Genomic DNA, 72,089 nt, shown 5'->3' on the forward strand with positions numbered 1-72,089 from the left:
GTTTCACCCTGATGCGCTTTGTCAAGAGTAACAGCGTACAGCCCGGATGACCCCCATGGCTTGAAGAATTTTTGTGGGAGAAATAGTAAGAAAGCAAGTAAGCCAGTGTGGTTTACCTTGCAAGCCAGCATATCTGTACAGGTGGTTTGTTATTTTTTAAGGGGTCTGCATGGGGGGGAGCACTGGTGGCGACTGGGAAATTGCAATTAAATGTAATTGCTCTGTTTGTCTGTTTTCAACGCCTACAGCATCCTCAGGACGGATTGTGTGGGCCCGAAGCGCACCATCTGTACAGGAGTACAGCAATACCATCATTGCGCTCGGAGCCCTCAAATCCTTTTGAAACAGCGTTATCATAGTTGCCTGGCAACCACCGGCAACACAAGAAGCCATGCCCCCTGCCTCGGTCTCATCCCGCTCGCTGCGGCTTTAAAGTCCCGCCTTCTGGCGAAGCCGTGGTGAAGTCGGGCAAAGTAGAACTCTGCTGTCTGCAGCTGTCCACGGCGGTATCGCGGCCCACGGCCCTGTAGTTAGGCCACTCTACAGCCCTTCCTCACCCCCAGTGCCTCCAGGCAAAACATCTCCCGGTTCCAGGAATTCCATCAAGTTACTGGTTCTCATCTGCATGACTACAACAATACCTAATTTTCTTTCACCTGATAGCCTACAATCTGACTCCAAGTTTACATAATCTTGCTCTAATCCCAATCTCATTTACCAGCGAACACTAATATATCTACTGCCATAGACATGGGCCTTTGGAATGCCAGGTCTATTTGCAATAAAACACCTGCATTACTGCACTTCTTTCTAAGGCTATGTTTCCACTTTCTCTGTATAACTGAAACCTGGATTCAACCCCACAATACAACTGTTGCTGCCTCTCTTACCTCTTCCCTATCTTCCTTTGCTCATGTCCCTGGAGCTGGCAATCGCGGCGGGGCACTGGCATTCTTTATCGTTCTTCCTATTCCTCTATTCCACCACCTGTTACTTTGCCAGTCTACTTTTCTTTTGAATTTACTTATAAGATCTTTATCACTCCCCATTCTATTTCTTTTCTTATCATCCATCGTCCCTCTGTCCAACTAGGTTCGTTCTGTGGTGATATTGATCTTCTTCTTTCTGACATCTTGCCTAGTTCAACTCCACTTGTATTACTTGGAGATTTTAATCTCCATCTTTCCTCCACTCACTTGACTTCTCCTTTTCTTTCTATTCTTGACTCTCACCTGCTCCTACCTCTCCGCACTCCTCCTACTCACATATCTGGTTATTCACTTGTTTTAATCTTTCTTTCCACTTTCAATGCTTCTTCTGTGTTAGCCCTACCTGTTTACTTGTCTGACCACTTCTTACTTTCGGTTTCGCTCTTGTCTTCTGCTCCCCAGATTTCCTCTACTACTTCTTCACCTAAAACATTCTTCTGACGTGATTTACGCAGCTTCAAGCCCTCACTTTTCCTTGGCACTTTCACCACTATTCTTCCCTCGTTAATAAATGTTTCTTCTCTTACTGCTGATGAGGCAGCATCTACTCTCTCATCATCTCTCCCTCTTGGTCTCGACCAACTCTATCCTCGCTCTGCTTTCCAGCCTACTCGTAAACCTTCTCAACCCTGGCTTTCCCCTCATCTTCCTGCAATGCGATGTCTTCTCCGTAGGCTGTAGCGACGTTGGCTCAAAACTAGATCTTTATCAAATCACTCTGCTTATTTCTCTTATCATGCTCTCTATGAGGGCGGTCTTACTTCTGGTAAACCTGACTACCTTTCTGACCTTCCCACGCAATCCACCCATCCCAGACATCTTTTTCAAATTTTAGCACGGCTCCTTTCTCCTCCTTCTCCTGATCACTCCATTAACTCTACTTTTTCTGCTCCTGAATTTGCTTATTTCTTTTCTTCTAAAGTCCAGTCCCTTTGTCAAGACATTTTAAATTCACTGTATCTGCATCTCATTCTCCTCCATCTGCTTTCATCTCTAATTTCTCTCCAGTCTCTGACGTACTACGTTTATTAGCAAAAGCCCATCCTACTGCTACTCCCACTGACCCAATCCCATCTGCTCTCATTCCTAAAATATATCTTCTTCTTGTAGCATATCTTATTTCTTTCTTCAATACCTGCCTTAGTACTTCTGTTTTTCCCACAGCTTTCAAACAAGCCACAATCATTCCTATCCTGAAAAAGCCTGCGGCTAACCCTCTTATTGTCTGTAATTTGCGGCCTATTTCTCTCATATTATCTTCCTAATCTCCTCGAACGCCTTGTTTATTCTCAGATCTCATCCTTTGTCACTGATCTATCACTTCTTCCTTATTTTCAGTCTGGTTTCCATCCTCGTCACTCCACTGAAACTGCTTTGATCTGCACACATAACTCAGTTTTTTCAGCTCGTTATTCTAAACACTCTTCTTTCCTTATTCTGCTTGGCTTATCTGCTGCTTTTGACACCGTGGATCATTCTCTTTCCTCTTTTGGTCTTAAGGGTACTGTCCTTTCCTGGTTTTCTTTCTATCTTTCAAATCGAACTTTTACCGTGTCCTGGGCTGGTCAGACTTCTTTAGCCCTTCCACTCGAGCATGGAGTTCCCCAAGGGTCAGTCCCGGGTCCCTTCCTTTTTTCTCTTTACACTTCTAAACTCTCACCTATAATTTCTTCCTTTGGTCTTTCTCATCACTTTTATGCCAATGATACACAACTCTTCCTGTCCTCCTCATCTTTTACTCACGAAATTCACCACACCCTCACTGCTTGTCTTTCTGCCATCAAATCTTGGATGGCTTCTCATTTTCTCACTTTAATTGCAGGGAAGACTGAGGTGTTATTCTTCCCTGCTAATACTATTCCGCCTCACCCTCCACCTCCTTTCATATCTTTTCACCTTCTAGTCTTACTATTTCTCCCACAGCTCGGAATCTTGGTCTTTACCTTGACTCTAATCTCTCCTTTCTCAGCATATTTCTCATACCTCTCGCTCTTGTCATTTCCATCTATACAACATTCACAGAGTCGACCTTTTCTCACCTTTCAGGCCACCAAACTCCTTATCTCCTCCTTAATTTTCTCACGACTCTTCCACTGTTGTAACACTCTTTTTGGTCTCCCAAGTTCTCGTCTTGCTCCCCTGAAATTAATCTATAATTCTTCTGTTTGTCTGCTTTGTCTTCTTTCCTACCGTCACTCCATTTCTTCCTCACTTGTATCACTTGGCTGGCTACCTTTCCATTCTCAACTCAAATTCCATTTCTTATGCCTAGTCTTTAAACCACTTTATCAGTTTGCACCTGTTTATCTTGTTTCACTTCTTTGCTTCTACAGGCCACCTTGCACCTTGTGTTCTTCCTGTCTTTTCAGACTGAATGTCCCACGCCCACCATGTGCCCAGTCCTGTTTCTGCTCTTTTGAGCTTCTTGCTCCCCAACATTAGAATGACCTCCCTGTGGCTATTATCTCTTTCACTGACTATTCTATCTTTCGCTCTTATTTGAAATCTCATCTCTTACACTGTTCTTGATTGTCTGCTACCAGCATTGATGTTGTCATGTTTATTTACCATTATTATTGTACCATAATTTGTTTTTAAATTGTACAGAGCTTTGGATAAAAGCGCTATTTAAAGCACAATAAAATACAAATACAAAATACAAATAAACCGTCATTAATAGCCTTATGTCTGTTACATTGCAATGCCAGATGTAATCACTAGGCAGAGGGCGGTGGTGCTGCCACAGTTAAACCACTGTTGTGGGTAGTAGTCTATGTGCAAACGCTGGTGGCACAGTGCTCCTCAGGGCACATAATGCAGCTGCACCATTGTGCACTGCCTAAAATACAGGCCTTACAACTATATAGCTGTATAGCTGGACAGAAGTCACATTGTAAACAAGCATTGGAAAGCCAAGGGTTGTTGTGTAGCCGTGAGATACACATTAGCCAGGCACTTCCATAATGGTATTTCCTTGACAATAGCATCCTTGGCGGTGGGGGAGCCAATCAGGTTGCTCCAAACCCAGGCTGAATCTACTGCTGCAAGCTCGGGTTCGAGCGACCTGAGTGCTCTGCACACCCGCCCTCCCCCATTGCTGCTGTTTTCCCTTACCTCAGGGTCTTCTACCCACAGCTCCCTGCTTCAGTGCCATGGAAATGGAAGAGAGGCTCCGAGCAGAGCCTTGCCTTCCATTTCCATGGCAACCCTCCCTGACTCTCCCCAGCTGCTGCTGCGAACGAAGTAGTGCAGCAGGGTTCTTTCTTTTTTAATCCCACATTCTACCAGCATACCAGCCCGGTAATGACACTGGGGTCCAGCATTACGACCCTCGCTTCGCTAAGGCCTGTTACTTGGGCTCTGGGCTGTTACTGGCCGGCATAGCCTGCAGAATACGGGATTATTGATAAATTAGTTGGAGACAGCTGGCAAATTATGTTATTACCTTGGCATATTATGGAAGTTCCTGGAAAAGGCCTATCCAATGCCTTTACAATAGGCAAAGGTTTTGGCTTTCTTAATGCTTGTTTTAAACAGGAATTCAGTGCAAAGGACTTATGCAAGGACACACATGTTGTTTATCAATCAAGTGGCTAAAGGATCAGGGTTAGAATCTCATGAAGCAAATGTTCGAGGGAGAAAAAACCGAAGATTATTTTTCCGAAAAAATCCCCCAACCCCACCCACACCCCCACCGAATGGAGGATTTGGTCAACGGTTCAAAAGAGCCCGGGTAAATGTCCGCTCCTCCCCGGTCTTGGTGGCACGGGCCTGGAATGAGTTGCCAGAATATTTCCAAATGGGGGAAAATCATCTTGCCTTCAGGAAATCACTGAAGACAAGGCTGTTTATGTAAAACAATCTGAGATGTTGCATACCTATACCACATAGCTCTGTTCCTCTGTTTAGCGCTGGGACGCCCCAACTCTTGGCACTTTATAAGAAAAAATAACATAACATAACCCCCCTATTTACCTTGCAGCAGCACACTTTGCTGTGTGCCGCCGACTCGCTGTGTCCCTGCAACACCTGTTCCCTTTTACTTCCATGATTGGGAACCAGGCGCAGCAATGTCCTTTCCTTTTTCATTTATTTTTTTTTTAACTTTTTGGGATCGGCTGCGGGTGACACCTTTCCAACCCCCTCTCACAATATAGTGAGCATGGGTGCAGGGGACACCGCCGCAGCCCTTAGCACAGAATGGGGGATTTGGTCAAACTTTTCAGCCAAAACTCGCTATTTGGGCTTTTTTTGTGGGCGTTTGCAGGCTTTGCAGATTTTTTCTGCTAAAGGGTACTGTTGGGTAACACCAGGAGTTGATTTACTAATGCAACTAAGCCATTGCCTTTCAGAAGATTGCCAAGAAATAACACTGGCATTCACTTAAAAGCACTGAGGTAGTTCAAACAGATCCCAGTGTTTTCATTTGCACAGAGGGGAAGTTGTATGGGGGAATGACCGTAGGGAATAGCATAGATATGGGCTCTCAACGGGTGGCTAAAATGCCAACCCCCATGCACAGGCTGTGTGTTCGTCCCATCGCTCCCCTATCGTCTTTTCCTGTGACAATAGTTTCAGCTGATAGTACATCAGCACAACCTAATAGAAAAATCTTTTTTTTAAAGTGGTGCTGTGCTCCAATGTAGGAAAGGCAGGGCAAAAGGGGGGTCTATAAAAGGGTTATTGGCCCTTCAGTTGGAAGTATTGATGGGCTGTTGGCACGAGGGACATGCATGTGTCGTAGTTGCTTAACAATCACAGACGTGTTTCCTCTGACCAAGGCTTGTCACAAGTGAGATGAACTCTTCCACTAATTAAAGTAATGTTAGAAACAGACATTCCTCACCTCCCACAGACTTCAATTGTATTCCTCTGAGACGTGAGGGTGGGCATATTTTTACACTTGACATGATTTGAGGAAAGAGGTCAGATTAAGAGTTCAAGGACAGATTGTTTCTCTATTAGTTTTATAATTGTCACTTCATCAATCAGGTGCTTCCACCCAGACTATGAACATGTTATCACCGAGCACAGAGCACAGTTAAACATAGTTTGTAGCGTGTAACACAACATACTGTACAGTTTAACGAGTACACACGAATTATTACATCGATCATTTCTTCAGACCAATGAAGGACAAAAAAAAATGAGAGCATTGTCCCTGGTGTCCCCTTCAGCCAGAGGCAAAAGTGACATTTATAACTACATTCTGACATGCTGGGAAAACACAAGGAGAGATCATGTTGCTCCGAAAAAGTAGTTTGATGGCAGGGACGTGCTACGTTTGCGCTCGGGCATAGCCAGGCCCCCATTGCCAAATTTCTGTCATTTGCAAGCCAAAGTGTAAATGTGCAGGGCAAAAGGGGGTGTACATGCATGTACGCCACATTTGCCCTGCACTTTTGCACCCGGCCGTGCAAAGTAAGTAAATACTGCTTACCATGCCTGCATGGCAGCCAGCCTTCACAATTACAATTAAATGCTGCCTGACATGCTCGATTCTCGGACAGCAATACATTTTTCTTGTGAACGATGCTTGCCATGCGCACAGGGCAGGCAGCATGTGCAATGAATCCCTATGGGGTCTGCCTGCTTTATGCTGGTACATAAAGCGGTAGTCTCCATATGGATCTCCAGCATTTGCTCCGCATGAAAATCCATGCGGGTGCAAATGCTGGAGCATGTGTATGGCGGAGCCGAAGGGTGGCGGCAGACACATATGTTGTGTTCCGCCCTTCCTCTCCAACATACACATGATAGAAAATGAGCCGTGGCGTGAATGGAAGGCATTAAAGCCTTACTCACTGCTCTTTACAGCTTTTATTCATGTTACGCCACGATGGAAAATGGGCTCCAGGGTGGGCAAACTCGGCAACTGCAATTGAGCGTGATCTGAGGAGCCTGGAGTTTAATAAATGAATAGTGTGGTTACACGGCTCAGTGCCTTAATAGCACTTAATAGGGTATCAGGTAATATTATTCCCACCAATAGTATCGCCATATATATGGTCGTGGGGTAAGGCCATAGGTGATATTATTAGTGGTGATCATTTTTGGGGTAAAGGGAAGCGAGGGTTGCGGGGGTGTTGCCCGCTCCCTTAAAAATAATATGGGGTTTGCGGGGGTGTCCCCTGCAAGTTTAATGGGTTAATATTGCCGCAAAATATGGCGCCATTCTTGTATGGTGATATGTTTGCGGGGATATTAACACATGGGACCGTATAAAGGACTCTTAACATAACATACACTGCATTTTGCTGATTTCGAAGTGTTGAAGAATTCTGTGTCACTTTTATCACCCCACCGGGTATCGAACCCGTATCAGAGGGAATCATCCTGTTACCAGGGGGAGCACATAACACTTGAGCTAACCTCCCAAGCACAAAAGAAAAAAAACGTCTCGGATGCTTTTTTGGAAAACAAGGCAATAACGGTAGGAATCAGGGGGACATGGTGGAATATTGTGCAGGCCCTCTTAGCAAACATTGGCAACGCCAGTAGTTCAGGCTGTGCAAATATGAAGGTTAAGACTTGTTTTGTCTTCTGAGGTCTTACCCTCTACAATGGACAGCCAGTCCTTTCGGCTTTCCCAGTGCTTGCAATAATGGTCGCCATGAGGGTCCCAATACATCATGGCTACATTCTTTAACCACATGAACAGTGGCCGCCGTCATAGACATTAGTAATAATGACCACAACAATCATTTCAAACGCAGTGTAATGTAAGCAGCATGGAAGGAAAACAAACAAGCTTTCAAAATCAACATTAAACAACTCTCACTCAGATCGAAACTTTAAGGCATCTGCTTCTGACCTGCCCCGGAACTAAAACTATAAGAGTAAAGTATCCAAAGCCGCTTCTGGCCCCTGCCTACATCTGAGAAGAATCCTTGTGGTGGGAAAGACTAATTGGCGGGAAAAAAAAGCCCGGGTAATAGCAACTGTGCAGACACTGAGACAAATCCTAAATGGAAGCAACCCATAGGCACAACTTGGACTTATGTCTTATTCGAGAAACCGTTTTATTTGCAACATTTACATTTATGTCTGATTTTTTTCTCGTAAAAATCACTTATCCGATTAAATCAAGTAAATAAAAAATAAAAAATTAAACAACTCCCTCCTCTAATCAGTTATTCTAGCTTCCACAAAATGGCTGCCACTGTAACAGAGCTTTCACCATGATGATGCTCTCCTCTAAACAGTTAGTCTGGCTTCTACAAAATGGCTGCCACTATAACAGAGCTATCACCCCGATGATGCACTCCATCACGGAGCAGCTGAGCTGAGTGATATCTAGTTTTTATATAGCGCTAAAAGCCCACAGCTATCTAAGCAGTGAATATTACGTGGTGCTCAATTTATCGACCTCGGAAGGATGAAAGGCTCAGTTGGCCCTGCTGGGATTCGAACCTGCATCAGCAAGCTGCGCACAGATGTCAGAATGAGCGCTCAACTCTAACCAGCATCATAAGAGGGGCTCTCTGATATGTATCTTCAAAATCACGGGCAGAGAACAAAAGCTCACTCTAGTGAGACCTAAAACAGAAGCTGCATATACATTATGCATCGTTCTATAGTGTTAAGAGTTTTTATATTGCACAAGGCACTGCTGTGGTGGTCTAACAGTGCTGAGGCTTGTCGGGAGAGGGGTGCATTATGCTCGAGACAGGGGTATCCAGACATTGGTCTTCAGGAGAGTAGAAAGGGCAGCAGCGGAGGGAAGATGTCAAAGGGGGAACACGTTCAAATGCGCATGAAAGATGTCCACAGGTAAGAAAGGTGATCTGGCTAGAGATGGAGATTGCGATACTTTGCACACATGCAGAGTGAGTGTAGATGATCAAAGCATAGCGCTGGTCAGAAAAGGGCAAATGCGTAATGCTCAAGTGAAAGAGTGCATAACCCACGAGGGCAGTTTCCAGTGCTCAGAGGGAACTGCTGAAGTTCTTCAGTGGGTGGTTGCTGGGTGGCCGTGTGATGTGCTCCAGTGAACCTGTGCAGCATGGCGGCTTGCTTGACCATCAAGCATTTCCATAACCTGAAAAACTCCAGAGAGAGAAATATGGGTTTGCACAAACCCCCAGAAATGGCAGAGGCCAGAGTGGACTGGCAAATGGGCGGGACACGCAGGAGAAGAGGAATCAGGTGTGCGTGCACCCCCCCGACCCCCAGAGACCCGGACTTGTGGTTGTATTAGAACATGTTAGCACTTCAAGCTTTTGGCCATGTCCTTATTCATAGGGTGGTTCCAACTCCCAGCATAACTCATTTGGAAACCACTGGGCTCGGAGCATTGCTTGCGTCGTGAGTGCTGTGCAAGACGAAGCCGAAGGGAGGGGGAATGCATTTAAACAAGTCTTTGTTTACATTGAATGCATTCAACCTCCAGTGCATATCAGAATTTCAATATAGCAAGTAATCACTCCATTGGAAGTCACATTAATGTACAGAACTCAGAAAGGGTTACATGTGATTTTAACGAATCACAAAACAACAAATTCATTTTTAACGAACCCAAAATATCTAAAACAAACAAACATGTTTTCTTTGTTTTTTTAGGGGGGGTTCCTGCCACGTCCCCCCAACCCCACGTGTTGTTATTCATACTTTTCCCCCACCCCCAAAACTACTATTCCCATTCCCAACTACATTTATATAGTTTTAACAAATTCGTTATTTTTGGGGTGTTTTTGGTTCGTTACAAATTCAATTCGTTATTTTTCAAATCACTGCATAGGCTCAGAAAGCCCAGATGCTGCAGTCAAGCTTTAATCCCTGCATTGTATATGTTGGTAAGAATACATTGGTTCATGCGACTGGGATTGGCTTTGCATTAAAAAGTTGGCCCATCTAGCTGTAGATTAAAGGCACATCTGTTTCAGGTGTTTTTGTTATATCACTGGATCCTGTTATAGTGCTGCTTTTGCATTTGCACGGACTCTTGGCGCTTTGTGTTCTGCAATTCAAAAGGTGGGGTAATCAGGTGGGGCAATCAGTGCGCTGAGGGGGCAGAGCAGGGGTCGATGCTAGACTGCAGGTTAGGCTTCTCTTGCATGGCCACAAGCTGCCAACCTTGGCGTGTGGGTGGAGCAGCCATTCTGCAAATTAACACAATTTTAATTCACCTGTGCACGAAGTTAGAAAGTAGTAAAAAGCGTAGGCATGAGGCCCAATTCAATGTCAGTTTTTTTTCGCACTGAGTCCCCATACAGACACACATCATTGCTTCTTAATTCAAGACAGAGGTTACACTCGGAGCGCTTTCACTGTAGTTCATCTAAGAAGTTACTTTATGAAAAAACTGCAGTTGCCAGCACAAGGCCCGTGGTTGATTGAAAAGCAAAACAACGATTATGGGACAGGTTTCTGGCAAAACGCATGACATCAGCCTGTCATTCCACTGAAGAAAGACAATCTCTTCCCTTCGCCCGCAGCCCCCTAAAAGTGTTTGCAATGTTAGATAATCGTAAAAGTATATATAGTTCAATATTTTCATGCCATAGTTCAGTTTGCCTGTTTTAGTATCCTTCAGCCCTGCTAAGCCAGTGTTTTCCCGCGGCTCTTGCTCTCCTGTGAGCTCTACGGTGCCATGCGAAGGCCTGTCTGCCACATGCTTTCACATTCTCCCTCAATCTTCATGCCAAGGAGAATCCCAGAGGAATGGCGTCGACCCTTCAGCAGGGATTCTGCAATCCCATGCCCACACATCACAGTCTTTCCAAATGCTTGCGGAAACCACAGTTAGGAGGCCTCGTTTACCCCCCGCCGGTGTTTCAACCGCCTGCAATGGCGAATGCCTTTATGTGCCCTCCCACTGGGCACAGCTGATCGGGCGACACAAGCATCCCTGGGAAAGTCACACACTCACGTCGTTTCCATTGTCAGCAGAATTAGCCGCATTGGCCAGTACGTGCTTCCGGCTACTGTGGGTCTGACAGAATTCCATTTGGCGATGGCAGGATATTTTTGGTTTTTGTTATACACAATTATGCAGGAAAATCTGTTTTTGAAAGGGAAGTCTGTTAATCGTGCGCCCTTTCATAAGTTTCCTATGCCAAAATTATAGTGCACACATATGCCTTTGCTGACACAAGCTCCTGGTGCCCTTAGCAGTGGCACTGGGCAAGTTCAAGGATCACATATGCATTCCTGACAACTGCCGGAATGCAAAGTTCCTGCCCCCGGTTTACAAACTTAATAATTGTCTGCCTTAGTCTGTTTGGTGGCAGGTAAAATATATGCAATGCATGTTTGTGGCATGATGAATACTAACAGCAGACAATTATACAGCTGCAGCAATTTGATTTCACACTTGTGTCATCTCTGGGATCAGGGCCTAGCTATGGCAGGACTGACGGTTATTGCTGTCTGGTCTGTCAGCCTCCACAACTAAAATGTGGAACAATGGCCAGGATGCTGTCTTTTTGGCCCCCCAGTGGAAGGCAAACACCTTCCTCCCAGGAGTTAGGAACCACCCCAAGAAGGCCTCCTGAGAACCAGTGCATCAAAGACAGCACTGACATAACAAAGCCAGTCTCACACCAGGGTGCCGACCACTTTTGTCCCTTTAAAGTCATTGGGCATGGGAAGGGGGCAGAGTTAGAGTAACTAGGATGGAGAGGAGGGCTGAGAGGAGGGTTCCACCGTCTTGGTTTCTGTTAGGGCTCTATTCCTCATGCTTCCTCCCCCCATTTCCTGCAGGCAAGGAACTCTGGGTGTGATGTCAGAAGGCTAAGGACACTTGTTACAACAGCCTGGCGTGCTTTGGGCCTTTGTCATGTAACATATTGCCATCATAATGAGAGGAAATCTCCTTTTTTATTTGACCTTTGAACTCCGAAGAAGAAGGATTCACTGGACCTCTGTTGGGGGTACAAGCTAGCCTTCTTCCAGTGAGGTGAAGACAGAATGAATGCATTTCAGAAACAAGCTCTGCACTATAACCATGCCGAGGGAATAGTGAGGGGGTACTGCTGCGGACTACGGCCTCTCTTCTGGCTATGCACTGGAATCTGGATCCAGCTCACTCAAGGTGAAGGACCCCTGTAGATTCCATACAATATCCTGGAGTCGAAGTGCAGAACGAAGAACTCCCTTGTCCCGGAGGCCCTGGATTGGACATCCCAGCAGCACAGCAGTGAAATAACAGCACTAGGCTCTCATTCCCACATTAAACCACATGTGAGTTACACCCACCCAGACATCGCCTGCCTGTCCTCCCTCATGCCACATGGCATGGCTACTTGGACTGCACTGAGTGATGGGCTCAGTCACCCAGCTCCCCAACCTGTTGCACAATCACCACCCCAGCAAACTCCTAGATGCCTGGCTGGACGTTGTTGAGCTCCCAAAGACAAGAAACCAAAGGTACTGTGAAAAGGCCCAGGCCCCCATCTCCACTCTTTGGGAGCATAGTGATTTTTAAACCACCTGAGCCTCCACCTTTTTTCTACAAAGACATATCCTTAAACTATTGGCACCCCTGCTGATCAACCCAGTTCTGCATTCTCTGTGGGGGGCTTTCAGGGGTGGGGTTGAAGGCTTTTTTAGTTATTTTGTTGCATTAACTGTTTTGTTAAAGTTCCTATATTTCTTAGAGAACCTTGAATGGACATCCTTTTATGTTGGAACCATTGTACTGTAGATGTTCAGGTTGCTACTGTTATCACTTTGCACCCCTTCTGAGAGTATAGCCTGTCCTTGGCCCATGTTACAACAAAAAGAGAAGGAGGTATCCCTTTCGGGTTGTGCCTGTTTCAACCTTATGATTGGGATCCCTGCTGGGGCTGAGTAGGAGGTTTAGCCACTGCTTACCCCATACTCCTTCAGATCAGTAGTCATTTCATCACAGTGCCCACATGCCTGCAGTAAAAACACAGGAATGGGGTCACATGGTGCCCCTCCGCCAGGAGAACTTTAGCTGTAAGTAAAACAAGCATTGGCAATGCCAACAGCTTGGGCTTTTGTGTAGGCATGGAAAAGTCACTTGTCAGGCACTGCCACAGAGGTTTTAACTGCCCATTGATGGTAGCAGGTGGACACTGGTGTAAGTACCTGGACATCTGATAGCAGTGCTTGGCAAATGCATCATACTTATACACAAGCCCAAACTGTTTGCTTTGCCAGTGCTTGTTTTCAACAGGACTTCAGTGAAGGACACACTTAGTGCTTATAAATCGAATGGCTAAAGGCAGACCTGGTTAAAAAAAGAATATTGCACCAGAAGCAGGTTTACAGCTCAAAATAAGTAATGAACTCTCAGAAGACTGCTTTGAGAAAACACTGGCAGGCACTTTGAGTGCAAAGTTTGATGATAAGGCTTGATTAAAGTGAGCTCAAAGAGCTCCCATGAGGCAGTATTTTGGGAACAGAGGGTCAGGAAGTGGCTGAGAATGGCCGTAGAGATTAGCATGGCCGTAGGCAGTCAATGGGTGGGAAAATAACTAAACAACACCTACAAGCTTTGTATCACTCCTCATATGCCATTTCTCCCTGTATGTACTCTAATAGTTTTGGCTTATAGGTGGTGCTAATATGCCACGTAATAGGCTAAACTAAAAATGAGGAAAGCCTTTTTTCAGCACTTTTAACCAAATGGGGGTGTCAGTGCCACATATCTATGGTCATGATCAAGGAACAAAACGTCCTTCATTTCAAATGATCTGAGAATAGAATCCACCAAAGAAACATTTAAGGATGCAGATCTTAATTCCATAACACTCAAACATGATAGAATCATCAATGATGTTTGAGCACTTGAACAACCCCCAGGAAGTTGTGTCCTAAGCCGTGCCGGCTCACGGGGTGCTCAGGGGGTGTGGCAGCAGAAGGCCACCCACCCCGGTGCAGCAAATAAAGGGCGCCTTGCCTCCTTCTCAGTGTCATGAAAACAATGTTTATTAAAGAATCACGCTGCGTCGGGCTTGGTCCTTAAACACACTTTACAAGAACAGCCGGGGGCTGTGTTCTGTTGTTCGGCTGATGCTAGTTCTTGATATGTGTTTACTGTCTCAGACTTGGTGAATGGTCCTGTCCAATCAATGTATATGTTTTTGTATTTCTGCCCTGAGGAAGGTTCGGCCGGTTTAAGCCGAAACTCGAGCTGGCATTTTGTTGGTTGAAATATATATTTTTTCAAGGTTATGAGTGAAAATGGATGGTGTATTTTAGACACTTGATTAGGTGCTGGGTTAACACACAGGTGTGGCCTAAGGTGTACTTTCTGTTAGGGTTCGCGGATTGGGTCTCTCTCCTTTACGCACACAATTTCTTTCAGCCTGTTTACCTGGTGTACAGGCCTCTGTTGGTACTTCGGTGGTGATCTTTTCTTTTTGGCTCTGCTGGCTCTGGTCTCTTTGGGCTGGGTGTTGCCTGGGCTTATTTTGTACCATGTGTGGTGTGGTGCAATTATTATTGCAAACATATATGTATTTTGTGTTTATGTCTTACTTTCAATAATTTCCCTAAAGAATTTCTTTGAGAATTATACCTTTGTGTGTACTACAGTACCTGTACTGACTTTTTTGTGTTCTGTTTTTGATGTCAAAGTAATTTGGGCATAGCCTCGCCTTTTTGCTGTGTGTACTTCGTACAGCCCTTGGCTGCTGAGGCTCTTGAATTGGCTTTGTACCACATCAGATACGCCCCTAGAGTGTTGGCACCGGTGGTTTGCCCATTTTCTCTTCACGGCTGAATCAGACACTCTATCCTTTTCAGAAGCTCAACTCCAGGCTGCTGCTATCAGTGGGCCTTTGGTTTTTGATAACCTTCCATCTGCAAACAGCAGTGATTCCGTCATCACGCCCGATAGACTTTTGCGGCTCAAAAAGGAAGCTTTCCGTACGGAACTCCACAACTACTTATTCAAAGAATATTTAAAAGTCAATGTAATTCCTTTGAGACTTAGGACTCAAACAGTTCCAGTCCTTTTCCTGGAGGACGAGGAAAATAAAGTAGGTTTTTCACAGATAGCGATGAAATGTAGCCCAATCTTCTGCTTCATGCGATCAATACCTAGATCAGACTTGCCGATCAGATTAAAGTAGAGCTTGCAGCACATGATCAATCCTTCTTGGCAAACACAGCCATCGCGGATGCTACTACGGAACTGGCATCTATAAATAAAGAGGTCGAGGACTTTAGGACATTTAATCTCTGCAAGAAATTTAACAAACTTAAGAATGACATTCCCTACTTTTCAAAAAGAACGTACGTATCCCTACTTAAGATCAGACTACAGGCTTCCACCTTGCAACCCTGGACAGGGAGCAAGAACACAGGATAAGTCTAGAGAAAAATGGGAGTCGTTTTCGAACACCTCAAGTTCTTTCAATGAAGATGTTACGAATCCAATTGGCTCAGAACAACAAGGCACGTCTACCAGGCATTATTTGAGAAACGGTTCCGCCTCAGGAAGACGAACGTCCATACGAAACAGGACAGAAGTGCAGAATCAGACCGAACAGGGCAGATCAAATCAAAAGAACCCGGTGGATTCCTCCACCCAAGACACGGGACAACAGATCTACCCCTGTTAGGCAGTCTGTCCATTTTCAATCTCTCCTCACATCAGCTCACCCCTGCACAGACTAGTCTGTTAGCACAGTGTTTGAGTTTTCTCTCTACACAATATACCAACACAGACCGTGTAGAATTATAATTAAGTGGCTTTTTTAGGAAGATTAGATTTGCTGCATTTTTTTGTGACAGCATGGAGCCAAAACATACTTCTTTTACTCTGTTTCATCCACTTTCAGAATTTACACCTACTAATAGAGAAACCCCTCCAGAAATTCTTGTTTTTGAAAGAATGGTACTTAGTGCCTTGTCCAGAACCATTCGATCGGGTTTGCTCCACCATCACAACAATGTAGGTCCTGGAGAAATACGGGCTCTCAAACAACTTCAAGAATGTCGAGAACTGATGATCAAACCTGCCGACAAAGGCAGAGGTATTGTGTTATTGGACACCTCCAATTATGTCAACATGGTTAATGCCTTATTGATGAATTCCTCTCATTGCACTTCCATTCAAATGGACCTTACGGAGTCCATTATGCTTAGACTGCAGGAATTGTGCACAGCTGGCATGGAAGGTGGTTTCTTATCATGCCAGGAAGCGATGTTCTTGACCCCTAGGGACGTGCATTCCCCGGTATTGTACTCCCCCTGCAAAAGTCACAAAGATCATGTGAACCCCTGAGACACCCCATTGCATCTTTATGTGGGTATGTCCTTGAACCCTGTGGCAAATATCTGGACTATTTCCTACAACCCCTGGTAACAGGTATGCAGACTCATTTGACAGACACCACAGCCACCATCAGGTGGTTGGAGGGACATTAATTTGATAGCTTGACAGATCTTTTGGTTACTTGTGATATACCCGCATTGTATACCAACATCCCAGAGGAAGATGCACTGAATGTGGTTGAACACTCTTTTAACCAACGTCCACAACCACATGAGGTGCCTACTACCTTTGTGATGGTTCTGCTCCACGTAGCTCTATGTGACAACTTTGTTGCCTTTGGCAAGGACTTGTTTCTGCATATCAAAGGCATGGCTATGGGAGCAGCCTTCGCTCCTAGCCTAGCAAATATTTACATGGCGGATTTTGAAAATATTCATATTTTCAATATAAATCCCTTTGAGCCATATATCCTTGAAGTGCTACATTGACGATATTCTGTTTATTTTGTAGGGTGATTCAGCTACCTTATTGGAATTCATCGAATGGCTGAATACTTGTAACACCAACCTCCAATTCACCCATCATTTGAGTTGTGACCAGGTTCCTTTTTTGGACCGACTTGTCAAGCATGACCATGGCAGCCTGTATTTAGTTTTATATCACAAAGAATCCAATAGAAATACCTGCCTCCTCTTTGGCAGTCAACACCCACAAGCTCTTCATGAAAACCTACAATACAGTCATCTTCTTAGGGTAAGACGCAATTGCACCTTTTAAAGATGACTTTACTACATATGCCAACAATCTAATATCTCGCCTTGAGAACAGGGGTCAGTGTTTGGCAACTCTGCCAAACAGGCCTTCTTCACTGACCGTGAGACTTGCTTTCAAAACAGGATAAATCCCCTATCACTGATCGATTGGCATGCATTACAACTTTTTCACCCGACAATGCAAGGCTCAAGAGCCAACATACACCAGAATTTGGTATGCAGCCCTGGCTGCACCTCCAAACCACTGTTTGCTTTAAAGCAGGGGCATAACACCAGGGACCATTTGGGTCACTCCCGTCTAACACCAGATCCACCATGGACCAACACTCTGGAAGATTGTTGGAATTTGCCATGCTACTTTCCACATGGGTCTTGTGCCGCACGTGATACATGCTTGATGAGTCGAGTGCTTTGCTTGAAACATGTGACTTGGACATTTCAACCACACACAAACTGTAACACCACAAACAGGGTACACATCATCAAATGTCCTTGCCCCAAAGTATATGTAGGCATGCCGACGAGGCAAGAGTGTCTACTAGAATTTGGGAACACAAATCCGTAATTAGAACAGGTGCAATAGCTTCATTAGTCCAACATTGCCAGTCTTTGAACCACACGGAGCAGGATCTACAATGGATGGTCATCGACAGGGTTCTCCCCGATGATCGGGTGTTGATCGGGTGTTCAGTACGTACAATAGGCTGTTGAGATTGGAGCAAAAATTGATTTTCCGACTCAAATCACATGAAAATGGGCTCAATGATGAGATTATGTGGAGTGCACTCATGTAAGCCGCAGTCCTGTTAGTGGGTAGTTAGATGGTGACACACCATGTGATGGTGTCTCTTCTGGTAAGTTGCAGACTGGCCTCTTGTGTCTTTGCCCGGTTTGTTGGCTTATCGGATGCCCTTGTTGGGCATCACTTGTAGATAGTGTTTTTACATAACAGGCTTCACTTGTCTCCACTCCGAGACCCTTTGTGAGTGTCCTATTCAATATGGGGTTGCTCTATCTGACAATAAAACCTCCCACCTCAGGTCACTACTGTTTGCTCTACAGCATCATTCAGGAATGTTTGGCCCATTAATTTCTACTTGCACAGAAATTGCTGCCGTTTGGCCCTTCTAATTACGTGTCTTAATGGTTCATTGCCAGCACTGCACGTTATTGGAGGCAACATTTTGTCTAGTCCAAGATGGCTGTGCTACTCTATGCCGATGTTTCCAGGGTCATGTGACTCTGCCAATCACATGACTTGTATATTCCAACTCAGGCAGCATTTTGGAGTCGCCAGTCAGGTGGGGCAGGTGTGCTTTCCACTCTGTTACCGCTGCGGCAAACAGGATTCCAAATCTTTGCAACACAGGTAAGGAGAGGTTGGGCAGCCACGCGAGTTGTGGATGCGCACTGCCCTAGTCGCACTTTAGGCGTGTTTAAATCCCACATTTATATACACAAGCGATCACCCTGACACGATTGTGGACTCGCCAAGGCTGGTTTTCATTTATGTTTTTACCTTCTTTTACCTTTTTCATTCCATAGAGAATGACCGAGTACGCACATACCAGCGTTTGAAAACTGGCGTCATTATAAACACCACACGTGTTTGACAATTTCTGCCACGGAATCTGTCTGAAAGAACTTTTGGACTGAATTTGATGCAACGTGTCCACTTTAGGTATAACAATTATGCTATCATTGACTGATGGTGGAGTTCATATGGGCTATTTTCCTTGTCCTCATTGCAATTGTGTTTTGCCTACCTGTATTCCTGGCTTTAGCTTATTTGTAACCTTTCAATGTTTTCTTTTAATTGACTACAGACAATCCATGAATAGAATTGGAGACTCAAGACTTGTTCATGAAGCGCGGCTGCCATAAACATCTTGAATACAGATGAACCCTGATGGGACTTTTAATTGAGGTAACACATCGTACGATGGACACGATGCAGAATAACTCTTACATCAATAAGAAGACTGACTCAGGAAGTTGGCAAATTGTCTGTTTTATTTTCAATTATCTAAAATAGGGAGTTACAACAGACATCAATGGACGTCGCACAGCATGGTCTCCAAGTATTTAATAAAAACAGTACTTTTATAGCAAAAACTCATCATATGTGACGTCATACTACGTGGCAAGCTAAGAAAACCTACGCAGGTTTGTGATAGGACTAAGGGGAGTATCTAAGTATACTTTCTATAAGGGATTGAACTGTGATTGGTTCTCTATTGTCAGGTGGGCAACTTATGCCCTCCATTAGTGCAAGTCATCTTCAACCGTTATAAGAAACACAATACATCATTGGCTCTCAAACTTCAAGGCCCTTCGTTATATGGCCCTCCACAATTGGTTGGCACGCTTGCAACCTTCTGGAACATTTGATTCTCAAGAAGCACATAAGCTGGTACTGCAGGTGCTGGTGGCTGGACTTGACCGTACCTCCCGACCCAATTAGCCCAACATCCCTCATCGCCCATGCCTTCAGCCATTCAGATTGTCTTTGAAATTGGCCTTGTAGTTGCTTTTCTTCTCTGTGAACATAAGAGAGTGTGAGCATGTTATTATCAATGTTCAGGTCTTCATGCCCACTTCTATTTCCATCCTGGACTCACATGACAGGAGATCGTGAATCGGCCAATATAATAGCATTTAATTGTCTTGAATAAAGAAACTTGGCACTCATGGTGTTCTCTCTTTGCAACTTAACAAGGGATGCCTCAGCGTCTCACATTCACTGTTCTTCAAGGACTGATAACCAGTTCTGGCTAGCTTAGCCTTTGACACCAGGCCAAACAGTCTTCCTTTGGTCCATCTTCGAGCCTCAGCTTATTTCTTTGCTGCAACACACACTCAGCTATCAATCCTCCTTTCTCCATGGGTTGAGCTTACAGAAATTGTGACATTGAATGTCCAGTTTCTACATACATATATATATTGGCTGTACTGCCTGCAGTCTATTCACTACATATAGCCAGCATTCATGATTTCTTAGTCTGCTTGCGTTACGGCATCTGTATAGTTATAAAACGGCTTGCATGTTCTGCAGTGCTTCTCACACGTGCCATCTTCATTACGCACATGAGCGTTTTCTCAATTCTTTACTTCACCATCAGATTCTATAAGGTCTATGCATTCTTTTCTTCGGTCATCCTTCTCAGTGTGTCGCGCTTATGTCTTGTGACGCCACCAGCCTCTCCTTTTATCATCTTCACACTTCTTCGGGGGGCTCCCTCAGGAGACCATCATCTCTTCGGGGATACATCACATAGGGTTTTCTCATTGGATACCTTGTCGCAAAGTCTTTTCATGAAATTGGCACCATTACTGGCCTTGCACATGTTGCAATTTCCGTTTTCCAACATATAAGCAGAATAGGGGCAGGACATCTTGCAAAAGCATTCAGCTGCTCCTCTGTACATCACTCAATTGAGTAAGGCCATACATTTTTTCAGATGTGTTAGTGTCTCCGACTTGGTGAATGGTCCTTCCCAATCAACATATATGTTTTTGTCAGTGGTCGAAGTGTACGAAAAGAAGTACTGGAACTATATTCCCAACTGCCCTGCACCGCTCCCCACAAAACCCATCCCCGCACCCTCTCCCATGCACAATACAAACCCCAAAACACATGCACCTGCTGTTTAAGGGCACGTCCAGTGCAGTGCACTAAAAGTGCAAGTTTCAACTTCTTCCTACACTTTTATTTTAAAACGAAACCTTTCTGGAACGGTTTCTTTTTTAAATAAAAGAATAGGAACAGTCAAACTTAATCAAAAGAAGTAGAGGAGCACCGCTTCCGGCCACTTCGACCACTGGTTTTTGTATTTCCGATATGAGTTAAACACCTGCCCAAGTGTGCCTTATTCTTTCTTTCTGCCCTGAGGGAGGCTCGCCCCTTGAAACACATCTGGCCGGTTTAAGTCGAAACTCGAGTTAGCATTTTGTTTGTTGAAATCTTTTTTCAAGGTTATGGGTGAAACTGGATGGTGTATTTTAGACACCTGATTAGATGCTAGAATCATCAATGACGTTTGAGCACTTGAACAACCCCCAGGAATTTGGGTCCTAATCTGCGCCGGCTCAAGGCCACCCACCCCGGTGCAGCAAATAGAGGGCGCCTTGCCTCCAGCCGGTGTCATGAAAACAGAATCACACTGCGTCAGGCGTGGTCCTTAAACACACTTTACAAGAACAGCCGGGGGCTGTGTTCTGTTGTTCGGCTGATACTAGTTCTTGATATGTGTTAGTGTCTCAGACTTGGTGAAAGGTCCTTTCCAATCAATGTATATGTTTTTGTATTTCCGATAGGAGTTCAACACCCACCCAAGTGTGCCTTATTCTTTCTTTCTGCCCGGAGGAAGGTTCGGGCGGTTTAAGCCAAAACTTGAGCTGGCATTTTGTTGGTTGAAAAGTATCTTTTTTCAAGGTTATGGGTGAAAATGGATGGTGTATTTTAGACACTTGATTAGGTGCTGGGTTAACACACAGGTGTGGCCTAAGGTGTACTTTCTGTTAGGGCTTGCGGATTGGGTCTCTTTCCTTTACGCACACAATTTCTTTCAGTCTGTTTACCTGGTGTACAGGCCTCTGTTGGCACTTCGGTGCTGGAGACATTTTCTTTTTGGCTCTGCTGACGCCGGCCTCTTTGGGTGGGGTATTGTGTGTACTTCTATGAACTTTTTTTGTGTTATTGATTTGATCAAGAACAAGTATTAGCCGAACAATAGAACTGAGCCCTCTGCTGCTCTGCATTTGTGGTGGGTTGCCGCGATTAGTGACGAGGCCAGGATTCCTCGCACTAAGGGGTTCCTTATGTGTCACTAATCACACCAAAAAAGCATTGAAAAGAGCCCCTCGACTCAGGCTGCCCCTGACCAGTGCTGTCAGAATGTTGGGGAGTAGTAGGGGGCACAAATCTCACCCAGGGCACTGGCAGACCTGTGGCTGGCACTGTCTTATTACTCAGAATGGAAAGGTTTGCTTTGCAGTACTATGTGCCAATTGCACTTCCCCGTCCTTAAACGTCTCTCCTTTGCTTATGTCTTAGTATCTCACAAGCCTGGAAGTGAACTGTTTATTTGTGCATAAATCAGAACGAGATAAATATATGCTGTTTAACCATATTACATATTTTACATTGGAGCTGCAGGTGAGCTAGAATGTTGAAAAAAGACCCTCGTCTGTTGCTGTTTCCCCCTTTGAAATCCCCGGCTCGCACACTGCGCTTGTCTCTGCACCTCTGTTTCCCTTTCCAACACTCCCCCCAGCTTCCCATCCCACCCCGACCCTGATTAGTCATCTCGCCCAGCCCTACACAGTATATTAACTGCATAGAACCCTGCTTGCCTCTTTTACATCAGAGCTGCAGGTGAGATAGAATGCTGAAAAAAGGCCCTCCTGGGTTTTGTCTGTTGCTGTTGTCCCCTTTTGGAGCCCCGGGCACGGACCGCACACCATGCTTGTCCCGGCACCTCTGTTTCCCTTCCAACCCCTCCTCCCACCTCCCAGCCCACCCCCAACCCTGAATGGCCCTATAGGTCTGTTTACCAGCCTCCCCAGGACAGCCCTCTGTCTTGAAGCCCCTGCGGCTAAAGGCCCCGAGGTAAAGGGCGGCTCCTACATTGGTGTCTCCAAGGTGTGTCTGCAGGTGTCAGCAGGGGAAGCCAGTGGCCAGCCGTCAACCAGCAGCGACTACGCAGGTAGGTGTGGCACGGTGGGGAGTACAGCAATCACTGTACTCTGGAAGCTCTGCCACTCTATTTATTCTCAAAATCCTTCAGACCAGGATGTCAAAACTAACCAGATTAACAACCAGACAGGATTGTGAATGTTAGACATTGCCACAGGTAGTTCAAACAGTGAATATTGGCTCGCGTCACATCTAGACTGGACTACTGCGTTCTCTAGCTGTGTTCTCTCCCGTATGTAAACTGCTTTGTGAAACCGAGGCCTCTCTCCCACTGTGCAGGATTCTCCAATCTAGGTGTGCTGTCCCTTGTAATCTTGTACTCAAACTGCATTGTGAAATTTAAACTGCATTGTGAAACTTAGGGCTCTCTCCCACTATACAGGATTCTCAAATCTAGGTGTTGTCCCTTGTAATCTTGTACTCAAACTGCATTGTGAATCTTCGCCCTCTCCCCCACTATACTCCCGTACTCAAACTGCATTGTGAAACTTAAGCCTCTCTCCCACTAGACTCCTTTACTCAAACTGCACTGTGAAACTTAGGCCTCTCTCCCACTATACAGGCATAGGCCCCATCTCGGCCTATTATATTGTGAAACCTATTGTAGCGTCTCCAACTATACAGGAATCCCAAATGTAGGTTTAGTCCCTTTCTCGGCTTACTATATCGTGAAACCTCCAGCCAAATAACTTCCAAGCCTACGGTACGTATATACACCACTAGTCTGGACACAGGCCGCAGGCACGGCCATGAAACCATGCACCGTAAAATACTGCTATGGCTAAGCACATCCTGTCTAGCAACACACATAGCCGTCCAGACTGAAACACCTAACTTACCTCAACACCTCTGCCACTAGCATACATCAACTACCATCCAAAGGGAACTTGGTACAGCTGGCCACACATCGACTCTCTATACAATAACAATCTATCGCAATCCACCAACAGCACCCACCACGTGCCTGGCCTCTCTTTGGGCTGCTTAGTCGAGCCTAGCCAGCCGCATATTCCTAGACTGGCAAAATGCACATATGCATCTCCTAAACTAAACCCCTTAGAATTGTTCACCACATTGACTACGGTCACTGAGGGCGTTCCTACCGGAAAGCGCATTGAGGCCACACAAGTGGGGAAAGAGCGCTATATAAATAACGAAATACAATACAATACAATATCACAAGTGGGTGCAAAAACACAGTATTATTCGTGCAATGTCACCGTGCACATAATAATTTTCCTGGTGAATGCAGCCAAACCTATTCGAATGAACACGTCGCTCCAACATTCTCAAATCAAAGGAGTCTCTGGCACATTTTCCATACTCTTCCCATGTGTTATATAAACTTTACCCACTCCTCCTCTGGCAAAGGATCTGTCCCCCGCAACGACTTCTGGGAGATTAATCTGTTGTGGCACATCCATCGGTTCTTTAAATAGTTTTAATGTGCTCATATGTCTTTCTAAATTAATTAATTGCGTACAGATAGTCCCTAATTAGTTCCTGCGGATGCGCTCTATCAGCTCTGCGATTGGTCGGCTGGATGAGACGCTTTGCGCGCCTCTGATGTGGTTACGCCTCGGCTCCTCTCATGTACAGGGAAGCGGGGGAAGAAATGCAGACGCTGGTGTTAATGAGGAGAGTGAGGAGCAGACAGGCGGGCCTGGGGGGCCAACAGGAGGGGGGTGCGCGAGGGGGATCTGCAGTGTCTGGAATGTCTGGGCAGATCAGAGTGGATTCATCGGATCTCCGATGCACACCTCAGTCACACAGTGGCTATGTGTCCAGAATCGAGAAGTGGCACCGAGTTTTATCAGACCCAATCTATGGAAATAAAAGAAGGGCTTGGCGGGACAGGAGGTGATAGGAACGGGCGAATTATCCAGTGGACAAACAACCTATGGGGGTCGGGGGGTATGAAGTGATGAGGAGGGATGAAGGCTGTGTTAGCTGGGAGGCTTTTCTCTTAAATGTGATTAGTGATTGGTAAGCATGAAAGTATAAGGTAAATTCAGGTACCAAGTATGTGTTTTAAAAGTCTTTTTTTTATGTCTGCAATTTTACATGTTTGTGGGGCTAGGGGAGAAGGGGATGGGGACCGGAGGTTCGGGGGGGCGGTGGTGGGTAGGGGTCGAGTGGGTAGTACCAGGACCCACCAATTAAACAAAACCTGGCCGAATTCAGGCCAACCAAAAGTGCACGACCAAAGCACAGACTGTAAAAAGATTACTGTGAAAACACGCACAACTGTGCAGCCAGTTTTCCAATGAGGATTTAACTGTGATGGCAGTAACTTGACAGCAGAGGCGTTGCTAGGTGGGGCTGAGGGGGCTATAGCCCCGGGCCTTCTGGTTGTAGCCCCTGATAGGAGCTCAGGGTCTACAACAAAAAGCTAGCTAGCCCCGAGTCCTGACATTACCATAGCCCAGATCTTTCCCAGATCTAGCAACGCCCCTGCTTCACCGGGCGATACCTGGTGCTAAATATGGTTGGTGTCTGGTCGCGTGATGGACTTGGGAGGTGCTGAAGCACTGGTGATGTCGCCATTTCAGGGATGTCCCGTATGGATCAGCAGCACCACCCCTCTACGTCTGGACCCTCTAAAAGTCTAACCGAGGCAGAGGCACAATTCAGTGCCGACAGCCATTCGGTACTGCGTTGCGGCACTTAGCTGGGCGTCCAGTTGATTGTAGTTTAAAACATAGCACATTTTGCTTCCATGGCACACTATTTACAAGATGAATAAACAGTCTTAATTAAGGTGCACATGTAATTAAAGCTGAACCATACAGACAGAAGTTAAGTGTGATATGCTGATGCACTGGTCGAAGTGTACGAACAGAAGTAGTGCAACTATGCTCCATGCTGACCTGCCCAATCTCCCCACAAACCCCATCACCACACCCCTCCCGCGCGCAATTCAAACTCGCAAACAAACGCACCTGCTGTCTAATGGAACGTTGGATGCAGTGCACTGAAGTGCAAGTTTCAACTTCTTCCTACACTTTTATTTTAAAACGAAGCCATTCCGGAACGGTTTTTTGTAACATAAATGTACAGGAGTAATAAAACTTAATTCATAAAAAGTAGGGGCGCTCTGATCCCAACCACCTGGCCCACTTCTGCCACTGACTTTTCCAGTCTATATCTGTGGTTAGTTTTGGTCGTGTGAGGAATCGAACATTGTGTGGGCAGTTAGGTGGTGCTCTGCATGAAGAGCAAGAAGTATTAAGATCCTCATAGTAGGGACCAGCGAAACTCTCAACAAACTCCCCCCACAATATAAATCCTTTTACATCGATAACTCCATCATCACAGTCTCCAAGACAGTCAAAACCCTAGGGGTTCACCTAAATGCCTCATTATCCATGTCCCGCCAGGTCAACGCCATAGTCTCCTCTTCCGCGCTCACCGCCAAGGTCATCAACGCAGTCAAACCTTTTCTCTCCACCAAAAACTGCCTATCCATCGCCAGAGCCAAGATAGGTACCAAACTGGACTACTGTAATGCCCTTTTCCTAGGCACCTCTGTCAACAACATCAAAAAACTACAAAACACGCAAAATAACACGCTCCGGGCAGCGCTGACTATTCCCAAAACGGAAAAGCCAGGAAATATGCCCACTGGCTACCGGTAAAGGAACGCATACTCTTTAAAGCCATGGCCATCACTCATAGGTGCCCCACACTAGATGCCCCACCTTATCTCTCTGATAGAATTACCCTCAACACCTCCATCAGACCTACCAGAGCACACTGCACAACCAGATCTATGTTCCCACATTCAAAAGAACTAGAGCTGGAGGGTCCAGCTTCCAACACCTCGCACCCAAAAACTGGAACGCCCTGCCAACCTCACTTAGGAATGAAAAATCCTACACCACCTTTCGCAAAAACCTAAAAACCTTGCTATTCCGCTGATGTTTCTAAGCCAACATGCACAGTATGCTTGCTCAGTAACCACAGCAATGCATAACCTCCTTGTCTCCTACTCTGTCAGTGTACTATTGCTACCGAATGCTACATCCTACCTATGTTAAGCTCAAGCCTTCTGTTACAGCGCCATGATGTCTCAGTGAAGCTCTGTGCGCTTTATAAATGCAAATAAATAAATAAATAAAATAAGTTGGTAGATTGCTTGGTACCAGGACTTTGCCTTTTATCACTTATAACAGTGAATTAATTACATATAATAGCAAAGACATTGTATGAGACCTGCCTCTCTCTGGTCGGTTGTGAGGATTCGCTTTGAGGAGCAGTTGGGCGGGGGAGAGGCACCTCTTGAGCGGGTTGGAAGATTAAGCAGAGGAAGGTTTGGCCATTGTCAGGAAAATAATTGCCACGGTTGTAACCGCAGTGCCAGGACCCCTCAATTTATACATTGAAGTTAGATGCAAATTCTCCTCCAAAAACCATCCGTTCAGATGCTGCATGAAACATTGAAGAGGTATGGTTATACTCGGTGAGAGAAGATTGCAGATCCATAAGAATGTTTGCAGGGTAACCATGGCAAAATGCCAGAAATGCTGGACTAGACGATGCAGCTGTACCAGTAGTCTACCAGAACATAAGGTGTCCATCTTGTTCAACCCTGCATGGATGTGGAAAACGCATCGAGGCTTTCACAGATGCTCGTCAATCAATAACTACTCTGTGGAAACTCTGGGGAACTGCATCTAGAACCTAAGACATGTTTGGATGAAGAGGTCTGGTCATACGTTAGGTGCATTTGCAGTTTTGAAGTGAGTGTTTTGCCAAAGATTGTTTTGCCAAAGATTAGAAGTAAGTGACATTAAGGCAAAGACCAACTTTGTACACTGAGTGTACATTTTAGGTACAATAACAAAGGGGTTCCTGCACATATATGCATATTAGCACTCGGGCGAGGTGTGCAGTCAATTAGGTTCCGCGGATAGCGTGCTGAAATCTGCAATCTTAGCCTGCGTTCCATAGAGCCACGGGCTGCCATCTTTCCCACCAGATCTCCTGTTTTTTTCTTTTTTAAATTAAAAATCCCAAACCCCCTCACCACAAAACTGTTGCAGCAGTGCTGCCCGCCGTAGCAGCAGCTTCCCTTTTCCTATCGCTGTGGTCATGGAAGTGAGGCTACCACCTTCTATAATCATGGTGGCCATCTTGGTAACCCATTTTCCTTCATTCCATGGAATGTGCACGGTGCCCCATTGAATGATGGAAAATACTTTTTTTCTTTAGGAACCGCTTTGGCGACCCATAGTGCTCATAGCGTTAATCCCCCGTTCCAAGGGCTGGAATGGTGGTAACTGCCCGGTGCCCTAGTTATAGGATACCTTGGGCCCCCGGGCCGTTACCCCCAGCGGCAGCCATTGGAAACAGAAGATTTACGCCATATTATAGTGCGGTAATCACCGCACTATAGTTAAGTTGATTATCAAGTTTGAAAGCAAACCCGAAAAACGTAATTGCAAATGACCTATGACTAGCAGGAGGGATTTGTCTGATATTTTGCAAGCAAACTGTTTGTCCTGGTCCCGCCCCAGATTGGAAATGTTGGGAAAGCTTTCTTAAAAAATAAATGAAAACATGATTAAGACAGCAAAGAAAACATTGTTTTCGGCCTCCTCCCATTCATTTTCCCATAGAGAAAAAGTCAACATTTCTGCACAGGGAAAGAAACGCTGGGCGAAATTGGACCACGTATGAAACAACTTGGGCACGAAGCGTTGACTCGATTTGCAGGAGGCTTCTGGGTTATTCCATCAGGTAGTTGTTAAAATATTTGACAGAGAAGAGGGTGCCGGCCCCTTCTCCCAAAATTATAGTTAAATATGTGCCCCACACTGCATCATCAAGGCTTTTCAGAAATTAAAGTGTTGCCATTTCTTTTGTTGTAGTAGTAGTTGTCATTCATATAGATCCGTTCCCCATTTGTATGGCTTCAACACGCTTTGTGGTAGGAACGCTCTCAGGGGCCAAAGTCCAGGTGTGGGAACATTCTCAGAAAATGCTTAGAGTGCGTGTGTGTGTGCATTTGGCCAAGATTAGGAATTAGGTAGCCTGGCTAGGCTACAGCAAGCAACCCAAGAGGTCAGGCATGTGGATGGGTGTTGAGGGAGAAAACGACAGAGCGTTATTGCAAGAGACTCAATATGTGACCAGCTAGACCAAGAATTGTCGTAGGTTGTCGCTGCCTTCTAATGGCAGAGGTGTAGAGGCAAGTCTGGTGTAAGGGTTGAAGCCGTTACATGTCCAGCTAGAACAAATTTGTTGTAGTCGTAGCTGCATTCTAAAGTGTATGGAAAGATAGCCATTGCTGCAGCAGATGTCCACTGAAGTGGTGCGTTTATACATGCCTTAAGGTCGGATGGAACTTATCTTTGATCTCGCTGTGTGATCCGATGGTCTTTGTGAAAAAGGCAAGCTACTCTCATGTGATATTCTAGGCACGATAGACAGGTTACCCTCAAAGTCCTCTAAGCTCAAATAGAGAGCCAATTTATCTTGCTATTGGGGTAACATGGAAAGGGGCCATGGCCAAGCCCATGGCCAGTGAGTAAGAAAGAACGGTAGTATTTAAAAACAACTAGTGGTCACGGCCGAAGGCCGTGTTCACTGGCCAGGGCCAGAGAGCCTGGCTTGTGGGCCTTAAAGCCAAAGACTGTGGCCACCCAGTGATCCAAAAGAAACATACTGCAGGAACATGTGCAGTGTACATGGTCGAAGGCCATGGCTAGTGGCCCGGTATTGTTTTAAAAATTGGCCATGGTCAGAGGCCAGGGTTTAAGGGTCTGGCTAGTGGGCCAGAAAGACATGTATAGTTGGCCATGGCCACCTAGTGGGTCCAAAAGAAACATATTGGGTGACCATGTACAGTGGACACGGGCGGAAGCCGTGGCCACTGGCCATGGCTGGAGACAGCCAATGGGCCAAAAAACATGTACAGTAGGGAGTCCAAAAGAAATATATTGGGAGAAATATGACATATGTGAAAATATATATAATGCACATCAACCAATTATAGTCTGGATCTCTAATAGACCACTGGTATGAGTCAGATACCCAGCACACAATCCATATTACTAGTTGCACATGCTGTAATAATGTTAAGTATACATACAGTGAATCCACATTCTGGAATTTAGTGCACAGTGCAATGTGCAATCACACGATGGGAACTAAATGCATAATACAGTACATCAATAATACCTAATTCAGTGAGCAATAAAGTGCCTAGTGCAGTATGTTCTTTAATCAGATGGGTATGAGTGTGGATATCATGACACCACATTAAAAATTTTAAATCTAAAATGTAAAGTGCCTAGTACATAGCACAGTCATATAATATAGGCTAAACCTATTGTACAACACACAACAAATCAAGTTTCTACTACATGAGTATTGGTATATGCATTGTGGTTCTACATTACAAAGTACCCAATATAAGGTGCAAAATTCAATGTGCAATCATGGCATGTAACCTGGACCCGTAGTACAGTACATAGGAGATGAGCTATCCAATGCAATGTACAAAAAGTGCCTTGTGCCTAATACAATCTTCGCATTAGGCCCTACACATGGTAACATGAGTATAAATACATATGTAATACCTGGACATTCTAAATGGTAAAATGCAAAGTGCATAGTGCATTATACCATCCTACCTTGAAGGCTGATCTCATTATACAGGCCAGAAACAACACAGTGCCTAATGCATAAATATACAGCCCTATACCTATTCTTATGGGGCCAAAACATTATTCCACATTGTATCCTTATGATGATAAATACATATATTATGCCTTCATATTATAACATTTCATATGTATGTATATATATTCAGTGAAAAAACCTTTGTTAAGGGAGAGTTTCGATGATCAGATTTAACGCAATAAAACCTTTGGCCGTCGCCAATGTACATGCTACACCAATAGGTTTCTTTGGGGACCACTAGCCCTGGCATTTGGCTGTGCCGACTGTACATGTGGCACCAATAGGATTCTTTGGGGTTCACTAACCATGGCCTTCATCCACGGCCTACTGCCATAGCCACTGTGCATGTTGCACCAATAGGTTTCTTTGGGGCCTACTAGCCATGGCATTCATCAGAGATGTCATCTGTGATGACATTACTCTGTTCAAATGCTGCACAACAGGGGGCGCAAAGCTAAGGTGCACTTACTTCAAATGTGAGTGCTGAATTTCAAGGATTTTGTTGTGTTACATCTGATCACCTTAATTCTCTCTTAACAAAGGGGTTTTCACTGAATTTTAAAGGATGATTTGCTATGTTTTTTTCACGTTAAATCTGATCACCTTAACTCTCTCTTAACAAAAGTCTTTTCACAGAATTTCAAGGGTTTTGTTATACTATAGTTTCTTTGGGGCCCACTATCAATGGTCTTCGGCGTTGGCCACTGTACTTGTTGCACCAATATGTTTCTTTGGGGCCCACTAGCCATAACCTTTGGCAGTAGTCACTGTACATGTTGAACCAACACATTTCTTTGGGGACCACTGGCCTTGGCCTTCAACCGTGGCCACTGTACTTGTTGAACCAATATGTTTCTTCGGCGCCCACTAGCCATGACCTTCGTCAGTAACCACTGTTCATGTTGCACCAATAGGTTTCTTTGGGGCCCACTAGTCATGGCCTTCGGCCAGGCCACTGTACATGTTGCAGCAATAGGTTTCTTTGAGGACCACTAGCCCTGGCCTTTGTCCATGGGCAGTGGCTATGGCCTTTGCCCGTGCCCACTGCACATGTTGCACCAATACATTTCTTTGCGGCTCACTAGTCATGGCCTTCAGCCATGGTCAGTAGCCAGGGCCTACGGCCGCTGCCAAAGAGCATGTTGGACTGATAGGTTTCTTTGGGGTTCAATACCCATGGCCTTCAGCCGTGTCCACTATATATGTTGCACAAATAAGTTTCATTGGGGCCTACTGGCCATGTCCAATGGCACAAAGACCCATTACGCCCTGCCTATTAGATGTGATCACTGTTGGTATAATATTTCTTTTTACTCTTCCCTGTCCTCTCAGGCACTCACCAAGTGCCCCTCTCCTCTTTCCATGGACCCCCACTCCTCTCAGCTGATTTTTCCCTCTCTGGTCCTCTCCTATTACCACTTTCACTCTTTTGTTCATGTGACACATTTTGTTTTCCGAGCGTGTCTTCCGTTGACGCAGTGGGAATCTTGCGAGATTCCCCCATTATTCCTCGATAATTGTAACTGGCTCCCAAGACCACCCCCAACATTCCAGTTTCACATGGTATTCTCTTCCCCATCTCCACCTCTACTCTAATGCAATAGCATCCTTTTTTCTCTGACAAATAGCTTTTTGAGCACTTTTTTAGCTTTCGCGCTACTCCGGTATTACTCCGGTAGGTGCTCGCATCAAGTAAACAAAAAGGCGGCTTTTCATTTCTGAAAACCCTCTCTGCTGCAAAGCACCATGAGAGATATAGCTATATTTATGGGAGCAGGGGACACCCCATTCCCATCAAATATTTTAAAAACTACTGGATGGATTAACCCTAAACCTGTCCCGTAAATTAAGTCAATGCTTCGTACCCAAGTTATTTCTTATGTTATACTATAGTTTCTTTGGGGCCCACTATCAATGGCCTTCGGCGGCGTTGGCCACTGTACTTGTTGCACCAATACGTTTCTTTGGGGCCCACTAGCCATGACCTTTGGCAGTGGTCACTGTACATGTTGAACCAATACATTTCTTTGGGGACCACTGGCCATGGCCTTCGGCCTTGTCCACTGTACTTGTTGCACCAATACATTTCTTTGGGGCCCACTAGACATGGCCTTCGGCCTTGGACCCTGTACTTGTTGCACCAATACGTTTCTTTGGGGCCCCCTAAGCATGACCTTCGGCAGTGGCCACTGTACATGTTGAACCAATACATTTCTTTGAGGACAAATGTCCATGGCCTTCGGCCTTGGCCAATATACTTGTTGCACCAATACATTTCTTTGGGGCCCACTAGCCATGACCTTCAGCAATAACCACTGTACATGTTCCACCAATAGGTTTCTTTGGGGCCCACTAGTTATGGCCTTTGGCCAGGCCACTGTACATGTTGCACCAATAGGTTTCTTTGGGGACCACTAGCCCTGACCTTTGACCATGGGCAGTGGCTACGGCCTTTGTCGTGCCCACTGTACATGTTGCACCAATACGTTTCTTTACGGCTCACTAGTTATGGCCTTCAGCCGTGGCCAGTAGCCAGGGCTACGGCTACTGCCACTGCCATTGAGCATGTTGGACCAATAGGTTTCTGGGGCTCACTAGCCATGGCCTTCAGCTGTGGCCACGGTACATGTTGCACAAATAAGTTTCACTGGGACCCACTGGCCATGTCCAATGGCACAACCACCCATTACCCCCTGCCTAGTAGATGTGATCACTGTAGGTCTAACATTTCCTTTCCCTGTCCTCTCAGGCACTACCAAGCGCCCCTCTCCTCTTTCCATGGACCCCCACTTCACTCAGCTGCTTTTTCCCTCTCTGGCCCTCTCCCATTACCCCTTTAACTCTTTTGTTCATGTGACACATTTTGTTTTCCGAGCGCGTCTTCCGTTGTAGCAGTGGGAATCTCGCGAGATTCCCCCAGTATTCCCCCGATAATTGTAACTGGCTCCCAAGACCACCCCCAACACTCCAGTTTCACATGGTATCCTCTTCCCCATCTCCACCTCTAGTCTAATGCAATAGCATCCTTTTTTCTCCGGCAAATAGCTTTTTGAGCACTTTTTAGATTTCACGCTACTCCGGTATTACTCCGGTAGGTGCTCGCATCAAGTAAACAAAAAGGCGGCTTTTTATTTCTGAAAACCCTCTCTGCTGCAAAGCACCATGGGAGATAAAGCTATATTTTTGGGAGCAGGGGACACCCCATTCCCATCAAATATTTTAAAAACTACTGGATGGATTAACCCTAAACCTGTCCCGGAAATTAAGTCAACGCTTTGTGCCCAAATTTTTTTCTTATTTGGTCCAAATCTGCCCAGTAGTTTTTGTATTTCAGCTCGACCAAATTTGGACTTTTTCTCTATGGGTTAATGAATGGCAGTAGGTCGAAAACAGTGTTTTTTTGCTTTCTCAATAACTTTTAAAATCTTTTAACAAATATTTCCCAAAATGTCCAGTCAAATGTTACCAGAAATAGAATTTTCGGATTTCCTATGACTCAAGGCATTCACCTTAAATATGGGGCAGAGCCATATAATGTATATATGTATACCAAGAAAATTATGGTGGGTTTAAAAAGGCTTGAATAAAACCCTTTCACCTGAAATGTGAAAGTAGAATAGTACATGTGAGCCATGTCACACACTCCACAATGCCACTTAGCAGCTATCTCTGAAAGCGCACCTCCAGTTCCAAGCCAATCTGATGTTTCTTTCAAGCATGCTAGTCAGTTCCTTTGGCTGTGGCCACTGTGCATGTTGCAGCAATAGGTTTCTTTAGGCCCCACTAGCCATGGCCTTCGGCTGTGGTACTGTGCATGTTGCAGCAATAGGTTTCTTTAGGCCCCACTAGCCATGGCCTTCGGCTGTGGCCCCTGTGCATGTTGCAGCAATAGGTTTCTTTAGGCCCCACTAGCCATGGCCTTCGGCTGTGGCCCCTGTGCATGTTGCAGCAATAGGTTTCCTTGGGGCCCACTAGCTGTGGCCTTCAGCCGTGGCCACTGTACATGTTGCACCAACAGGTTTCTTTGGTAGTCACTAGCCATGGCCTTCGGCTGTGGCCACTGTACATGTTGCAGCAATAGGTTTCTTTGGGCCCCACTAGCCATAGCCTTCGGCTGTGGTACTGTGCATGTTGCACCAATAGGTTTCTTTAGGGCCCACCAGCTATGGCCTTCGGTTGTGGCCACTGCACATGCTGCACCAATAGATTTCTTTGGGACCCACTTCCAGGGCCACTGTTGCAAAAACCCATTTCCTCTTACCTAGTAGATATGATCACAATAGAAGCCCCCGAAATTCGGTCAATTGTAACTGGCTCCCCAGACGACACCCAACTCCCCATCTTCACGTGATGTTCCCTTTACCCCTCCCCACTTCTAGCCTGATTCCTCCCTCAAAAATCATTTTCTTTCACTTTCCATTTGCTAAAGGCGATGGCTACAGACTCTCAAACTGGGAAAAAAACATAGAACAGTTTATCATTCCATGTTCTTTCTAGAGAGTGGTGCGTGCTACCTTTTTTGTATTGTGCAAGGAATTTGGGGTTGGTCACCCTAAGTTACCTAGAGGAAACCAGCCGTGGACCTCTTGCTCACTGTGCTCAGAGAGGCACAGCTCCACCTCACTGATGACACCCAACAGGGCTGAAACACGTGTCTGGGGATGCTGTTGGTACTCTTGTTCAAAGGAGTTTTGCCTGTCATTTTGGTGCTGGACTGTCCTTGTGGGCAGAACAAAGACTGATGTGCCAATGAATATTCCTCCTTTGTGACAGGTACAGTGAGCTAAAAGCGAAGGCTGCAGACTCTCAAAGTGGGAGAAAACACAGAACAGGTTATCATGCCATGTTCTTTCTAGAGAGTGGCACCTGCTACTTTTTTTGTATTTTGCAAGGAACTTGTGGTTGGTCACCCTAAATTACCTGGGGCAACCCATACGTCGACCCCTTGCTCACTGTGCTTAGAGATGAACAGTTCGACCTCACTCATGAGGGCCAACAATGCTAAAACGCGTGTCTGGGTTTGCTGTTGCTAATCGGGAACAAAGGAGGTTTGCCTGGCATTTCGGTGCTGGGCTGTCCTTGTGGGCAGGACAAAGACTGATATGCAAATGGATATGCAGCAGACTCTCAAAGTGGGAAAAAAACACAGAATAGGTTATCATGCCATGTTCTTTCTAGAGAGAGGTGCCTGCTACCTTTTTTTATTTTGCAAGGAACTTGGGGTTGGTCACCCTAAGCTACCTGGGGAAACCCAGCAGTGGACCCCGTACTCACTCTGCTCATAGATGCACAGCTCCACTTCACTGATGAGGCCCAACAAGGCTGAAACACATGTCTGGGGATGCTGTTGGAACTCTTGTTCAAAGGAGGTTTGCCTGTCATTTTGGTGCTGGACTGTCCTTGTGGGTGGGACAAAGACTGATGTGCAAATGGTTATTCCTCCTTTGTGAAAGGTACAGTGAACTAAAAGCGATGGCAGCGGACTCTCAGAGTGGGAAAAAAACATAGAACAGGTTATCATGCCATGTTCTTTCCAGAGAGTGGCACCTGCTACCTTTTTTGTATTTTGCAAGGAACTTGGGGTTGGTCACCCTAAGTTACCTGGAGGAACCCAGACATGGACACCTTGCTCACTGTGCTCAGAGAGGCACAGCTACATCTCACTGATGAGGCCCAAAATTGTTAAAACGTGTGTCTCGGGTTGGTGATGGTGCTTTTGTTCAAAGGAGGTTTGCCTGGCATTTCGGTGCTGGCTGTCCTTGTGGGAGGGACAAAGACTGAAATGCAAATGGATATTCCTCCTTTGTGATAGGTACAGTGAGCTAAAATCGAAGGCTGCAGACTCTCAAAGTGGGAATAAAACACAGAACAGGTTATCATGCCATGTTCTTTCTAGAGAGTGGCGCCTGCTACCTTTTTTGTATTTTGCAAGGAACTTAGGGTTGGGCACCCTAAGTTACATGGGGGAACCCAGACATGGACACCTTGCTCACTGTGCTCAGACAGGCACAGCTCCATCTGACTGATGACACCCAACAAGGGTGAAACACAGGGGCACAGTGTGGGAGTGGGAGAGCAGAGAGGGGTGGGGGTTGCCTGATGTTGAGTACTTTGAAGTTGAGGTAGGCCACAAGGAAGATGCATACTGCAGTCGAGGGGGTGCGGTGGTGAAAGGTGTGGATTGAGGTTTGGGAGAAGTGGTTTTGACAATGTTGAATAGTTTCTGTGTACAATTGCAATGGATTGGAGTTGTTGGATGTAATGGTTAGCTTTGGAGTTGTGTATGGCTGTTTTATATTTGTTGCAGCAGTATTTGAGTGGTGTTCTGCTGGTGGGACATGGGTTAATTTGCAAGGCTCTTTTTAGGCACCTGGCTTCCTGCTTGTTAGAGAGGAGGGAGCTGTTGAACCATGGTTTATGGTTGTGGCTGCATGTTTATTGTGATTTGAGGGGGCCAATTTAGTTGAGTGCCTGTGTGATGATGGTATTGTAATTGCTGAGGAGAGTGGAGCGATGTGGGTGTGGGGACAAGGGGGTTGTACGAATGATGATAAGGCAATCTCTGTTTTGTGTTTGGTTTGTCTGGTTGTTGGGCAAGGTGGATATGTGGCAGGTAGGGGAATCCTGTAAGGTAGAGTGTGCGTGAAACGTATGCAAAGTGGTCAGACTACGCGACCGTGATTCCATTTTTCACAGATAATTTTGGTTGTTAATATGAAAGATAAAAATGTTACATATATTGTCATGCTTCAAACAGGCACAATGTCACAAATGTGTAATCCAAAAGGTGCTGCAGTATATGCATAATGTTTTGTGATTTGATATGATATGGCATTTATAACGTGCCTATACACAAGTGTTTCAAGGCGCGACGAGGCAAGGGAAGGAGAACAAAGGGAGGACAGACAACAATCCTACTAGGCCAGGTATCATTCAGATCGCGCAAGTGCATGGGATAGGGGAAGAGGGAAAATGCAGGGGGAAGGGGGAAGGGGAAAGGGACAGTACATTACATGGGAATAGAATAATAACAATAAGTAAAAGTAACAGCCAGCAGGTGGCAAGTGCAAAGGTAAGTGCAGACATCAGGTGTCAAGTGCTGGTAGTGGGACTGTAGGGATACAGAAACAGTCTCCAAGTGCGGGGGTTCCAGGCAGGCAGTGCAGGTGTGTGTGTCTGAGGGGGAGGGACCTGGGCCCGAGATCAGAGGGTGGTCAGGTAACCAGTGCAGTTCCAGATACAGCCAGGAGGTCAGCAGGGGTGAGGAGGATAAAAAGCTGAAGCAAAGAGAAAGGTTTTAAGTTGCTTCCGGAACTCTATGCGCTCCCTCAGGTGTTGAACGGGTGTTCAAACAGACAATGCTGCGATGTTTGCTGACTATTTGCAAGTTGAAGTGTAGCATGTCTTCTTGTATCCAGCGCCTTGATGACCTCAGGTTTGATGTGCTCAATGAATGTAGAAATAAATAAATAAATATACTCATTGCCAGCAATGCTTTTTTGTAATTCTTCCAATACCTTAGCTAATTTTAGCTGTCGTGATTGTTGTTCACTTGAACCTAATCAATTCCAGAAAGATTCATCACTCAGCACAGGGTCTTGTTGCATAATAATATTTAAAACACAAGTCTCTCGTCCCTTCACACTCGAGTAATAAGTGCTTAGGAGATCCAATGCACAGTGCCTGACAAATTCGACAGTCTCTTTTCTTTACTCGTGCTCAACCACGACCCCACCACATCCAAAGCAGGTATCAGATTTAGGTGAAATCGAACACAAATCGTGCAAACTTTTGTTGAGAGGAATTTTACAATAAATGAAAGCAGGTCTTCCATTTTCCTGTATATAGTCCTAAAATCCTTATAAGATACATACATATCGACATCTTATCTTATCTTAACAAATTTTATAAAGTGCAACATAAGCTAAAGGCATCTCGGCGCTAGCGAGAGGCAAGGATCAAGTTTGCAGAATGTAAACAAGAACGTCTTAAGAGCACGGCGAAAGACCATGAGGGACTTGGTGCTGCGGAGCAGAAAAGGAAGTTGGTTCCGCACTCTAGCGGCCGCCACCGAGAATGCACAGCCACCAGTATGGGAGAGCCTGAACCTTGAAGGTTGCACGATCCTAAGATCCTGGGACAAAAGAGGTCAAGCAGGAGTGTACAGAACACATTTGTTCTGAAGAAACACTGCCCACAATCCATGAATAGCCCTATGCACAATACAAAGTGCCTTGAACCTAACACGCTGCTCGACAGGAAGCCCGTGAAGTTGTCGCAGCAGCGGAGTCATGTGGGCTCCCCAAGGGGGATGAAGAATAGCCCAAGCCGCCACATTCTGCAAGAACTGAAGGCAGCGCAGAAGATATTTAGGGAGAGCCAAGAAGCGGGCATTGCAGTAGTCAGTGTTACTGATAACTAAAGCAGATACAACTGGTGCATGGAGCTTAGCCGGGATAAGCGGGAGAACCTTGCGCAATGTACATAGCTTGAAATAAGCCTTTTGGCATACAGAAGAAACCTGATCAGCCATGGACAGAGAAGCTGAAAGCTTGACACCCAGATCTTTGACCGATGAAACTGGTTGGGGGAAAGTGCCAAGATTCACTGGCCAAAACTCAGGGGTCCAATACACAGATGGCATAGCGGAGCCCACCATCAATACCTCTGTTTTTCCTCTGTTGAGCTTGAGCCAGTTTCTTGCCATCCACTCACCAACAGCTAGCAAACACTTCTTCATTTGGGCAGCCGATTCTGAATCGGAGATATCCAGCAGTACAACGATCGGGGTATCATCAGCATAAGAGTAGTAGAGCAGACCAAAAGCATGAATTATAGCCAGAAGAGGACGATATAAAGATCAAACAGAATAAGAGAGAGAGAAGAACCCTGATGAACACCACAGAAGAACGATGTAGCTTGAGAGCCAAAAGGGGGTATAGAGACAGACTTAGTGCGACCAGATATAAAGGAGGAGAACCAAGCCAGTGCATTTGTATTTGTATTTATTGTTTTATATAGCGCCTTAATCCAAGGCGCTTTACAATGAACAACAAAATAAACAATAAACATGGAACCGTAGAAGCAATAACGGTAAACATGAGTCAAACCAGAAAATCAGCATGTAGAACAATTTACATATGAGAAAGAAGAGGAGAAAAAAGGAGGGGGAGAGAGAGTAGTGAGTAAAGTAAGTAGTAGGAAGAAGGGAGATTTAGAAGAGAAGGGGAAGATAAAGAGAACACAGAGAAGGGTACAAGAAAGAGGGAAAGAAGGGTGAGAGGGGGAAGGGGATCAAGGAGGGGAATGAAGAAGAAGATATTTCAGTGAGGAGCGGAAGGAAGAATAGGAAGGGGAGGAACAGATAGAGAAAGGTAGGGAGTTCCAGTGTAAGGGGGCAAGGAGCTGAAAGGACTGGAAATGAGAAGAGGCACAAGGGGGTGGGGGAACTGAAAGTAAGAAGAGATCGGCAGAACGAAGGGAGCGAGAGGGGTGTAAAATGAGAGAAGAGACAAGAGGTAAGGAGGAGCAAGGTCGTGAAGAGATTTAAAGACCAGACAAAGGAAGTGAAATTTAAGTTGGGAATGGAAAGGAAGCCATCCTAGCTGAGAAAGTGAGTTGGAAATGGAGTTATGAGGAGAGAGAAGGCATAGGGTGCATATGGCAGAGTGATAAAGGCATTTGAGAGGGGCAAGGTGGGAAGCGGGGAGACCAAAGAAGAGAGAACAACAATAGAAAAGACGAGGAAAGATGAGCGAGGAGGTTAAAAGTTTGGTAGCATGGAAGGTGAGAGAGGAATGAACTTTACAGATGTTAAAGAGATGATAGCGACATGCCCGAGAGGTGAGGGAGATATGATGAGAAAAGAAGAGGGAAGAGTCAAAATAAATGCCAAGATTACGAGCATGGTTGGAAATAGGGACACTAGAAGGGGGAAATTGAATAGAAGGAGGGGGAGCGGGAGGAGGAAGTTTGTTAGATGGAAAGAACAAAACTTCAGTCTTGTCAATGTTAAGAGAGAGTGAGATGGCATCCAATTTTTAATGGCAGTAAGAAAGGAAGAGACATTGAGATGCAAGCCAGAGGTGAAGGAAGAAAAGGAGAGGAACAGTTGGGTGTCATCGGCGTATAAATGATGAGAAATCCTGAATGAGGAGATGATAGGAGCGAGGAGTGAAGTGTAAAGAGAAAATAAGAAGGGACTGGAGATACCCGCGGTGGAGAGCCGGGAGATCAGAGTGGGGTGGTCGATGGAATCAAACGCTATTACAAATCAAGCAGAATCTGATCCCCAACCCCACCCTGATCAACCAGGCGAGTCAAATCATCCAGCACTGAAACCAGGACTGACTCAGTTCCTCTATATGGCCTCTGATCCAAGCCCAAACAGGAGGGAACAATTTCTTTTTAGCTATATTTGACCTCTCAGTCAGTTCGCTTGCAGATGATCCAATTAATTTAAAATAATCCATCTTGTCCTCCACAAAGTTGACAGTCTCAGTCACTCTATGCGTCACATATGCCTGTGGTGGTATAAGGGTTTGCTCTCATTAAATTCAGCCTTCACCACCACACCGGTGCTGATGATGTAGAGAGACCCAGTATGTTTATCAACAATGGAACCAGTAGAGACTGAGGAAGACCCACTACCGGTTTCCATACTGAAGTGCTTCCATCATTCATCATTTGAATGGTGTCAGTTTCAGCCCATAAATCAATTTTGGTATGACTTTCATATTATATAAGTTAATTAAATTAGAGAGAATTTGCAATACTATTTATTTATTAGCTTCATCTGCAATCTCAATGATTTTGCTTTTATCAGCAAATCTTCCCAAAATAGCTGAACGTTTTTACTAGTTTTTACTATCAATCCCAAGTATAATAAAGTCTGGGCCAACTCTAATGGACTTTTCCTCTCGTCTTTTGGTTTTTAAATATAATAATTTTAGAAGTATTCACATTTATTTATATATTTTATTTATTTTTTAGTAGAGCACTTGAGACGCAGCCCGTAGGCATTGGAGCACTAACAGTACAGACAACATCAAATAACATAGACATGTCCTTAAATACAGAAAGCATGCCTGTAAGCAATGCGGATTACCCAGAAAAGCAAGTTAGGAAATTTAGTCAAATAGGAGAGTCTTCAATCTTTTCTTGAAGCAGTCAAAGAAAACACAGCCCCTAAAGTCTGGGGGTAAGGCATTCCATCATTTTGGGGCAGCATGATGAAATGCCCCCTGGCTAACCAAGGTCAGTTTTGATATAGGCACCTGAAATAGGTGAGTATTATTAGACCACAATGCTTCTCGATCAGGCAACCATGCCAGTCTGCCGGAGAGATAGGGCCTCATTACGAGTCCAGCAGTAACCGAGGCGGTAAAACCACCTGGTTACCGCCGGACTCGTATTACCATTCCGCCTCTGTGACTCCCGGAAATACCAGGGCATTACGACCCTGGTGTCCCTGGAATTCCAGAGGCAGAATTCGGTAAATCCCCATTCCCATTGAGTCCCATAGGACTCAATGGGAATGGGGAAGTGGAAACACCGGCACCATCTCGTGATGGTGCTGGTGTTTCCACGTCCGCCTGCAGGCGGGCGGTTTTAAACCCGCCAGGTCAGACCTGGCGGGAACATCACCTCCCACCTACAGGAGTCGGGATCGGGCGGTCTGGAATTAACAGTGGCGGCTGGTTTACCGCCACGGTTAAATCCTGGACCGCCTGACCTGTAATGAGGCCCATAGAGCGGGTTAAGCCCACAAAGACATGTATGTGTCCAGCAGAGCACACAAAATGTAATCCTAGCATATCATCGGCCAGTGTAAGGCTCTTCTAGCTGTGGAGATGTGTTCTCTCTTGCTTAAACCTTCAACAGCACGCACAGCAGAGTTTTGAAATCACACTTTTTCCAGCTCAGGCTAGGAGGTGGGACACACAAAGCCAGATCGTCGATGGCCTAAGATGTTATTAAGGTTCTGAAAAACCTGAACCCTAATGTATGCAGCCCGGTCTAAGATTTTGAATAAAAATGGCACGTTCATGATGGGTCTGTAGTTTGTCGGCATACTAGTTTAGGTTTCTTTAATAACAGGGTAATCCAAGCCTGCTTGATGCAGGATGGTACCACACAACCCAGGAAAGATGTATTAATTAATTTATTAATAATGGGGGTCAGCAATGGTGCACATTTTTTCACAACTGCAGTGGGTCAAAAGTCCCCTCTTTAAGGTGGGTTTGAGATGAGCAATAATGTTAGTTACTTCTAGCTCAGTAACTGTTCTAAACTCAAAGTGTGTTTCAGGGCTCAAAGTCTTAGATGGGATTTTCTCTGGGATAACTCTATCAATATTGGCTTGTTTGCTGATTATCTTCTTTGTGTGGTCTTAACCCTATTGACAAGTGTGTCTTGAATGTCCTATATAATTTTGGATGTTGGCGGGCACAGGTTCTCAAGCTCTTTCAGAACTTTGAAAAGTCCCTTTGCATCTGAGTTAGCAGTTAGTTAAGTTGTTATCTTCCCCATATTTGCTACACACAGTCAATCATCTGCATAGGACAACCAAGACCAACCAAAATTACCCTGTTGCACTGGAAATTATTGGGTATTCTCCAAATCATCCCCATGCCGAAAAGATAAATAGTAAAAAGTATTGGGGCCAATACACAGCCTTGTCTCAGTCCTACAGTGGTGTTAATTTCTCTAGACAGCTGCCCTCTTTTATGCAATCTTATTCTTATTTTTGTGCAATCGTATAACATCATTATCATTTTTAAGAGTCCCAACGGCATGCCCCAACCTTTTAATATTTGCCATAGTATTGATTTTATGACCCGGTCAGCTGCTGCACTAAGTTCAAGGCATGCTAAATATACCACAGATGCATCCTTCATCATGACTCTAGAGTGTAATAGAGTCAATATCAAGCCATTTAAGATCATTTCCTTTCCATGCCTAAGTCCAGTGTTTTGTCTTTTAATTCTTCCTGCCACTTCCCCCATTCATTCAGATATTGCAAGATAATTCTTGCTACGTTTTTGCTAGATAAGTCCATCAATGCTATGGGGGGGTAGTTTAATGGGTCTTGCCTGTTTCCCTTCTTGGCACAGTATATCAAGTATGTCAGGACTTCAGAGTCCTAGCCTCTATTATTATACTCGAAAATATCCCACACCAGGTAGAAGCTCTAATTTCCAGATTTTCTTTTAGTAATCTATTGGAAATTCCACCCGGGCCAGGAGCCCTTGAGTTTTTTCCATTCCTTATGATGTTCTCGATATACCCACTTGAGAATTGCCCCTCACATCATGGTAAATGTTGCCAATTCAAATAGTTTTTCATCACAGAGCGGTCATAAAACATTGCCGAGTAGGTATCAAACCACTTTTTTTCTGGTATTGGGTTTAACATAGATATATCCTTACCACCATACCCATTATTTATTAATTTCCAAAATTGGCAAGATTTCTTTGATATCAACATTGGTAGCATCACTTGGCTCTCCTTGACAGACATTTCATGCTAGTGTGTATTTGTATCTGGCAATTTCTTTTTTGCCCTTATACACTTCCTTGAACCCTTCTCAAATCTTAATTCAACATTTCTCAGTGCCTTTCTTAGGATACATTTTTTCTTTAATACCTGTTCATCAAACACACAAATATGGAACTTCTTATGTTGCAGGGGGGCTCTTATCGGGATGGCATCATACATGTTATTGAAGGATTGAATATGTGGGTCTACTTCACATTCCCTACCACCTTGAGGATCTGCTTGATAATAGGCAGAAGCTTCTGCCAATCTACATAATGTACTAATTTCATAGATGGACATACCCACCCTATTTATTCCATTATTAACTACGAATTTTCTCAGCTATCCTTTCTATTTATGCTGGGAGCATGTTAAATTCATAACCAATGACAAACATGAATGATCACTCATTTCTGAGAAATATATATTGAGGGAAGTACAATCTTGCAGAACTTGCTCTAAACTGAATATGTAATCTATGGTCGATTTACAGTTACCTCTTTTCCAAGTAGGTGAATTAGACAAATCGTCACATAGATTTCTGTTTACCTTTTTCAAATTCCATTCTTGGAAACATCTAGCCCATAGAGTTCCTTGTCTCCCCATGCTTTTCCCATTTGGATGGATATCGAGCTCTCCCATCAGCCGATTGTCCTTATAATTTGCCCAGAAACAATTCAAGTCTCCCCCAATTATAATGTAATCATCATATTCCTCCAAATACCATTCACTTAAAATATTTTTTCAATCATCCATCACGTTCTTATACCCTCTGCAGTTTCAAGATAGTACATTGAGGGCACTCTGCTACATGGGTCTAGAAGGAGATTGATTTCCAGGTGTTGCTTCTAGGGCTAAAGGTAACCACTACCAGTCACAAATGCTACCACTCGGCTTCAGGTCCTGTGTTATAACAGAAACCACTCTCTGCCCTGATTTATCCATAGTGCATTTGATCTTTAAGTTAGTGGATCTTCTTTCCAAGTCACATCAGATTCAGACCTTTTCCATTCCTCATTGATTTTGGTATATGGACATTGCAACCATGAGAAAAAAATGCTTATGCTTTCTCCAGTATTATACGTGCAATCAAATGTGAGAACACATGTATATTGACGAGATCCGGTCAATACGCTAGAAACTCGACTTATGCGATATCACTTGACTGAATTAACTTTAATACTGGGATTGAATTAATTAAATAAAAGATGTGGCACCTGTGTACTGGTGGTCGTAAATCCTCATCCAGCCACACAGCTTTCATGCAGAAGAACTTGTCTGGTTCCATGTCTGAAATGTCAGAGTGAGGAATCGAGCATGGTCGGGTGTTACATCTTGTGCTTGCCGGATTTAGACCGTTACCACTCAAATCAAACCTTATAATTTCCGACTCATAAACCATTGAGATCTTAGGTGATAGAAGTACCCCTTTGTCTTCTATTTCATGTAACATGTTACTCTCATCCACCTCAACTCGGTTCTTATGAGAATCTTGTCTAATCATGTATGAGGCTACATCTTTCTCAGTAGCTTTAGAATTTGTTTTCTTAACTTTTTTTCCCTTTTCCCCTTTTCTTCTGGGGTACTGGCAAAGTGTGTTCTAATACATGTAGTTTTAATCCCCTTAGGAACTCCCTTGAAGACCTTTTGTTGGCATTCTTTCTATTTTTTTGTTTTTTTTATTCTCTTCTTCTTCACTTTATCTTCTTCCTCTACGTGCAAATCATCTGTGTCACTCACCGATATCAGTGGATATGACGTGCCGATCACGCTATCACTATGTGGTTTGTCTAAGGATTCACGTGCGAGGGCCTCCTTGTGCCTCCTCTGCAAATCATTATTCATGTTTGTTTGGGGATATCATTACCACATTGTTTTTATTGGTCGGTCTATAGACTTCCATCAACTCAGCAGAAATATTATCCACTTTCCTTGACATTGCTTTTAGTAGTTCTGAATTATAATCTACAACTGCTCTTATCTGGTCATAGTTTTTTTCCAGTGGTTGTACAAACAGGGTAAGCGATGCCACTGGTCTTAATTTCAAATCAGTATTTTGAGTTTCAGTATGAAGAGACTTAGTTAAAGGACTTTTAAACATCACATTCTCCATTCAATGTTTAAACCATTTTAACCAAGCCTTGAATATTGCCCTGGTCCTTTTAAATTACTGTAGGAATCACTTTCTTGCATCAACTTATCATGCACATTTAAAAAGTAAATATCCAAGGAACAATTTAAAGTGCTGCATGGGGCCACAACCTGACTTGTGTTCTGGCACATCATGGATGGCACGACTTTTGAGCCATCCGCTTTGTTCTTAATCACCTCTGTTACTCCTTCCATCTCTACTTGTTGTTTGGAAAAGTAAATGGTTATTTTATCCTGTGTGACCGGGGTCATGGGCATCTTTTGAATGACTGCCCCAACATTTTCCACTGCCTTTTACCTTCTCCACTTGTGTCTCCTTCAATTGCGAGCAATCTTCATTCCTGATATCTTCCACATTCACCGCCTCACGTATAGTGGTATTTAAGAGTTTACCGGAGCTAAGGAATCTGAAGCATCTCAAAGGATAAGCGCCATATCGCAACTCCTCAAGTTATAAACCATGTGGAGATTTTAATCTCTCCGTATTTGAGAGTTTTACACCCACAAAGCAGATTTATCAATGCTATACTTTTCCGTACAAGTGCTCACTTGTGCCCCAACTTCCTCCCAACTGCACTCGCCTCCGAACTCAAGACCGTGTGACGCTCTGCGCTGTTGTTTTTTTAATCTTCTAACGTCAGCTTTCCGGTCCAAATTGCACAATGATGAGGATCAGCTCCAAAAAACAAAGTGAGTGTGCCTTCCAAATGCACACGCCTCTGCTCCTCCGAGCCGACCATATTGGCGTCAATTACATTAGAATTAGAAACAAGAAGAGTTCCCTTTTATTTGCCTTTTTGTAATAGTGTTTAATAGTGTAGATAAGTGTATTAGCCACAGGTGGCAGGTCCTTAGTTGACCATGATTTGTGCTTAGTTTGTACTTAATCTTATTAGCATCACTCTGCACTGTACTTTTGAGGGTACAGTCTTTATAATGAAAATGTTATGTAGATATGCACATATAACAAAACTTTTATAACGAAAAACATAACGCAAATGTATGTCGGGTGGGGTAAATGGTTAAATCTAGTGGGGAAACTTTTAGGGTGGGTTTTTAGGGGTGGGAAAACTCGGGTTTGGGGGGACCGCCCCCCCAAAAAAAACAAATAATAATAATGTTGTGTTTCTTCCTTGTAAAATGTTCGGTATATGTGCATTCTACATAAAATGTGTCGTTTTAAAGACATGTAACCACGTTTGAGTTACCCTTTGATAGGCATTCACAAGTGATGGGATTGCGCTGGAGCACCTTGTGATCCTGAGCACAACTGTTCTTGTAATGTGTGCTCACTAGCAGGGAATTTCTTGACAAATTGAAACATCTGTAAATAATATATGAAGTGATGGGGCGAACACAATTACCTGGACTTACAATTAACCCAATTGTAAATAAGTGTATACAAGTGCATGCTTTATTATCAGAAATCAGAAATTAGCATTTTTTTCAACCCAGCCCAACCAATAATGTTTGTGCCAGACCCCAAAGCACTTAAAACGTTTTTTTTGGACGTGTACCAGCAAGGCTATGCACTTCTGGGCGGAGAAATCTGCAAAAATTACAAGGTCACAGGCGATCAAAGCTCTGTGACTGGCAGAAGCCGACCTAAGCAAAGCCATTGGGCCTCATTACGAGTTTGGAGGTAGCCATGCCCTTGTTAAGGGCATGGCTACCTCCAAACTCGGGTCCCGGTCCCGCAAAAAGAGACTTACTGGGCCATTCTGACCTTGGAGGGCCCGGTAATTCCTCTTCGAGAGACCCGGACCCGGTACGTCCCCATTCCCATTTGAGCCACCATAGGGCTCAATGGGAATAGGGAGGAGGGCAACAACGGCCCCGTTAATAATAGTAGCACTACCGGCGCCGTTGTTGCCTTACCGCAATATCCGTAATGAAGCCCATTGTATGGAATTGAAAGGCCCGCTTTGCATGTAAAAGGGTCATCACTTAAGTAAGTGATGGTCTATTTTCTCCGCCTGCTCTGCTTGCGGGTTTGCTGACACTGCGGCCTCAAGCGTTTGGCCGTGTATTGCTGCCCAGACCCACGAGTTGTGGGTCAGTTGGCAACTTTGTATACACACCTTTGAAAGTGGATCGGTCCTTCAACATCAGGCTTTCCACAGTTAAAGCCTCAGGGGCGTGGGCCTGTGGTGTAGGGAAGAATGGGGAACCCAGGGCTTTAAGTGGGCCGGGCTCCGAAATTTCGTTTTGAGGCGGGGCCCTGCCGGGGCCCACTAATCTCCCCTGGCAGGCCCGGCCACTACACGAAAAGGCATTTTTTTCTACAGCGTGAAGCTCTCGCTCGTGTGCGAGAGATTCAGGCTTCAGAAAAAAATGCCTTTCAGCCATAATGGTGGCGCCGCACCTGCGAGGCATCCCTTTAATTAAGTGATACACGTGGGCCGGCGCCACCATTATGGAGAAAACGTGAGGCCGCTGGAAGCAGAGGCCTTGCTTTCTAAATACTGATGCTCCCGCGGATTCGCGGGAGTTTCAGTATTTAGGAAAAAGGCCTCTGCTTCCAGCGGCCTCACCCTTTCAACCTTAATGGTGATGCTGCCCCTCCCCAGCTGGCGAGGGGCAGCACCACCATTAAGGCTGAATAGGCGAGGCGCTGTCCCCTGCCAGGCAAGCCTATAGAAAATAAATGCAGAGATTAGCACCCTCTCCCCCAAAGGGGAGAGGGTGCTAATCTCTACAAAAGGCTGCCTGGCAGAGGTGCCAGTAGCCCATTGAGCCAGGGCTCGTCAAGGGGGCGTGGCCTAACGGGCCATCAAGACCCCCCGCTGTTACGCCACGCCCCCTCTATGAGCGCCCGGCTCGATTTGTAGTGCCACTTAAGGCACTGGGGGAGCCCATCTCATTGTCATTGTTAAACGCTTTAAATAATTGTCACAGATGACACTTGCACATGAGCCTTTGCAATTCATCCCTAAACTGCAACCTGTCCTGCTTGTGAGAGCCGCACAAGCACAACAGAAGGCTGGAGTGCAGGGGAGAACCGGGAGCAAAAGCCCGACCTTGCGGGTGCAGCCTTCTTGGCCTTGGATCTGCTAACTCATTTTTTTTATCCCAGCTTTTAGACAGAAATCTGCACAAAATATGTGCTTTAAATTAATTTGTGCACCAGGTCCAAGGGTGCTAAAGTGTTAATACCATTCTGCAACTTTTTTCCTAGTGCAACAATGCATTCAAAGAATAACTATTTTGCACTAGTGCAATGTTGTACTCATGAAAACTTGCACTTTCACTGATGCATAGTTTCTGTAATGTGGCCCTACTTCTTCCACTGACCAGACAAGGTAGGTCTAGTACACCAAGGCCCGTATGTGAATCGGGCCCTAACGTAGTGCATCCCAGAGTAATTCTTTTAGACTACAACACCCTGCTTCACCACTGCCTCTCCTCACAAAGACTGATGGGATTTGTAGTCCAAAGCATCTGGAGGGGTGTAAATTCACCACTGAAATAATATTACCTACATTGTGCTCTTTCCGCAGTGGACCTGGTGCAGCTGTCTCTGCCCCGCCCTCTTCACCCTGTGCTTACCACTGTGAACTCTATCAATGTCTGTGCAGAAGGGCACGCTGATCACAGGCAGGTTGTGGGTGCATAATTCTCCTGCAGTCTGAGGTGGGGAGAAAGCGTCTTCTCTACAACACAACCAGTCAATAGTCATTGGGGTGGTTGGACGTGGGAAGAATGGTGTTTGCTAGAAGATATTGGTCGAAGTCCTGCTCCTTTGCCCAGGCCCTCCTTCAGCGCTGCTTCGATGGAGGATTGTTCAGCCAGCTACTGAAGGAACTCACACAGACAGACCAAACCCCTGAATTGCCAAGGACGAGTATGCTCGTCCTTTTTGCATAGACTTGCAAAATAGCCTGGCACTTAAATTAACAGCAGTAAAGGCACATGTGTGTGGAGCTAGCATTCTTCTGATAAAGTCACTAATGGATGGCCCCTTTTCTTCCAGTTCCCACAGCCGGCCGCGCTAATTTAATTGAGAGAAGGTAACGAGCGTCCAAATGGGGGTACCAGGAAATGCCCACATTGGGAACATGGGAGATTGGAATGGAGCGTTGCAGCAGAATGGAGGAGATCACATACAGGAATAGAGGATCCACAAGGAAATATCAGAAGATGTTGGGGACCTGGGACATGGATGCATGAGAGATGGGGCACATACGTCCAAGATCATATAGGAGGGGGAGAGGGGGTAGAGAGCAAAAGAAGGGGATACCATGGGGGAAGGAAGGAGGAATGGGAAAGGACGAATGGTGATTACTGTAACAAAAATATGTACTTGCACAAAGTTATAACGAACACTGTTGGAATGCGAACAAAATATTTTTTTTAAAAAGAGAGCAGGTAGCAGTGGCGTCTTTTAGGGGTTGCCAGAGGGGGCGTCTCCTACCGCTAGCCACGGCTTTGTTACCCCTGACTCTGCCATTGATCCACCCGGCTGGGAGAGCATAGGGGAATGTAAATCAACTTGCCTCTGTAGATTAAGGCTGTGTTTGGAGGCTGAGCCTGTCAGCTGTACGAACACTTCCTCAATGTATCTAATAAATGACACACATGGGTGTAATTTTAGGGGGGACAGGGGTGTTTGCCCCCCCCCCAACTTTCATGGCACACCATTTTGTCCACATTCATTTGGCTTAGGCACCTTTTCTTTAGATGTCCTGTCCCCCCCAACATTTTCAGCAAAGTTACTCCACTAATGACACATGTCATGTCTTTTTCCAGCCACTAGGCTTCTTCTTGGTGCTGGCCGAGCCTCCTCTTTATCAGGTCACACCTGAGCTGCTGATCCCTTGCACTCTTTCGATGTCAATATCGCTAAATATGTTTCGATTTCATGAGGAGGTGACTTTGTAACATGTTGCTGTTGTTTTGGAGGAGACATCTGTCTTCTCATGCATTTGGATTACTCAAATTCAATGTCGTGTGCATTGTATACAATTATAAAATGTGCAACAACACACATTCGGCTTTTCTTGCATCGATGTGATTTGCTTGAATTCAGATGACACCAGTTCTGAAAACCTTTTTTGGCATCAATAATGAGATCTCCTTTAACTCCCCCCGCCCCATACTCCCCCACTCCCGGTTCGCTGTTTCAACCCCATCTGCACGTTTTGTCAAATAACGTTGTCTTTCAGCATACTACTAATGTGCATCCTGAATTCACAAATGAGATACGCTTTAAAATGTGCAGAAAACAAACACATTCTCCTACACCTGTACGGAACATAGCAATGCATGTCTAGTGTTAAGACTTTTAGAACTTGAAACCAAAATTGCAGAAATCCACTAACCTGATCAGATGGCAGTGACTTGCAGAGTGTGAAGATTCCCCTGAAACTCTTACTGCCCTCTGTCCGGAGAAGACCAGGTTGAGAGGGGCAACACTCCCAGCCAGGGAAACCCTCTGGGGTAGAAAACTCTGAGCTGGAAACACGGTGGAGATTCTGCAACCTGTGGGTCTTCAGATCTTGTATTGGTACTCTATACGGGTCTCTGGAATCCATGGTCCAAATGGCTTGGATGTCTGTCAGTGGGAGAGTCCCTCGGACGGGTTCCAACTGTGAAAGAGAGATAATAGGTAAGAAGAAAACGAATCAGGGAAGGAAAGGGAGCTCTCAAAGGGCTTCGACCCATCTAGGTTGCTATGAAGGATCTCAGTACTCTCGAGGATGGTGGGTGCTGGTCCCGTCCTACACGGAAGAGAGACACAGGTAAGTGAAGTAATGAGAACCCTAGTCTGAGAGAATGTTATGCAGAGTCTAACACCTACGTAAACTGTTGTAAGATGGCTGCCAATGAAGAATGCGACAGGGGAGATACGAGGCTGCAGATTGAAGGATTCAAAACGCAGCGATTTAGAAGCCACAAAAAGACACTGCTGGCAAGAAGAGTTGGTTAGGAATGATTTTTGACAGAGCTGTCTCAGGATCTCGGGATCAGAGAGTAAGCGTTCCCTACTTTCAAAGTCGGAGTAAGAATTGCTCGGAAAGGGGCGAATCAGGAGCCGGAAAAGAACTTTGGCGTTGGCGAGCAAAGGAACCCCCGGGCTCAGAGGAAGGAAGCGCTTGGTGTCGGACCGAGGAGACATTCACAGAAACGCGCCTAAAAAGTCCCAGTCAGAGTGTTGAGCAAACAGGGACTCAGGGTTCTCCGGATATATGAAAGCAAGGCAAAGATTAAAGACAGGGTTTAGGAAGGATGAATCTGAAACGCTAGGAAGCGAGACTTACGGAGCGTCTTTCTGAAGAGTAGCGAAGCGTCGGACCGCGGTATCCCGGCAACTATATGCGGTCACGTAATCACATGCAGGCATCTGTTCCGTGCGTGCAAGAGCTGCACGATTCGTAGGGGTGAAATAGGGAAACTCCTCGGCCTTCTTAGAAGAAGCAACCAGAAGAGTATGACATAAACATCCGTGGTGCCAGAATGACCAGCGCCGGTAACAGGATGTAACAGTATGCCCCCTCCACAAAGGCAGAGAACCTGGTTTCCCGGGATGAAGCCAATAGAACTGCCTCACCAGTTGAGGAGCATGAACACTCGAAGCCGGCTCCCAGGACCTGTCCGCCAGAGAGTACCCCTTCCAATCGACTAGGAATTTGAGATGGCCCCTGCAATAGCTGAATTCAGGCCCCAAAGAAGTGGCAACCGGAGGAGGGTGAACTGATGGGGTCCTCCGGAAGCGATCCGGCACATCCACCTTGATCTGAGACAGATGAAAGACTGGATGAATCCTCGACCAGGACGGAAGAAGTTGAAGATGCACCGCAGCTTCCCCCACCAATGCTAGCACTCGAAAGGGTCCAAAAAATCTGGGCGAGAGCTTAGATGGAACCAGGTGGCGAGGAAAGAAACGGAAGACCAGCCAGACAGAATCACCCACCGCTAGAGCCGGGGCTGATCTCCAATGTCGATCCGCATAACGCTTGGCCCAATCCTGAGCTACCAGAACGGCATGTTGTGCAAATTGGTGCCCACGGTGGATGTCAGAAAGCAGCCTGTCAATGCCGGCACATCGCGCGGAAGCCGGTGCCACAGCCGGTACAAAGGAAGGGCGGAAACCATAGGAGCAAAAAAGAGGACTGGCTTTCAGAGCCGAATGAGGGGCATTATTATAAGCAAACTCGGCCAAGGGCAAAAGTTCCACCCAGTTGTCCTGAGCTGCAGACACAAAGCAGTGCAAATAGCCATCTAACGTCTTATTCAGCCGTTCGGTCTGACCGTTCATCTGAGGATGAAACCCAGAGTTCAAAGCCCTTCGGACGCCCAAGTATGTGCATGCATGCTGCCAAAACAACGAGGTGTACTGAAGGCCCCTGTCTGATACTATGGTATCCGGCAGTCCATTACGGGAGAAGATCTCAGAGATGAATATCCAGGACATTCGTTCAGCATTAGGTAGCTTACTTAAAGGGGTGAAGTGAGCCATTTTAGAGAAGTAATCGATAGTCACCATCACTGTAGTCTGGTTGTCAGAAGTAGGAAGATCCACTATGAAATCAGTAGATATGACTTGCCAAGGCTAGTCTGGAATGGGCATCCGAGTGAGCAGCCCTAAAGGGGGTTGACGATGGGTCTTGGATTGTAGACAAGTAGCGCAGGCCGTGACGTAATCCCTTACGTCCTTCTGAAGAGATGGCCACCAGAAATATCTTCTGATCAGTTCCAAAGTGGTGGGGTACCCCTGATGTCCCACTGTTCGGGAATCGTGACACATTCGAAGAACTTCTCTCTGAAGGATTTCGGGTGGTACTAACACCTGTTCTCCATGAAAAAAGTAACCCTGTTCTGTTGTGAGCTGGTAGGTATGAGAACGATTGTTACAAAACTGCAGTCGGAGATTAGTAGCCAGCTTGATCATCTGGAAAAAGTCTATTATGACCGATACGATACTAATTGGGCCTTAGGAAAGAAGCTCTCCGGACTGAACTTGGCAGCGGGATGGTCCTTACATGAAAGAGCGTCGGCTCTGAGGTTCTGTCGCCCAGGGAGAAATGTGAATATGATCTTATATGGCAAAAAGAACTGAGCCCAGCGTGCCTGATGGCTGTTGGTTGTTTGAGCGTATTTAAGCACTTTTAGGTTTTGGTGATCCGTTCTGACTTCAACGGGATGTGGGGAGCCCAACAGAAGGTGTCTACATTCCTCAAACAACCTTTTAATGGCTAAAAGTTCCTTTTTGAGAACTGAATAATTGACCTCGGATGGGTTGAAGGTCTTAGATAAATAAGCGACTGGAGGTTCCCTCCCCGTACAGGACTCCTGGAGCAGGACTGCTCCCAGAGCATAGTGTGACGCATCGGTTTCCAAGACAAATCTCTTTGTCTGATCAGCTGTAGACAATACAGGGGCTGTCGTGAGCAAATCCTTCAGTTTTGCGAAGGAGTTCTGAGCTTGCGAATCCCAACAGAATTGGACATTCTTCTTCAAGAGTCTGGTTATGGGGAGGATGATTTCCAAGAAGCAGGGTATAAATTTACGATAGAAATTGGCAAAGCCAATGAATCGTTTAATATACTTGATGTTAGACGGGGTGGCCACTCCAGAACCGCCAACACCTTTCTAGGGTCCATAGATATGCCCTGGGCTGGGAGAACAAACCCTAGATAGGTGACCTGGGCCCGGTGAAATTCACATTTCTCAGCCTTGCAATACAACTGGTTATCCTGAAGTCTATCCAGTACCAGGGACACGTGTCGGACATGCTCTGCCTCATTCGGGGAAAAGACTAAGATGTCATCAAGGTAAATGATGACAAAATGTATTAATACATCTGAAAAGAGATGGTCCATAAAACGCTGAAATACCACGAGTGCATTGAATAAGCCAAAGGGCATTACATGGTACTCAAAATGACCGAAGGGTGTGCGGAATACTGTCTTCCATTCATCCCCAGGAGCTATGTGGATAAGGTGGTAAGCCCCCCGGAGATCCAACTTGGAGTAGATGGTGGCTCCCCGCATGGCCCCAGGATGTCGGGGATCAAAGGCATAGGGTATTTGTCTACCACCATGATCTTGTTTAATCCCCTGTAGTCTATACACAGACGTAACTCCTCTAAATCCTTCTTTGGGATAAAAAACAAGGAGGCATCCCCGGGGGAGGTAGATTCAGCAATAAGGCCATTCCGCAAATTGGTGTGTAGATATTCCTTGAGTACCGCCTTCTCCCGTTGAGATAACAAGTACATGCGCCCAAAGGGAATGGGCTGGTCCGGGTGCAGATCGATGTGGCAGTCATCCCTCTGGTGCGGGGGCAGAGTCGAAAATTGCTGTGTGGAAAACACTGAGGTGTATTGGATATAACACGCCGGGCTACTGCCCACATGTCCGACCGTCGTTACTGTTGTAGGTCTGGGAGCACGAGGGGACACATGTATCCCAACCGACTCTTGAGACAGGCAATGTGAAACGCAATAATCGGAACCCAGGAAGCGAGTTACTGCAGACCAGTTGATAAAGGGGTTGTGTAGACGCAACCACAGTAACCCCAGTATAACGGGGAAGTGTGCGGCCTTGATCAAATCAAAGGTAAGGGTTTCCTTATGTGAAGAAATTAGACAAGTGAGAGGCCCGTCTGCTTCCTAATGAGGTCGGAGCTCAAGGGGCAGCCGTCAACCCCCTGGATGGGAGTCACTGCGGTCTTGGCGATGCGTTCAATGCCTTTATTTCTGCTCATCTGTCGTCAATAAAGTTTTACGGCCGCTCCACAATCCACCAAGGCTGGCACTCCTTGGAGTACCTGGTCATGAAGGACTAAACTGAGGGAGATAACCACCATGGAAAGATCAGCTGGAAGAGGGGCTTGTGAATGCCCTAGGGTTTTTGAGGAACCATACCTAGATACCCTAGCCGTGGTTCCCCTTATGGCAGGGTTTTGTCGTTTCCCGGGTTCTGGGACCCAAAGCGACATGGGCAGAAAAACTGCAATACATGCACAATCCCTGGGATTTGCAACAATCTCTTTCTCCTTTATTGAGAGGCCCCCTTGCTATACCGAGTTGCATAGGCTTGTTTATAGGGACTGTTTTGACTGTAGGTGGAAGACCCACTGGACGTGATCGATACAACCTCCCCTTCTTGGGTTCATGACCATCCCCAGCAAACTGGGTAATCAATACTGCACATTCGCTGTTAACAACATTCCCATTGCCGTCTCCCAAACAATCAAAACACTCAGCGTCTACCTTGACTCAGACCTGACCATGGATAAACAAATCAGCGCTATTGTCTCCTCGTCTGCCTATTTCTCCAAACTACTCAATGCAGCAAGACCATTCCTTTCCTTGCCCAATTGCCTCACCATTGCGAGGGCAATCATCGGCTCACAACTTGACTATTGCAATGCTCTCCTGGCAGGGACCTCATGCAAAAACATTGCCAAACTACAGGTGGTCCAGAACAATGCCCTCAGGGCTGCCACTGGGATCTCTAGGAGGGACCACATCTCCACAACAAGAAGGCAGGTGCACTGGCTGCCAGTTAAAGAGAGGATAATCTTCAAAACTCTCTCACTCACGCATAAATGCCTCCATGACCTAGCACCTCCCTACCTGGCTACCAGAATTCAGAAACTCTCCTCTCAAAGGCCTACCAGAGTGGCTTACACCAACCTGATCTCCACTCCCAAAAGCAGGAGAATGCGCGCAGGTGGCACTAGCTTCCCATCTATGGCCGCCTCATTCTGGGACTCCCTTCCCGCCCACCTCAGGATGATTGACTCCCATCATGCATTCCGCAAAGCCATTAAAACCAAACTATTTGTTTGATCTGTCAATCCTAAATCTCATGTTATCGTCTGTTCTACATAACATGCCTGTAACTAAGATTGTATCACTGTATTGACAATTAAGCTTCCTTTCATTTACTTGCAAGCGCTGCGATGCCTCTGGGCTGTAAGTGCGCTTTTACAAATATAAATAAATAAATAAATGGTGACGCTCCTGAAGGCGTTAGTCCATCTGCATGGTTACGGTGATCATGTCTGCCAAATGTGCTGGGCGGGGTACCCTGGAGACCTCGTCCTTTAGTTCTTCGGTGAGTCCTCTCCAGAACAGGGTGAGAATGGCATCATCAGGCCAAGCAGTTTCTGAGGACAACTGTTTGAATTGAGTAATGTACGCCATAAGGTCCTGTGATCCTTGCCTAAGATCAAGAAGCCTTTCTTGGGAGGCGACTAAGATTTTATGTCTACTGAACATGGACTTTAGACTGTTTACAAATGCCGGATAAGAATCTAGGACTGGGTTCCCCAAAGTAACCAACGGCATAGCCCAGGCCAAGGCTGCCCCGGAGAGATGGGAGAATAGAAATCTGACCTTGGGGGTCATTCCGAGATTGGAGGCAGCCATGGTGCTAATAGCACCATGGCTGCCTCCAATACCGGGTCCGGTCTGGCTGAATGGGAATTTAACGAGTCATTCCGATCCTGGAGGACCCGGTAAATCCACATTCAGTAAACCATTCCCCATTCCCATTTGAGCCCCCATAGGGCTCAATGAGAATGGGGAAGGTGCTAATTACGGTACCGCAAATTGCGGTACCGTAATTAGCGCCCTGGTCCCTTAGCGGGACCCGCTAAGGACATGTGGTCTTACCACACGTCCTTTGCGGTTCCCGCTAAGGGACCTCAGAATTGGACGGTAAGGGTTTACCTCCCAACTCGGAATGACCCCCCTTGTCTTTTTCAGAGGGAAAATAGCAAGGCTTGAATGTAAACTGGACTTTGCAGCTATCTAGAAACTCCTTCAATTTGTGAGGATTACCATCGTACTTGCATTTTGGCAAGGCAGAAGGGGGCATTTTGGAGATCACTCGAGCTACCTGTTGTCGTAGCTGTGTGTTTTCTTGTTTGAGGTTCTGCACCTCATGGGACAAGGACTGCATGGCAGCCATTAGCTGCTGCATCTGCTGTTCCATTGTCTCTGCAGTTTGGGCATCGCTATCTGTTAAGACTTTTAGATCTTGAAACCAAAATGGCAGAAATCCACTAACCTGATCAGATGGCAGTGACTTGCAGAGTGTGAAGATTCCCCTGAAAATCTTTACCGCCCTCTGTCCGGATAAGACCAGGATGAGAGGGGGCAACACTCCCAGGGAAACCCTCTGGGGTAGAGAACCCTGACCTGGAAACGCTGGTGGTGATTCTGCAACCTGTGGGTCTTCGGATCTTGTATTGGAACTCTATACGGGTCTCTGGAATCCGTGGTCCGAATGGCTTGGATGTCTGCCAGTGGGAGAGTCCCTTGGACGGGTTCCAACTGTGAAAGAGAGATGGATAGGTTAGAAATAAATAGAATCAGGGAAGGGAAGGGAGTTCTCAGTGGGCTTCCACTCACCTAGGTTGCTATGAAGGATCTCAGTAGTCTCGAGGATGGCGGGTGCTGTTCCCGTCCTATACGGAAGAGAGACACAGGAGGTAAGTGAAGTAATGGGAACCCTAGTCTGAGAGAATGTTATGCAGAGTCTAACACCTACGTGAGCTGTTATGAGATGGCTGCCAACGAAGAATGCAACAGGGGAGATACAAGGCTGCAGATTGAAGAAATCGGAACGCAGCGATTCAGAAGCCGCAAAGACACTGCTGGCAATAAGAGTTGGTTAGGAATGACTCGTGGCAGAGCTGTCTCAGGATCTCGGGACCAGAGAGTAAGCGTTACCCTACCTTCGAAGTCAGAGCAAGAATGCCTCAGAAAGCAGCGATTCAGGAGCCACGAAAGAACTTCAGTGTTGGCGAGGGAAGGAACCCCCGGACTCAGAGAAAGGAAGCGCTTGGTGTCGGACAGAGGAGACGTTCCCAGAAACACGCCTGAAAAGTCCTGACAAAGTGTTGAGCAAACAGGGATTCTGGGTTCTCCGGATCTATGAAAGCAAGGGAAAGGTTAAAGATGGGGTTTAGGAAGGATGAATCTGAAACCCTAGGAAGCGAGACTTACGGAACGGCTTTCTGAAGAGTAGCAGCACGTCGGACCGCAGTAGCCCGGCAACTATATGCGGTCACGTGATCACCTGCAGGCGTGTGTTCTGTGCGTGCAAGAGCTATGCGATTCGTAGGAGTGAAATAGGGAAACCCCTTGGACATCTTAGGAGAAGCAACCAGCAGAGCATGACATAAATAGCCGCGGTGCCAGAACGACCAGCGCTGGTAACAGGATGTAACATCCATTACAAATATAGCGGTGTGGGAAAGAATTGGTGTGAATGGAATTACCATCACTTTTCCTGCAATGGTATTTCTGCCAAAAGAGCCCCACCACCGCCACTTCGAATTCCACCGGACCAAGTTGCGGTAACAGTAATTCAGTTGGGTGGTATTCCAGCAGATTTACCACCGGAATACCGACCAACTCGTGATGAGGCCCTGTGCTATGTCTGACCCGTTCGTGCATTTTCCTAATGAGACAGCCTTGTGTAAACTGCTGCTGTCCTACATGGACTTTTGTCTGCCAAACAGGGATGGAAATACTTTTTTCTTGTTCTTGATGTTTGACAATGGCAGACCCTTTAAAGGCCCATCACAGTGAAATGCACTCCCAGCAGCAGTCAGTTGGTGTTGAGGACCTGTAATCTATTAGCATCAGGAGCACGCTCTCAACACTAATGTATGCAAGGGGGCTGGTCACCACATCATTGGCACTGCTGACCAGCCCCCCCAGCAATGCACAGGTCCCCTTGGTTAAATAGGTGTCCAGCACATGTCTCAAAGTCACACAAGTTGGAATAAAACACATCCTCAGCTCATTATTCGTTTGCATTCATTTTCGAGAGCCAGGGGCAAAATCTTGCATGTTCGGAATATGGAACAAACTGAAACTGTGAAGTTCCTCCAGAGCCTTGCATTTTTCATTTGCAATACGCTGGAGGAGGGTATTTTACTAGTGATTTAACAAAGCTTCCATGTTGGTTAGAATCCCCCGCTCTTCCATGTGCGTTAGAATCTCCCACTGTTCCATGTGGGTTGGAAACCCCTGCTCTTCCATGTGGTTAGAATCCCGTGCTCTTGCATGTGGGTTAGAATCCCCCGCTCTTCCATGTGGGTTAGAATCTCCTGCTCTTCCATGTGGGTTTGAAACACCCGCTCTTCCATGTGGGTTAGAATCCCCTGCTCTTACATGTGGGTTTGAATCCCAGCTCTTCCATGTGGGTTCGAATCCCCTGCTCTTACATGCAGGTTAGAATCCCATGCTCTTCCATGTGGTTTAGAATCCCCCGCTCTTCCATGTGGGTTAGAATCTCCCGCTCTTCCATGTGGGTTAGAATTCCCTGCTGTTCCATGTGGGTTAGAATCTCCTGCTCTTCCATGTGGTTAGAATCCTGTGCTCTTCCATGCAGGTTAGAATCCCATGCTCTTTCATGTGGGTTACAATCCCATGCTCTTCCATGTGGTTTAGAATCCCCCGCTCTTCCATGTGGGTTAGAATCTCCCGCTCTTCCATGTGGGTTAGAATCCCCTGCTGTTCCATGTGGGTTAGAATCTCCTGCTCTTCCATGTGGTTAGTATCCCCTGCTCTTCCATGCAGGTTAGAAACCCATGCTCTTCCATGTGGTTTAGAATCCCCCGCTCTTCCATGTGGGTTAGAATCTCCCGCTCTTCCATGTGGGTTAGAATCCCCCACTGTTCAATGTGGGTTAGAATCTTTCCGCTTTTCCATGTGGGCAAGAATCCCCCACTCTTCCATGTGGGTAAGAATCTCTTGCTCTTCCATATGGGTTAGAATCCCCCGTTCTTCCATGTGGGTATGAGCAGTTCCACGCACCTGTATTTTTTCTTTGTATTTGTATTGGATAGGGAGTTTTGGCCACAGAAGATTTTGTTGAAGAAGAATTCATCACATTTTTACAATGGATTTTGCACCCGATATATGTGGGGAGGTGAGTTTTCGGCAAATCATTAATGCAGGGGTGTTAAGAGAGGGACTGTGGGGGGTCTACCCCACATATATTCGCAGCAAAATTGACCAGTAGAATAGAAATCGATTAAATCTTTTCAATCAGATCACATAGAACCTGATATCCAGTGATAATAGAGAAATAGATATGGGGTTTAGGGTAAGGAGGTAAAATGGGTAGGAATGGGGTTGGGGTTGGTTTAAGCACATCGATAAACAAGGGATTTGTAGGGAGGCCCCCAAAATAAAAAATGATATTTTGTCGACTTTATTGTTTTTGCTGAAAAAGCATTTTCAGTTATGTATTTTCCTCCCCATTTGTTCTTTGTACAAACCCTTGATCCAACCTTGCTGCCCTTAAACTGAAGTGTAAGGTGGCGGAGAGGAAGTGGAGGGCATCGGGATCATCCTCTGACAAACTGGCCTGCCACCTGCTCCAAAGTCAGTACAGACTCTCTGTCCTCTGTAAGAAGAGAGCCTACATCCAAGCTTGCATCTCTGTGGCATCTAACAACTCTGCCGAACTTTTCAAAATCTGCAAGGAGCTGGCCAATCCTGCTGCAGTATCTACTTATCCTGTTCCCTGCCATGCCCTCTGCAGGGACTTGGCCTCTCATTTCACTACTAAAACTCAGGACATCCTGTCCACCCTCTCTTCCTCTACCTCCTCTTCCTCCTCATCTACCACACCTGGCCCGTTTGAGGCTGTCACGCCTCCTCCTTTCTCTTCCTTTCCCCTGTTCATCCCATACGATGTTCCTAGACAAGTCTGATCTATGAAAGTCTCGTCAAAGCAGGTTCTCCCCTGCTCATCCAGAACCATCAAGGACCACATTGACACCCTTGCTCCAGCCATGACCGATTTCTGCAATCACTCCTTTGCCACTGGATCTTTCCCTTCACCCCTTAAGCACTCTCTTGTGCACCCCTTTCTTACGAAGCCCTCAGTCGATCCTTCCTCTCCAGCTAACTATCGCCGATCTCCATCACTCCTTTCCTGGGCAGACACTTAGAAAAGCTGTCCATCTCCCAGTTTACTCTACATACTGAATCTGTTGGTTGCTTCCATGACCACCAGTCTGGCTTCAGAGCTGCCAGAAGCACTGAAACTGCTCTCCTGATCACCTGTGAAGACTTGCTCTTCAATCTTGACTCTAATCTCCCTTCTGCCCTCATTCTCCTCAATCTATCCTCTGATGTTGATAGCATCAACCATGCTATCCTGATCAATTGCCTGGTGAATCATGTGTTTTCAAGATTTGGGTTACCACAAAGAATAGAATCAGACAGGGGAAGTAATTTCACAAGCAATCTAATGAGTAAGGTATGGCAAATACTGGGAGTGAAAAGAAAATTACACATTGCATATTGAGCTGCTTCTTCTGGGGGAGTTGAATGCTGTAATAGGTCTGCTGTGGACATATTAAAGAAGTTTGTGGCAGAAGCTGGTTCCAGCTGGGATTTACGTTTACCTTTGGTTCTAATGGCAATCAGATCAACTCCTGCCAAAGCAACAGGTATTAGTCATTCGGGGAAAAGACCAAGATGTCATCAAGGTAAATGATAACAAAATGTATTAATACATCTGAAAAGAGATGGTCCATGAAACGCTGAAATACCACGGGTGCATTGAATAAGCCAAAGGGCATTACATGGTACTCAAAATGACCGAAGGGTGTGCGTAAGGCTGTCTTTGATTCATCCCCAGGAGCTATGTGGATAAGGTGGTAAGCCCCCCGGAGATCCAACTTGGAGTAGATGGTGGCTCCCCGCATGGCGCCAGGATGTCGGGGTTCAAAGGCATAGGGTATTTGTCTACCACCGTGATCTTGTTTAATCCCCTGTAGTCTATACACAGACGTAACTCCTCTAAATCCTTCTTCGGGATAAAAAACAAGGAGGCATCCCCGGGGGAGGTAGATTCAGCAATAAGGCCATTCCGCAAATTGGTGTGTAGATATTCCTTGAGTACCGCCTTCTCCCGTTGAGATAACAAGTACATGCGCCCAAAGGGAATGGGCTGGTCCGGGTGCAGATCGATGTGGCAGTCATCCCTCTGGTGCGGGGGCAGAGTCGAAAATTGCTGTGTGGAAATTACTGAGGTGTATTGGGTATAACACGCCGGGCTACTGCCCACATGTCCGACAGTAGTTACTGTTGTAGGTCTGGGAGCACGAGGGGACACATGTCTCCCAACCGACTCTTGAGACAGGCAATGTGAAACGCAATAATCGGAACCCAGGAAGCGAGTTACTGCAGACCAGTTGATAAAGGGGTTGTGTAGACGCAACCACAGTAACCCCAGTATAATGGGGAAGTGTGCGGCCTTGATCAAATCAAAGGTAAGGGTTTCCTTATGTGAAGAGATTAGACAAGTGAGAGGCCCGTCTGCTTCCTAATGAGGCCGGAGCTCAAGGGGCAGCCGTCAACCCCCTGGATGGGAGTCACTGCGGTCTTGGCGATGCGTTCAATGCCTTTATTGCTGCTCATCTGTCGTCAATAAAGTTTTATGGCCGCTCCACAATCCACCAAGGCTGGCACTCCTTGGAGTACCTGGTCATGAAGGACTAAACTGAGCGAGATATACACCATGGAAAGATCAGCTGGAAGAGGGGTTTGTGAATGCCCTAGGGTTTTTGAGGAACCATACCTAGATACCCTAGCCGTGGTTCCCCTTACAGCAGGGTTTTGTCGTTTCCCGGGTTCTGGGACCCAAAGCGACATGGGCAGAAAAACTGCAATACATGCACAATCCCTGGGATTTGCAACAATCTCTTTCTCCTTTAGTGAGAGGACCCCTTGCTATACCGAGTTGCATAAGCTTGTTTACAGGGACTGTTTTGACTGTAGGTGGAAGACCCACTGGACGTGATCGATACAACCTCCCCTTCTTGGGTTCATGACCATCGTAAGCAAACTGGGTAATCAATACTGCACATTCGCTGTCAACAACATTCCCATTGCCGTCTCCCAAACAATCAAAACACTCGGCGTCTACCTTGACTCAGACCTGACCATGGATAAACAAATCAGCGCCATTGTTTCCTCGTCTGCCTATTTCTCCAAACTGCTCAATGCAGCAAGAGCTTTCCTTTCCTTGCCCAATTGCCTCACCATTGCGAGGGCAATCATCGGCTCACGACTTGACTATTGCAATGCTCTCCTAGCAGGGACCTCATGCAAAAACATTGCCAAACTACAGGTGGTCCAGAACAATGCCCTCAGGGCTGCCACTGGGATCTCTAGGAGGGACCACATCTCCACAGCAAGAAGGCAGGTGCACTGGCTGCCAGTTAAAGAGAGGATAATCTTCAAAACTCTCTCACTCGCGCATAAATGCCTCCATGACCTAGCACCTCCCTACCTGGCTACCAGAATTCAGAAACTCTCCTCTCAAAGGCCTACCAGAGTGGCTTACACCAACCTGATCTCCACTCCCAAAAGCAGGAGAGTGCGCGCAGGTGGCACTAGCTTCCCATCTATGGCCGCCTCATTCTGGGACTCCCTTCCCGCCCACCTCAGGATGATTGACTCCCATCTTGCATTCCTCAAAGCCATTAAAAGCAGACTATTTGTTTGCTCTGTCAATCCTAAATCTCATGTTATCGTCTGTTCTACATAACATGCCTGTAACTAAGATTGTATCACTGTATTGACAATTAAGCTTCCCTTCATTTACTTGCAAGCGCTGCGATGCCTGTGGGCTGTAAGTGCGCTTTACAAATACAAATAAATAAATAAATAAATGGTGACGCTCCTGAAGGCGTTAGTCCATCTGCATGGTTACGGTGATCATGTCTGCCAAATGTGCTGGGCGGGGTACCCTGGAGACCTCGTCCTTTAGTTCTTCGGTGAGTCCTCTCCAGAACAGGGTGAGAATGGCATCATCAGGCCAAGCAGTTTCTGAGGACAACTGTTTGAATTGAGTAATGTACGCCATAAGGTCCTGTGATCCTTGCCTAAGATCAAGAAGCCTTTCTTGGGAGGCGACTAAGATTTTATGTCTACTGAACATGGACTTTAGACTGTTTACAAATGCCGGATAAGAATCTAGGACTGGGTTCCCCGAAGTAACCAACGGCATAGCCCAGGCCAAGGCTGCCCCGGAGAGATGGGAGAATAGAAATCTGACCTTGGGGGTCATTCCGAGATCGGAGGCAGCCATGGTGCTAATAGCACCATGGCTGCCTCCAATACCGGGTCCGGTCTGGCTGAATGGGGATTTAACGAGTTATTCCGACCCTGGAGGACCCGGTAAGTCCACATTCAGTAAACCATTCCCCATTCCCATTTGAGCCCCCATAGGGCTCAATGAAAATGGGGAAGGTGCTAATTACGGTACCGCAAATTGCGGTACCGTAATTAGCGCCCTGGTCCCTTAGCGGGACCCGCTAAGGACGTGTGGTCTTACCACACGTCCTTTGCGGTTCCCGCTAAGGGACCTCAGAATTGGACGGTAAGGGTTTACCTCCCAACTCGGAATGACCCCCCTTGTCTTTTTCAGAGGGAAAATAGCAAGGCTTGAATGTAAACGGGACTTTGCAGCTATCTAGAAACTCCTTCAATTTGTGAGGATTACCATCGTACTTGCATTTTGGCAAGGCAGAAGGGGGCATTTTGGAGATCACTCGAGCTACCTGTTGTCGTAGCTGTGTGTTTTCTTGTTTGAGGTTCTGCACCTCATGGGACAAGGACTGCATGGCAGCCATTAGCTGCTGCATCTGCTGTTCCATTGTCTCTGCAGTTTGGGCATCGCTATCTGTTAAGACTTTTAGATCTTGAAACCAAAATGGCAGAAATCCACTAACCTGATCAGATGGCAGTGACTTGCAGAGTGTGAAGATTCCCCTGAAAATATTTACCGCCCTCTGTCCGGATAAGACCAGGATGAGAGGGGGCAACACTCCCAGGGAAACCCTCTGGGGTAGAGAACCCTGACCTGGAAACGCTGGTGGAGATTCTGCAACCTGTGGGTCTTCGGATCTTGTATTGGAACTCTATACGGGTCTCTTGAATCCGTGGTCCGAATGGCTTGGATGTCTGCCAGTGGGAGAGTCCCTTGGACGGGTTCCAACTGTGAAAGAGAGATGAATAGGTAAGAAATAAATAGAATCAGGGAAGGGAAGGGAGTTCTCAGTGGGCTTCCACTCACCTAGGTTGCTATGAAGGATCTCAGTAGTCTCGAGGATGGCGGGTGCTGTTCCCGTCCTATACGGAAGAGAGACACAGGCGGTAAGTGAAGTAATGGGAATCCTAGTCTGAGAGAATGTTATGCAGAGTCTAACACCTATGTGAGCTATTATGAGATGGCTGCCGACGAAGAATGCAACAGGGGAGATACGAGGCTGCAGATTGAAGAAATTGGAACGCAGCGATTCAGAAGCCGCAAAGACACTGCTGGCAAGAAGAGTTGGTTAGGAATGACTCGTGACAGAGCTGTCTCAGGATCTCGGGACCAGAGAGTAAGCGTTCCCTACCTTCGAAGTCGGAGTAAGAATGCCACAGAAAGCAGCGATTCAGGAGCCACAAAAGAACTTCAGTGTTGGCGAGGGAAGGAACCCCCGGACTCAGAGAAAGGAAGCGCTTGGTGTCGGACAGAGGAGACGTTCCCAGAAACACGCCTGAAAAGTCCTGACAGAGTGTTGAGCAAACAGGGATTCTGGGTTCTCCGGATCTATGAAAGCAAGGGAAAGGTTAAAGACAGGGCTTAGGAAGGATGAATCTGAAACCCTAGGAAGCGAGACTTACGGAACGGCTTTCTGAAGAGTAGCAGCACGTCGGACCGCAGTAGCCCGGCAACTATATGCGGTCACGTGATCACCTGCAGGCGTCTGTTCTGTGCATGCAAGAGCTATGCGATTCGTAGGAGTGAAATAGGGAAACCCCTTGGACATCTTAGGAGAAGCAACCAGCAGAGCATGACATAAATAGCCGCGGTGCCAGAACGACCAGCGCTGGTAACAGGATGTAACATCTAGCTCATTACAAATATAGCGGTGTGGGAAAGAATTGGTGTGAATGGAATTACCATCACTTTTCCTGCAATGGTATTTCTGCCAAAAGAGCCCCACCACCGCCACTTCGAATTCCACCGGACCAAGTTGCGGTAACAGTAATTCAGTTGGGTGGTATTCCAGCAGATTTACCACCGGAATACCGACCAACTCGTGACAAGGCCCTGTGCTATGTCTGACCCGTTCGTGCATTTTCCTAATGAGACAGCCTTGTGTAAACTGCCGCTGTCCTACATGGACTTTTGTCTGCCAAACAGGGATAGAAATACTTTTTTCTTGTTCTTGATGTTTGACAATGGCAGACCCTTTAAAGGCCCATCACAGTGAAATGCACTCCCAGCAGCAGTCAGTGGGTGATGAGGACCTGTAATCTATTAGCATCAGGAGCACGCTCTCAACACTAATGTATGCAAGGGGGCTGGTCACCACATCATTGGCACTGCTGACCAGCCCCCCCAGCAATGCACAGGTCCCCTTGGTTAAATAGGTGTCCAGCACATGTCTCAAAGTCACACAAGTTTGAATAAAACACATCCTCAGCTCATTATTCGTTTGCATTCATTTTCGAGAGCCAGGGGCAAAATCTTACATGTTCAGAATATGGAACAAACTGAAACTGTGAAGTTCCTCCAGAGCCTTGCATTTTTCATTTGCAATACGCTGGAGGAGGGAATTTTACTAGTGATTTAACAAAGCTTCCATGTTGGTTAGAATCCCCCGCTCTTCCATGTGCGTTAGAATCTCCCGCTCTTCCATGTGGGTTGGAAACCCCTGCTCTTCCATGTGGTGAGAATCCCGCGCTCTTGCATGTGAGTTAGAATCCCACGCTCTTCCATGTGGGTTAGAATCCCCCGCTCTTCCATGTGGGTTAGAATCTCCTGCTCTTCCATGTGGGTTTGAAACACCCGCTCTTGCATGTGGGTTAGAATCCCCTGCTGTTCCATGTGGGTTAGAATCTCCTGCTCTTCCATGTGGTTAGAATCCTGTGCTCTTCCATGCAGGTTACAATCCCATGCTCTTCCATGTGGGTTAGAATCCCATGCTCTTCCATGTGGTTTAGAATCCCCCGCTCTTCCATTTGGGTTAGAATCTCCCGCTCTTCCATGTGGGTTAGAATCCCCTGCTGTTCCATGTGGGTTAGAATCTCCTGCTCTTCCATGTGGTTAGAATCCCCTGCTCTTCCATGCAGGTTAGAAACCCATGCTCTTCCATGTGGTTTAGAATCCCCCGCTCTTCCATGTGGGTTAGAATCTCCCGCTCTTCCATGTGGGTTAGAATCCCCCACTGTTCAATGTGGGTTAGAATCTTTCCGCTCTTCCATGTGGGCAAGAATCCCCACTCTTCCATGTGGGTAAGAATCCCTTGCTCTTCCATATGGGTTAGAATCCCCCGTTCTTCCATGTGGGTATGAGCAGTTCACACGCACCTGTCTTTTTTCTTTGTATTTGTATTGGATAGGGAGTTTTGGCCACGAAAGATTTTGTTGAAGAAGAATTCATCACATTTTTACAATGGATTTTGCACCCGATATATGTGGGGAGGTGAGTTTTCGGCAAATCATTAATGCAGGGGTGTTAAGAGAGGGACTGTGGGGGGTCTACCCCACATATATTTGCGGTAAAAGTGACCAGTAGAAAAGAAATCGATTAAATCTTTTCAATCAGATCACATAGAACCTGATATCCAGTGATAACAGAGAAATAGATATGGGGTTTAGGGTAAGGTGGTAAAATGGGTCGGAATGGGGTTAGGGTTGGTTTAAGCACATCGATAAACAAGGGATTTGTAGGGAGGCCCCCAAAATAAAAAATGATATTTTGTCGACTTTATTGTTTTCGCTGAAAAAGCATTTTCAGTTATGTATTCTCCTCCCCATTTGTTCTTTGTACAAATCCTTGATCCAACCTTGCTGCCCCTAAACTGAAGTGTAAGGTGGCAGAGAGGAAGTGGAGGGCATCGGGATCATCCCCTGACAAACTGGCCTGCCACCTGCTCCAAAGGCAGTACAGACTCTCTGTCCTCGGTAAGAAGAGAGCCTACATCCAAGCTTGCATCTCTGTGGCATCTAACAACTCTGCCGAACTTTTCAAAATCTGCAAGGAGCTGGCCAATCCTGCTGCAGTATCTACTTACCCTGTTCCCTGCCATGACCTCTGCAGGGACTTGGCCTCTCATTTCACTACTAAAACTCAGGACATCCTGTCCACCCTCTCTTCCTCTACCTCCTCTTCCTCCTCATCTACCACACCTGGCCCGTTTGAGGCTGTCTCGCCTCCTCCTTTCTCTTCCTTTCCCCTGTTCATCCCATACGATGTTCCTAGACAAGTCTGATCTATGAAAGTCTCGTCAAAGCAGGTTCTCCCCTGCTCATCCAGAACCATCAAGGACCACATTGACACCCTTGCTCAAGCCATGACCGATTTCTGCAATCACTCCTTTGCCACTGGATCTTTCCCTTCACCCCTTAAGCACTCTCTTGTGCACCCCTTTCTTACGAAGCCCTCAATCGATCCTTCCTCTCCAGCTAACTATCGCCGATCTCCATCACTCCTTTCCTGGGCAGACACTTAGAAAAGCTGTCCATCTCCCAGTTTACTCTACATACTGAATCTGTTGGTTGCTTCCATGACCACCAGTCTGGCTTCAGAGCTGCCAGAAGCACTGAAACTGCTCTCCTGATCACCTGGGAAGACTTGCTCTTCAATCTTGACTCTAATCTCCCCTCTGTCCTCATTCTCCTCAATCTATCCTCTGATTTTGATAGTCAACCATGCCATCCTGATCAATCGCCTGGTGAATCATGTGTTTTCAAGATTTGGGTTACCACAAAGAATAGAATCAGACAGGGGAAGTCATTTCACAAGCACTCTAATGAGTATGGTATGGCAAATACTGGGAGTGAAAAGAAAATTACACATTGCATATCGAGCTGCTTCTTCTGGCGGAGTTGACTGCTGTAATAGGTCTGCTGTGGGCATATTAAAGAAGTTTGTGGCAGAAGCTGGTTCCAGCTGGGATTTATGTTTACCTTTGGTTCTAATGGCAATCAGATCAACTCCTGCCAAAGCAACAGGTATTAGTCTCCATGAGGTTTTGACAGGTAGGAAAATGGTGTTACCGCAACACCTACTATACAGAACACATGAGCAGACACTTGTAAGCACATCTACAGTTCATAAGTACATGGATGAGATGAGGAAGCATTTACAACATGCATTTGCTTTTGTACAGCGAAATCTAGAAAGAGCTGCTGACACTGCAAAGTCATATTATGATAAAAAGACATCAGTGAAAGAGTATTGTGTGGGCGATCAGGTGTATAAATTTCATTTTGTAAAATGTAAACAGAAAAATTCCAAATTTCTGTCAATCTGGCAGGGGCCATTTCGAATTATAGATAAGATATCTCCCGTAGTGTACAAAATTTTGAAAACTGAGGGTGAAATAGCAACAGAACAGTTTGTTCATGTAAATCAAATTAAGCCATGGCACCCCAAACATGAGGTAAGAAGACTTGAGCGTGTAGAAACAGATAAAGCCACTTGAATACATGAAATAAAATAAATGAGTTTAGTTATAGGGCAACGGCAGAGAAATAAAATAGGGGTGATTGATTATTGTAATGGAACACAAACACTGTGACATATGTATATATATTTTAAAAAAATGGAGGCTGAAATTAATGGAGTTATTTTACAAAATTAAAATGTGTTAAATGTTGAATGCTATTTTATGTATGTTTGTTTTCTCTCTAACATGTGCTTAATTTCAGAAGGCGAGAGGAAGAGGGCGAAATGATTTATGAAGTGCATGGATATATATATAATTTTATTTTTGGTAAAAGGGTGAAGTTAGTATTGTGCTATGTACTTAATTTGTTTATTTTCTATTTCATTTAGACTATTGATTAACTCATTTTGGCTTGGAGGTCATGGGACCGGAGGACACGGGCAACGATGGAGTCCTGGAGTCCCCTGGATGAAGATCAAATGATGCCTGCCTCCGGGTAGAGGTGAAGACAAAGTAACTGGGATGCCAAAATAGATGACTCCTATAGAAAAGGTACCCAAGAATGCCAAGATGGAAGAGGGTCCAAATGAACCAAGTGATGTGACATTGCTGGTCAAGACATATCAGAGGCAGACAAGTGTCCTGGAGTATGGAGTTCCACATATTGATTATTTTAATTAATTATTTTAATCTGTTATGTTAATTCTTTATTTAGATTATTTATTTTATTTTATTGTTTTATGATTGACTTCAAGTACAAAAGCAAGACACTGGACTGTGGACATTTCCTTTGGGAACAAATATGTAAAATATTTTATAAGAACTGATGGACTCAGAGATGAATGTTGATATTACAGTGGATGAACTGTGATTTATTGTAAAATGGGTGAATATTCATGTTATTGAATTGTTATGATTTAAAAGAAGAAAAGGGGCAAGTTGGGTTACTTCCAATTGTGGCTTGGACCATGGCCAAATTCTCAGAAAAAGGAGGGTATGTAGTATAATTTAGTATGTTTTGGAGTACAGCGCCACTGCATATGATCACATTACTGCTGTAATATGGTACACATATAGCCAACATATGCTGCCAGTGTAACATATGGATATGCAAATGAAGACAGGTTGCAAATTTAAAAACACCAGAATTCTTTTTTTCTTTTTCTTTTCTCACTTGAAATGCCTCATTCACAGGAGACCACATTAGCTATCTAATTGACTAACTTAATTAACAAATACTAACACTAATTCTAACTGAATAACATTATAATGTGCTCTCCATGTAGATAAAAGAGGCTGGAAAGACTTGTTCTGAGATTCAGTTTAAACATGGAATTCGCTGATTTTTTTTCCTGGCTGTGCTGAGATGTGAAGGACGGAAAAGCAGCAGGAAACAGAAAAAGAAACAGCTATTACAGGATGAAGATTCCATTGTTTATGAAACAGGGGTGGCAACCTAATACACTTTCTGTTATTATGATTGGAGGGAAGTATATCTGAAGACAGGCTACGTAAGCCTACGGGATGTAACAGAGGTTTTTTGGAGTAGCTCTGACAGAATTGAAGGGAGAAGACATTTTGCGGAACTGCAGGGAGGTCGCATTTGCTGGGCT

This window comes from Ambystoma mexicanum, chromosome 8, assembly GCF_040938575.1.
Source record: "Ambystoma mexicanum isolate Mex_15411 chromosome 8, UKY_AmexF1_1, whole genome shotgun sequence".
NCBI lineage: Eukaryota > Metazoa > Chordata > Amphibia > Caudata > Ambystomatidae > Ambystoma > Ambystoma mexicanum.